Source organism: Callionymus lyra, chromosome 11, assembly GCF_982586985.1.
Source record: "Callionymus lyra chromosome 11, fCalLyr1.hap1.1, whole genome shotgun sequence".
In the NCBI taxonomy this organism is placed as follows: Eukaryota; Metazoa; Chordata; class Actinopteri; order Syngnathiformes; family Callionymidae; genus Callionymus; species Callionymus lyra.
In genome coordinates this window covers 4,812,910-4,884,998 of record NC_141828.1, presented here as the reverse complement: position 1 = coordinate 4,884,998, position 72,089 = coordinate 4,812,910, and the positions used below count along the sequence as shown (strand labels likewise).

General features: G+C 37.8%; 4 protein-coding genes across 7 annotated transcripts in view; 1 reads left to right on the top strand and 3 right to left on the bottom strand.

The window, feature by feature from the left end:
* The window catches only part of znf804a (zinc finger protein 804A), a 94,119-nt gene extending 91,566 nt beyond the window's left edge, over nucleotides 1-2,553 (bottom strand). Inside the window, exon 1 of the mRNA XM_087801954.1 lies at nucleotides 2,118-2,553. Within this exon, the coding sequence (XP_087658080.1) occupies nucleotides 2,118-2,228 (111 nt within the window). The 5' untranslated portion in view covers nucleotides 2,229-2,553. The remainder of the gene's footprint in view (nucleotides 1-2,117) is intronic.
* An 11,166-nt stretch (nucleotides 2,554-13,719) lies between these two features.
* Nucleotides 13,720-31,264, bottom strand: LOC148068996 (dual specificity protein phosphatase 19-like). The gene is made up of 5 exons (XM_087801958.1): nucleotides 31,132-31,264; nucleotides 29,946-30,176; nucleotides 24,154-24,200; nucleotides 16,798-16,950; nucleotides 13,720-14,106 (listed from the first exon to the last, which is right to left on the bottom strand). Exons 2-5 carry the CDS (start codon nucleotides 30,166-30,168, stop codon nucleotides 13,897-13,899), a joined length of 633 nt encoding a protein of 210 aa, XP_087658084.1. The 5' UTR covers nucleotides 30,169-30,176; nucleotides 31,132-31,264; the 3' UTR covers nucleotides 13,720-13,896.
* Nucleotides 31,265-34,500: 3,236 nt separating this feature from the next.
* nckap1 (NCK-associated protein 1) lies at nucleotides 34,501-64,497 on the top strand. Of its 4 annotated transcripts, none has more exons than XM_087801943.1 (32): nucleotides 34,501-34,804; nucleotides 38,429-38,446; nucleotides 43,568-43,678; nucleotides 46,111-46,197; nucleotides 46,276-46,332; nucleotides 46,407-46,549; nucleotides 46,628-46,718; nucleotides 47,816-47,953; nucleotides 48,102-48,150; nucleotides 49,183-49,339; nucleotides 49,688-49,744; nucleotides 50,143-50,239; nucleotides 51,042-51,148; nucleotides 51,217-51,349; nucleotides 51,551-51,632; nucleotides 52,101-52,159; nucleotides 53,398-53,543; nucleotides 53,628-53,760; nucleotides 54,799-54,918; nucleotides 55,582-55,721; nucleotides 55,797-55,928; nucleotides 56,011-56,229; nucleotides 56,873-57,003; nucleotides 57,073-57,170; nucleotides 57,978-58,071; nucleotides 58,148-58,230; nucleotides 58,290-58,370; nucleotides 58,434-58,527; nucleotides 58,599-58,715; nucleotides 61,489-61,598; nucleotides 61,940-62,029; nucleotides 62,807-64,497. In XM_087801943.1, exons 1-32 carry the CDS (start codon nucleotides 34,697-34,699, stop codon nucleotides 62,921-62,923), a joined length of 3,399 nt encoding a protein of 1,132 aa, XP_087658069.1. In that variant the 5' UTR covers nucleotides 34,501-34,696; the 3' UTR covers nucleotides 62,924-64,497. The 4 variants fall into 4 exon arrangements, with proteins under 4 accessions (XP_087658069.1, XP_087658068.1, XP_087658072.1 ...); XM_087801942.1 differs by having other exon boundaries at nucleotides 46,105-46,197; XM_087801946.1 differs by lacking the exon at nucleotides 38,429-38,446.
* A 2,921-nt stretch (nucleotides 64,498-67,418) lies between these two features.
* Nucleotides 67,419-72,089, bottom strand: part of LOC148068994 (protein phosphatase 1 regulatory subunit 1C-like) — an 11,871-nt gene continuing 7,200 nt past the window's right edge. Inside the window, exon 5 of the mRNA XM_087801941.1 lies at nucleotides 67,419-67,716. Within this exon, the coding sequence (XP_087658067.1) occupies nucleotides 67,664-67,716 (53 nt within the window). The 3' untranslated portion in view covers nucleotides 67,419-67,663. The remainder of the gene's footprint in view (nucleotides 67,717-72,089) is intronic.

Below are 72,089 nucleotides of genomic sequence, written 5' to 3'. Positions count from 1 at the left end.
TAGATTAATCCACGTTGACGATAAATATTCTGGGAACAACTACACAAATAAGGCAATCTTAACATGGTTATTGTGTTTTATACTCGTTTAATCTAGTTTAATCCACGTTTGACAATAAATATTCTGGGAATAATTACACAAATAAGAGGATTCAAACATGGTTATTGTGTTTTATACTCGTTTAATCCAGTTTAATCCACGTTGACGATAAATATTCTGGGAACAACTACACAAATAAGAGGATTCAAACATGGTTATTGTGTTTTTATACTTGTTTAATCTAGATTAATCCACGTTGACGATAAATATTCTGGGAACAACTACACAAATAAGGCAATCTTAACATGGTTATTGTGTTTTTATACTCATTTAATCTAGTTTAATCCACGTTTGACAATAAATATTCTGGGAATAATTACACAAATAAGAGGATTCAAACATGGTTATTGTGTTTTATACTCGTTTAATCCAGTTTAATCCACGTTGACGATAAATATTCTGGGAACAACTACACAAATAAGGCAATCTTAACATGGTTATTGTGTTTTATACTCAATTAATCTAGTTTAATCCTCATTGAGGATGAATATTCTGGGAACAACTACACAAATAAGGCAATCTTAACATGGTTATTGTGTTTTTATACTCATTTAATCTAGATTAATCCTCATTGAGGATGAATATTCTGGGAACAACTAAACAAATATGACCATTTTAACACGGTTATTGTGTTTTTATACTCATTTAATCTAGTTTAATCCACGTTTGACAATAAATATTCTGGGAACAACTACACAAATAAGGCAATCTTAACATGGTTATTGTGTTTTTATACTCAATTAATCTAGTTTAATCCTCATTGAGGATGAATATTCTGGGAACAACTAAACAAATATGACCATTTTAACACCGTTATTGTGTTTTTATACTCATTTAATCTAGTTTAATCCACGTTTGACAATAAATATTCTGGGAATAATTACACAAATAAGAGGATTCAAACATGGTTATTGTGTTTTATACTCGTTTAATCCAGTTTAATCCACGTTGACGATAAATATTCTGGGAACAGCTATATAAATATATATTACTTACTTACTTACTTACAAATAAGGCAATCTTAACATGGTTATTGTGTTTTTATACTCATTTAATCTAGTTTAATCCATGTTTGACAATAAATATTCTGGGAAGAACTACACAAATAACAGGATCTTAACATGGTTATTGTGTTTTTATACTCATTTAATCTAGTTTAATCCACTTTGAGGATAAATATTCTGGGAACAACTAAACAAATAAAACAAATTTCACATGGTTATTATAGTATTTTGTACCTTTTTTTAAATTTAATTTTCAGGCATTTGTAGCTTCTTCCTGAGCTGCAGTGAATCTACTCCGGACACTCCGGTTTCCTCCCACAGTCCGACAACATACACATGTTAAGAATGTGCCAAAGAGTTTGAAATATTCCGTTAAAAACCTCACAAGTAAAGAAACTATCGGTCACTAACAACTAGTGGTACTAGTAAACTTCAACTAAACCCGTCACTAACTACTTCATCAACCCACTGAGTCACTTGTCCCATCATGCACCTCTCCCTCCGTCACCTCCATCCCAACTAACCATCAACCCTTAACTAGTAGCACGAGCTCCATCTTCTCAACTTTTCAAAGCTTGAGTTTGGTGTTCACGCGCCGCTCAGAGACTCGTGCGTGATGCGCGTGACAGTGAGTCGTGTCGCCTCAGAGACTCGCGCTGGCAGATTGAGATCAACACGCACGACAGTTGGACTCCATGGATCGTCAGTGGATTCGCTCGCGACTTTAAACGAGAACATGCGAGATTTGATCGTAAATCTTTGCGTTAAAAAGTCGCGCAAAATAAAGTCAGAAACTTCACTTCACGTTTATGGACGTTTAATGTTGTGTTAAATTGTTTAAAACAGAGGAAATAAATCAATGTTATGGATAAATGTAAAATAAATCAATATTACATTTAGTGTATTTTGTGTTAAATGTCGATTTTCAATTCGATCAAAGTTACTGTGAAGCTCCAAAAACCCCTAAATCTCTCCCAGAGATGGAGACCAAACGAGGACCATGAAGACTCTTACTGTGCTCCTCTGGCTGCCGGCTCCGATGGGACCCCTGAAGACCCCCTTGATGCTGCGCAGCTGTCCGTCACGCAGGTGGGTGGAACTGATCACGATGTAGTAACACGCCATTGGACCTTCACCCGTGGACTCGCAGGAGAAAAAAAGTTCCTCAACTCTTCCTCGCGCGCGCGACGAAGGAGGAGAAGATAAGAAACCTGGATCTGGACCTCCTCCTGAAGAGTGCTCGCGGTTCTCCTGCTCCTGCTCTCCAGCCTTTCATTCATCCCTCCATCCTCCCTGGAATCTTCTCGCTCTCCTCAGCACCAGATTCTTGCGCCGGACTGTTCTTCCTCCCTGGTCTCGGTCCAGTCTCTGGTTCTGCTGCCGCATGTGTCCTCCCTCCTTCTCTCTCTCTCTCTCTCTCTCTCTCTCTCTCTCTCTCTCTCTCTCTCTCCTCCTGGTCTGTGGTCCAGCTGAGAGGTTCTCCTCAGTTACCCGCCGTTACCATCTGCCCTTTTAACGCGTGGAGTGCTGACGCCAACTCTCTCCTCCTTCTTCCTTCCATCCCTCCTCCTCCTCCTCCTCCTCCTCCTCCTCCTCCTCCTCCTCTCCGCGAGCCGTTCACTCATCTCCTTTTTCTCCCTTCTTTCTGCTCGAGGTGAAGGAGAAAAGCGCCATCTACTGGTAGAGATGGAGAGAAAAGACCAAAAGGAACGACGGACCAGCGAGAAGATAAACTATTCTATGACATAAGATACAACTTTAAATAAATATATAAACTGCATAACATTTACATTGAAAAATCAAAATGTTCATTCATTTTATTACAGTTTTATTTTGTTTTTATCATTGGAAATGAATATATTTCCTGGTCTCTCAAAATGTATCTAAAAGGATCAATATAATATATATTAAATATATATATACTATTTATATATATATATTTATATTTGTAAAAACACAAACCCAAAGAAATTCTATACTAAAAAAAAAAGTTAAAACGAGAACAAACTGTATTTAATGGTTGAATTTATATGTTATATTTCTCTATGGAGATGAATACTGATGAGTATATTGTATTTAATCACCAGTTTCAATCTAAAAGTACACATACATTAAAACAGTATCTATTAAAACATGTGAAAACAAGTCAAATTGTTTATCAAATGATCAGTATCATACTGAGGGAAATACACTGAAAGAAATCTATAAAATAAGTTGAAATGCATTTAAAAAAGATCCATTATATCTTTCTTAAAATGTATTTTTCATTTAAAAATGGTAAAATGCATGAATAAAATAGTGTGACTCTATTGTGTCATCAGTGTGTGTGTTGTTGTGATGTGTGAATCTATTGTATCATCAGTGTGTGTGTGTTGTGATGTGCGACTCTATTGTGTCATCAGTGTGTGTGTGTTGTGATGTGTGACTCTATTGTGTCATCAGTGTGTGTGTTGTTGTGATGTGTGACTCTATTGTATCATCAGTGTGTGTGTTGTTGTGATGTGTGAATCTATTGTATCATCAGTGTGTGTGTGTGTTGTGATGTGTGACTCTATTGTATCATCAGTGTGTGTGTGTGTGTTGTGATGTGTTACTCTATTGTATCATCAGTGTGTGTGTGTGTGTTGTGATGTGTGACTCTATTGTATCAGCAGTGTGTGTGTTGTGATGTGTGACTCTATTGTATCATCAGTGTGTGTGTGTGTGTTGTGATGTGTGACTCTATTGTATCATCAGTGTGTGTGTGTGTGTTGTGATGTGTGACTCTATTGTATCAGCAGTGTGTGTGTGTGTGTTGTGATGTGTGACTCTATTGTATCATCAGTGTGTGTTTGTGTGTTGTGATGTGTGACTCTATTGTATCATCAGTGTGTGTGTGTGTGTTGTGATGTGTGACTCTATTGTATTATCAGTGTGTGTTTGTGTGTTGTGATGTGTGACTCTATTGTATCATCAGTGTGTGTTTGTGTGTTGTGATGTGTGACTCTATTGTATCATCAGTGTGTGTGTGTGTGTTGTGATGTGTGACTCTATTGTATCATCAGTGTGTGTTTGTGTGTTGTGATGTGTGACTCTATTGTATCATCAGTGTGTGTGTGTTGTTGTGATGTGTGACTCTATTGTATCATCAGTGTGTGTGTGTTGTTGTGATGTGTGACTCTATTGTATCATCAGTGTGTGTGTGTTGTTGTGATGTGTGACTCTATTGTATCATCAGTGTGTGTGTGTTGTTGTGATGTGTGACTCTATTGTATCATTCAAGATTCAAGATTCAAAGATTCAAAGTGTTTATTGTCATATACATCGAGAAACACGTTTCCCTATGCAATGAAATTCTTTCTTTGCCGTCCCTCCACAAATATCGGCGTAACAAAAAAATAAAAATAAATATATATAGCAAAAAAAAGTCAAGATAAAATAACAATAAAAAAAATAATAATATAAGAAAGGGAGGGGAACTGTACATGAGATGGATTTAAAGTGACAACAGTGCAGTGTTCAGCTGTTCATGATTCTTATTGCATCAGTGTGTGTGTGTTGTTGTGATGTGTGACTCTATTGTATCATCAGTGTGTGTGTGTGTTGTGATGTGTGACTCTATTGTATCATCAGTGTGTGTGTGTTGTTGTGATGTGTGACTCTATTGTATCATCAGTGTGTGTGTGTGTTGTGATGTGTGACTCTATTGTATCATCAGTGTGTGTGTATTGTTGTGATGTGTGACTCTATTGTATCATCAGTGTGTGTGTTTTGTTGTGATGTGTGACTCTATTGTATCATCAGTGTGTGTGTTGTTGTGATGTGTGACTCTATTGTATCATCAGTGTGTGTGTGTTGTGATGTGTGACTCTATTGTATCATCAGTGTGTGTGTGTTGTTGTGATGTGTGACTCTATTGTATCATCAGTGTGTGTGTATTGTTGTGATGTGTGACTTTATTGTATCATCAGTGTGTGTGTGTTGTTGTGATGTGTGACTCTATTGTATCATCAGTGTGTGTGTGTTGTGATGTGTGACTCTATTGTATCATCAGTGTGTGTGTGTTGTTGTGATGTGTGACTCTATTGTATCATCAGTGTGTGTGTGTTGTTGTGATGTGTGAATCTATTGTATCATCAGTGTGTGTGTGTTGTTGTGATGTGTGACTCTATTGTATCATCAGTGTGTGTGTGTGTTGTGATGTGTGACTCTATTGTATCATCAGTGTGTGTGTGTTGTTGTGATGTGTGAATCTATTGTATCATCAGTGTGTGTGTGTTGTTGTGATGTGTGACTCTATTGTATCAGCAGTGTGTGTGTTGTGATGTGTGACTCTATTGTATCATCAGTGTGTGTGTGTGTGTTGTGATGTGTGACTCTATTGTATCATCAGTGTGTGTGTGTGTGTTGTGATGTGTGACTCTATTGTATCAGCAGTGTGTGTGTGTGTGTTGTGATGTGTGACTCTATTGTATCATCAGTGTGTGTTTGTGTGTTGTGATGTGTGACTCTATTGTATCATCAGTGTGTGTGTGTGTGTTGTGATGTGTGACTCTATTGTATCATCAGTGTGTGTTTGTGTGTTGTGATGTGTGACTCTATTGTATCATCAGTGTGTGTTTGTGTGTTGTGATGTGTGACTCTATTGTATCATCAGTGTGTGTGTGTGTGTTGTGATGTGTGACTCTATTGTATCATCAGTGTGTGTTTGTGTGTTGTGATGTGTGACTCTATTGTATCATCAGTGTGTGTGTGTTGTTGTGATGTGTGACTCTATTGTATCATCAGTGTGTGTGTGTTGTTGTGATGTGTGACTCTATTGTATCATCAGTGTGTGTGTGTTGTTGTGATGTGTGACTCTATTGTATCATCAGTGTGTGTGTGTTGTTGTGATGTGTGACTCTATTGTATCATCAGTGTGTGTGTGTTGTTGTGATGTGTGACTCTATTGTATCATTCAAGATTCAAGATTCAAAGATTCAAAGTGTTTATTGTCATATACATCGAGAAACACGTTTCCCTATGCAATGAAATTCTTTCTTTGCCGTCCCTCCACAAATATCGGCGTAACAAAAAAATAAAAATAAATATATATAGCAAAAAAAAGTCAAGATAAAATAACAATAAAAAAAATAATAATATAAGAAAGGGAGGGGAACTGTACATGAGATGGATTTAAAGTGACAACAGTGCAGTGTTCAGCTGTTCATGATTCTTATTGCATCAGTGTGTGTGTGTTGTTGTGATGTGTGACTCTATTGTATCATCAGTGTGTGTGTGTGTTGTGATGTGTGACTCTATTGTATCATCAGTGTGTGTGTGTTGTTGTGATGTGTGACTCTATTGTATCATCAGTGTGTGTGTGTGTTGTGATGTGTGACTCTATTGTATCATCAGTGTGTGTGTATTGTTGTGATGTGTGACTCTATTGTATCATCAGTGTGTGTGTTTTGTTGTGATGTGTGACTCTATTGTATCATCAGTGTGTGTGTTGTTGTGATGTGTGACTCTATTGTATCATCAGTGTGTGTGTGTTGTGATGTGTGACTCTATTGTATCATCAGTGTGTGTGTGTTGTTGTGATGTGTGACTCTATTGTATCATCAGTGTGTGTGTATTGTTGTGATGTGTGACTTTATTGTATCATCAGTGTGTGTGTGTTGTTGTGATGTGTGACTCTATTGTATCATCAGTGTGTGTGTGTTGTGATGTGTGACTCTATTGTATCATCAGTGTGTGTGTGTTGTTGTGATGTGTGACTCTATTGTATCATCAGTGTGTGTGTGTTGTTGTGATGTGTGAATCTATTGTATCATCAGTGTGTGTGTGTTGTTGTGATGTGTGACTCTATTGTATCATCAGTGTGTGTGTGTGTTGTGATGTGTGACTCTATTGTATCATCAGTGTGTGTGTGTTGTTGTGATGTGTGAATCTATTGTATCATCAGTGTGTGTGTGTTGTTGTGATGTGTGACTCTATTGTATCATCAGTGTGTGTGTGTTGTTGTGATGTGTGACTCTATTGTATCATCAGTGTGTGTGTTGTTGTGATGTGTGACTCTATTGTATCATCAGTGTGTGTTTTTGTTGTTGTGATGTGTGACTCTATTGTATCATCAGTGTGTGTGTGTGTTGTTGTGATGTGTGACTCTATTGTGTCATCAGTGTGTGTTTGTACAAAACTCTATTTTAATAAAAATATTTTCATTAGAAAATGATCTTAAGCTCCGCCCACTGAAAACATTTTGTTGTTCTGGAGATGAAATCTTGTTGACCATAACCACACCCACTCTGCTGTGATTGGTCAAGCATGCAGGTTTGTCACCGCGCGTCATCAATCCTGGGAAGTTTCCACATCCAAGGGACTCATTGTATAAACAAAGCAGGGCGTGATTACAGCTGGAGGAGGAGTGAAGCCATTATTACATCATAATAGACTCTCGTAACCTCTCGTTCGTCCAGATTCCAGATCAACTTTATAAAGTTATAAGTTTAAAACATGGTCATGATGAGAAGTTACTGCGTCTTGGAGAACATTTACTTATTACTTATTATTTAGAAATAATCAAAACTCTTATTTAAAGTGTCGAGTCTGTATGTTTTACCGTCACAGTCGAAATAAATCCTGAACTTGTTTCGATAAGAACTTCGATCATTTTCCATGTCCAGGAATTCTGACCATGTTTTCATGAACTTGTATTTATTGTTGGTTTTAGATGCTTTTGTTACAAGTGACTTTGTGGAGGTTGGTGATCATCCCTTCATCACTTCATCCCTTCATCCCTTCATCACTTCATCCCTTCATCACTTCATCACTTCATCACTTCATCACTTCATCCCTTCATCACTTCATCACTTCATCACTTCATCACTTCATTACTTCATCCCTTCATCACTTCATCACTTCATCACTTCATCAACTCATCACCTCATCACTTCATCACTTCATCACTTCATCACTTCATCAACTCATCACCTCATCACTTCATTACTTCATCCCTTCATCACTTCATCACTTCATCACTTCATCAACTCATCACCTCATCACTTCATCACTTCATCACTTCATCACTTCATCAACTCATCACCTCATCACTTCATCCCTTCATCGCTTCATCGCTTCATCACTTCATCCCTTCATCCCTTCATCACTTCATCAACTCATCAACTCATCACCTCATCCCTTCATCCCTTCATCCCTTCATCCCTTCATTACTTCATCACTTCATAAACTCATCACCTCATCACTTCATCCCTTCATCGCTTCATCGCTTCATCGCTTCATCACTTCATCACTTCATCCCTTCATCCCTTCATCACTTCATCAACTCATCAACTCATCACCTCATCCCTTCATCCCTTCATCCCTTCATCCCTTCATCCCTTCATCCCTTCATCACTTCATCCCTTCATCGCTTCATCGCTTCATCGCTTCATCACTTCATCACTTCATCACTTCATCCCTTCATCAACTCATCAACTCATCACCTCATCCCTTCATCCCTTCATCCCTTCATCCCTTCATCCCTTCATCCCTTCATTACTTCATCACTTCATAAACTCATCACCTCATCACTTCATCCCTTCATCACTTCATAAACTCATCACCTCATCACTTCATCCCTTCATCCCTTCATCCCTTCATCCCTTCATTACTTCATCCCTTCATCCCTTCATTACTTCATCACTTCATCACTTCATCACTTCATCCCTTCATCCCTTCATCCCTTCATCACTTCATCACTTCATCCCTTCATCCCTTCATCACTTCATCACTTCATCCCTTCATCCCTTCATCCCTTCATCACTTCATCACTTCATCCCTTCATCCCTTCATCACTTCATCACTTCATCACTTCATCCCTTCATCCCTTCATCCCTTCATCCCTTCATCACTGATCCTCATACGATCAGGTTGACAGGAGATTGTCAAACTCCCAGAGTCCCACCCGGATTTGAGCGAGCGTCGTCGGGCGAAGATAAACAATGGAGCGAGGATTGTACAGTAAGAAGCTAATCTGATGAATTTCCTACTCCGGGTCTCCGGAGCCAAACTGTAATGCGTTTAAATCCGGCTGATAAACTCATTTGCAGGCCTGCGCTCATCCGTACGCTGGTGTTTACACAGCACTTCGCTGTTTGTGTTGACGTTAACAATTAGGTTCTGCTCGTCTCAATGTTTCACGTTTAAAGTGGGTTTTTCTACCGGCTCGGATGATCCCGGAACTCTTGATGAACCACGGAGACTAAATACAGTCAGAAGAATCGTCACGTCGACACACATGGTGTTGATGAAGGAATTCTGAGCGGAACTGTCACTTTAACGTCGTGCGTCAGCAGGTCCGGCCCGGGAGACCCTGCAGATGGGACGGCTGGTGTCGTCACCGCCAGACTGTTAAATGTCACGCGAGCACCAGGGGAGACCCGGGCGACTTCAGAGCAGATCCTCCTCCATGATCCGGGACCGAGCGAGAGCCAAAAAGGCCAGAACCCCCCCGACACGGTCCGGAGTCAGACGCCGGGTCAATATTGAGCTATAGAGTGTTTACTGGACCTGAGAGCGGGTTCATCCGCGTGAAGACGAAGAGCAGAACATCTCGTGATGAACGATTGAATGAGCTTCAAGGTCCGCGACCTTTTGGATAATCGACGACCTTTATAGAACTGGAAGGAAGCGGTTCTGGTTTGGAAGAACTTATCTGGGCCTTCTGTGCTTCTGGCAGCGACACAGGTGCTGCTCCTGAAGGACGACCCACTTCTGCTGACACCAGCCTCACTCAGATCCTGATGACGGCGCTGGTGTGAGATGATCAGAGACACAGATGCTCAGCAGGAACATCACCATCACAGAAACACCTTCTACGACCAGAGGATCAAGTGTTTCTACAGAAATTAAACATCTTAGTCGCCTGCGGTCACTGGTATCCTATCGTTTTAGTGGCACGTTCTATTGGATGGTGTCAATCAAACTCGTCTCTGGGTCAAGGTGACCCGAAGGTCCGAAAACAAATGTGTTTGAGGTATCCTTTGTGTTGTCTTTGGGACAAGGTGACCAGAAGGTCCGAAAACAAATGTGTTTGAGGTATCCTTTGTGTTGTCTTTGGGACAAGGTGACCAGAAGGTCCGAAAACAAATGTGTTTGAGGTATCCTTTGTGTTGTCTTTGGGACAAGGTGACCAGAAGGTCCGAAAACAAATGTGTTTGAGGTATCCTTTGTGTTGTCTTTGGGTCAAGGTGACCCGAAGGTCCGAAAACAAATGTGTTTGAGGTATCTTTTGTGTTGTCTCTGGGTCAAGGTGACCCGAAAGTCCGAAAACAAATGTGTTTGAGGTATCTTTTGTGTTGTCTTTGGGTCAAGGTGACCAGAAGGTCCGAAAACAAATGTGTTTGAGGTATCCTTTGTGTTGTCTTTGGGTCAAGGTGACCAGAAGGTCCGAAAACAAATGTGTGTGAGGTATCCTTTGTGTTGTCTCTGGGTCAAGGTGACCCGAAAGTCCGAAAACAAATGCGTTTGAGGTATCCTTTGTGTTGTCTCTGGGTCAAGGTGACCCGAAAGTCCGAAAACAAATGTGTTTGAGGTATCTTTTGTGTTGTCTCTGGGTCAAGGTGACCCGAAGGTCCGAAAACAAATGTGTTTGAGGTATCCTTTGTGTTGTCTCTGGGTCAAGGTGACCAGAAGGTCCGAAAACAAATGTGTTTGAGGTATCCTTTGTGTTGTCTTTGGGTCAAGGTGACCAGAAGGTCCGAAAACAAATGTGTGTGAGGTATCCTTTGTGTTGCCTCTGGGTCAAGGTGACCCGAAAGTCCGAAAACAAATGTTTTTGAGGTATCTTTTGTGTTGTCTCTGGGTCAAGGTGACCCGAAAGTCCGAAAACAAATGTGTTTGAGGTATCTTTTGTGTTGTCTCTGGGTCAAGGTGACCCGAAGGTCCGAAAACAAATGTGTTTGAGGTATCCTTTGTGTTGTCTTTGGGTCAAGGTGACCCGGAAGTCCGAAAACAAATGTGTGTGAGGTATCCTTTGTGTTGTCTCTGGGTCAAGGTGACCCGAAAGTCCGAAAACAAATGTGTTTGAGGTATCTTTTGTGTTCTCTCTGGGTCAAGGTGACCCGAAGGTCCGAAAACAAATGTGTTTGAGGTATCCTTTGTGTTGCCTCTGGGTCAAGGTGACCCGAAGGTCCGAAAAAAAACATGTTTGAGGTATCCTTTGTGTTGTCTCTGGGTCAAGGTGACCCGAAAGTCCGAAAACAAATGTGTTTGAGGTATCTTTTGTGTTCTCTCTGGGTCAAGGTGACCCGAAGGTCCGAAAACAAATGTGTTTGAGGTATCCTTTGTGTTGCCTCTGGGTCAAGGTGACCCGAAGGTCCGAAAAAAAACATGTTTGAGGTATCCTTTGTGTTGTCTCTGGGTCAAGGTGACCCGAAAGTCTTAAAAAACAAATGTGTGTGAGGTATCCTTTGTGTTGTCTTTGGGTCAAGGTGACCAGAAGGTCCGAAAACAAATGTGTGTGAGGTATCTTTTGTGTTGCCTCTGGGTCAAGGTGACCCGAAAGTCCAGACAAATGTGTTTGAGGTATCCTTTGTGTTGTCTCTGGGTCAAGGTGACCCGAAAGTCCCAAAACAAATGTGTTTGAGGTATCCTTTGTGTTGTCTCTGTGTCAAGGTGACCCGAAAGTCCGAAAACAAATGTGTGTGAGGTATCCTTTGTGTTGCCTCTGGGTCAAGGTGACCCGAAAGTCCGAAAACAAATGTGTTTGAGGTATCTTTTGTGTTGTCTCTGGGTCAAGGTGACCCGAAGGTCAGAAAACAAACGTATGTGAGGTATCCTTTGTGTTGTCTCTGGGTCAAGGTGACCCGAAGGTCCGAAAACAAATGTGTTTGAGGTATCCTTTGTGTTGTCTCTGGGTCAAGGTGACCCGAAAGTCCGAAAACAAATGTGTTTGAGGTATCCTTTGTGTTGTCTCTGGGTCAAGGTGACCCGAAAGTCCGAAAACAAATGTGTTTGAGGTATCTTTTGTGTTGTCTCTGGGTCAAGGTGACCCGAAGGTCCGAAAACAAATGTGTTTGAGGTATCTTTTGACTCCTTTAAGAAACATCTTAAGACGTTTCTATTTGTTCAGGCTTTTCCTTGAATTTCTCGAACTCCTGTGTTGTTCTCGGTGTTGTCTTGATCTTTAAAGTATGTACTGTTTTGAGTATTGTTTTGATTGTTAAAGCGCTTTGTGACCCTGGTCTCGAAAAGCGCTATATAAATATATATTACTTACTTACTTACTTACTTTTGTGTTGTCTCTGGGTCAAGGTGACCCGAAGGTCCGAAAACAAATGTGTTTGAGGTATCCTTTGTGTTGTCTTTGGGTCAAGGTGACCAGAGGGTCCGAAAACAAATGTGTTTGAGGTATCCTTTGTGTTGTCTTTGGGTCAAGGTGACCAGAAGGTCAGAAAACAAACGTGTGTGAGGTATCCTTTGTGTTGTCTCTGGGTCAAGGTGACCCGAAGGTCCGAAAACAAATGTGTTTGAGGTATCTTTTGACTCCTTTAAGAAACATCTTAAGACGTTTCTATTTGTTCAGGCTTTTCCTTGAATTTCTCGAACTCCTGTGTTGTTCTCGGTGTTGTCTTGATCTTTGAAGTATGTACTGTTTTGAGTATTGTTTTGATTGTTAAAGCGCTTTGTGACCCTGGTCTCGAAAAGCGCTATATAAATATATATTACTTACTTACTTACTTACTTTTGTGTTGTCTCTGGGTCAAGGTGACCCGAAGGTCCGAAAACAAATGTGTTTGAGGTATCCTTTGTGTTGTCTTTGGGTCAAGGTGACCAGAAGGTCCGAAAACAAATGTGTTTGAGGTATCCTTTGTGTTGTCTTTGGGTCAAGGTGACCAGAAGGTCAGAAAACAAACGTGTGTGAGGTATCCTTTGTGTTGTCTCTGGGTCAAGGTGACCAGAAGGTCCGAAAACAAATGTGTTTGAGGTATCCTTTGTGTTGTCTCTGGGTCAAGGTGACCCGAAGGTCAGAAAACAAATGTGTTTGAGGTATCCTTTGTGTTGTCTCTGGGTCAAGGTGACCCGAAGGTCCGAAAACAAACGTGTTTGAGGTATCCTTTGTGTTGTCTCTGGGTCAAGGTGACCCGAAAGTCTTAAAAAACAAATGTGTGTGAGGTATCCTTTGTGTTGTCTCTGGGTCAAGGTGACCCGAAGGTCAGAAAACAAACGTGTGTGAGGTATCCCTTGTGTTGTCTCTGGGTCAAGTTGACCCGAAAGTCTTAAAAAACAAATGTGTTTGAGGTATCCTTTGTGTTGTCTTTGGGTCAAGGTGACCCGAAGGTCAGAAAACAAATGTGTTCGAGGTATCCTTTGTGTTGTCTCTGGGTCAAGTTGACCCGAAGGTCCTAAAACAAATGTGTGTGAGGTATCCCTTGTGTTGTCTCTGGGTCAAGGTGAACGACTCCCACCACCGCATATGTATTTATGGAAGCCAGGGAGGTTGTTGACCTTGAGGCTGAGACAACACAAGGGATACCACAAACACATTTGTTTTTATGGCCTCCAGGTCAAGGTGAAATTAGGGTTAAGACTTGGGTGAGTTATATTAATATGTTGAATGTTGCCTCTTATCAAAATATATTTTTTGGACTGACCTAAGTCACCCAAGTACTGACTCAACCCTGGACATTTTAAACGTATTTCAATTTTTTTTAAGAAAAAAAAAAGTGACTCAAATAGTAAAAAATCTATAATCATCCAAACTTTTTCAGTAAAATCTTACATTTATTTTCACATGACAAACAAATTGCAAAAGTCCAACAACATGTCATCAGAACGAGGTTTCGTGTGGAACAGTTCCCGGTGTGTAGTTCTGGAGCTGACGATAGAATCCAGGGTTGGGGCGGACGGAGGGTCTGGCCAGCTTCACCTGGCTGTAGGCGTCCTGGAAGGTCAGCCCCTCCCTCAACATCAGGTAACCAATCACCACGGAGCACGACCTGGACACGCCGGCGTTACAGTGGACGAGGACGACGCCGCCCTGTTGTCCGAAGACGATTAAATACATTTTTAATCACGTATACTTTGAGTAGAGAAGAAGTCAAAATGTACGCAGCGTACAAACAACATCGTACGACAATGACATCTCTCCGAGTGAACACTCCGAGCTCTGGGTCGTCTCTGAGCTCTTATCAGAGAATCAAAGTTCCGGGGAAGAGACGACTTGACGTGAAACAGAACCACGACATCATCTCCAGACTCATAACTGCGTTAATCACAGATTTATTCTCCTCTGCTGTGCTATCGCTCCGGTCCTCTGATCAACTTCTCTGGTTCTGGAGACAGAATCTTGACCCGGGACGGACGGAGGGAGATGATCCACGATGGGGAAGCTGGACGACGTGATTTTGTTAGAAGGTTCTTGTTTTCTGTGATTTCATCAAGAGTTTGTTTTTATCTGTTCCGGTCAATCTGTGGAGGATCCGCCGCCGGCGCCGATGCTGAAACTTATCTGATCCTTGTGTTTAATAAGCAAGACGTGAGTTTGTTTAAAAGCTTTTTTTAATTCAACTCTTACCCACAGACGTCTCAGGCTCTCTGTTGATTCGTTTTCAATTTCATAGTTATGATATTTTCATTATTAATGACGTTGTTTCTCTTCGTTTGTTCTGAATCTTGTTTCAGTTTTTCAAATTGAAGAACATATTGATTCTTTTTCTTCTGATCAATAATAACATCGCAGCAGAAAATAATTAAAAAGGTTCAGTTCACAGTTAATATGATATTTCTGCAGTAAAAATGAAAATAATTCCTCTTTCTAGATCGTAAAGTATGGATTTCCCATCAGCCTCAGTTATTAGAGCTCCGTGTATAATTCTTGATTTTTATCAAAGTTTCCAAGGTGTTCTGGAGCCGCTCCGGGCCATGTTCGGTCCTTTCACTGTGTTTATGTGGCCGTCACGAGGTCAAAGGTCATGAGGATGTAACTGTTTAACTGTTTATATTATTTATGAATATTGTCTAAATGATTTTAGGGTTTGTTTTAGGACTTTAATTGATTTAGTGAGTAATTATTGCCCCTCAAAAATATATTTTTAACTTACTTAATACTTTTTTTATATTAAAAGTGTATAAAATATAATTACATCATATTTTTTTCATATTTACCTCGATTGTAATTCTTGATTTTATACTTTTTTTTATATATTAAAAAGTGTATAAAATACAATAACATCATATTTTTTCATATTTACCTCGATTGTAATTCTTGATTTTATACTTTTTTTATATATATTAAAAAGTGTATAAAATACAATGACATAATGTTTTTTCATATTAAACTCGATACTATTACATTTTTTTTTATCAATTTTATATTAAAAAGTGTATAAAATACATTAACATCATATTGTTTTCATATTAAGTTCGATGGTATTACTTGATTTTATACATGTTTATATTAAAAAGTGTATAAAATACAATAACATCATATTTTTTTCATTTTTAGTTCGATTGTATTACTTGATTTTATCCTTTTTTATATTAAAAAGTGTATAAAATACAATAACATCATATTTTTTTTATATTTAGTTTGATTGTATTACTTGATTTTATATCATTTTATATTAAAAAGTGTATAAAATACAATAACATCATATTTATTTCATTTTTAGTTCGATTGTATTACTTGATTTTATCCTTTTTTTATATTAAAAAGTGTATAAAATACAATAACATCATATTTTTTTTATATTTAGTTCGATTGTATTACTTGATTTTATCCTTTTTTTATATTAAAAAGTGTATAAAATACAATAACATCATATTTTTTTCATTTTTAGTTCGATTGTATTACTTGATTTTATCCTTTTTTTATATTAAAAAGTGTATAAAATACAATAACATCATATTTTTTTCATTTTTAGTTCGATTGTATTACTTGATTTTATCCTTTTTTTATATTAAAAAGTGTATAAAATACAATAACATCATATTTTCTTTTATATTTAGTTCGATTGTATTACTTGATTTTATATTTTTTTTATATTAAAAAGTGTATAAAATACAATAACATCATATTTTTTTCATTTTTAGTTCGATTGTATTACTTGATTTTATCCTTATTTTATATTAAAAAGTGTATAAAATACAATAACATCATATTTTTTTTATTTTTAGTTCGATTGTATTACTTGATTTTATCCTTATTTTATATTAAAAAGTGTATAAAATACAATAACATCATATTTTTTTTATTTTTAGTTCGATTGTATTACTTGATTTTATCCTTTTTTTAATATTAAAAAGTGTATAAAATACAATAACATAAACATGTTCTCATATTTAGTTCGATTGTATTACTTGATTTTATATTTTTTTATTTTAAAAAGTGTATAAAATACAATAACATAATGTTTTTTTAATATTTGATTTTATAATTATTCTTTAATTTTTGATTGACGGCTCCTAACAACATCCACTGTATTGAAAGTGGCTCGTGAGGTAATTAAATTACACACTGATGCTCCAGATGTTTAAATATATTTATATATAATATATAAGTGTTTTTTTCTCACAGTTTGTGAAATTATAGTTTTAATGTAGTCCTTCAGAGTTGCTATGACAGTAAATATGTTTGGTTTGCATTTATTTAAATACCTGTTCTATAAACATTTGTTCAGACGTATATGATTAATTTGAAACCAGTTATTTCCAGGTCCTTCCTCCTCACCTGCTGCTGCGCCTCCTCGATGAAGACGCTGATCTCTTCCAGACACGAGGTCACGTCCGAGTCCGGCAGGTCCAGGATCTGCAGCGTCTTGTAGACGAAGCGATCGGGGAACAGGTTGGTGACTCCGTAGGCCACGTTGAGGATGTGAGACACCTGAGGACACGTTTGAGGAGAGAGTTATGAAGGTTCCGAACACAGAAGGTCGACCAGCCGCTAAATGATGGTTTCAATCCATCCGTCTGCAGGTGAGATGTAGTTCACCTGAGAGGACAGCGACTGATCCATGTTCTTCTGTCTCTGGTGCTGCTCTCACCGACCAGAGCCGCTGACAAAAGTTCTCTGTGCGTCACGAACAGATGAATGGAACCACTCGGTGCCGCTCGGTGCCGCTCAGCCCGGCAGCCAATGCTACACTTGACATTTACAGTCGACTCATAGTTTAACTGCAGTCGCTCTTGTTGTGCCTTCAATCAGCCTCTGTTGCAGCTTCTGCTCTTCAGGACTGACTGTGTTCAGAGGCTTTTCTGGGTTGGATTTTTCAGAGTGAAACTAAAAGATTACAAATACTAATGTCATTTTCCTTCTTTTGACACAAAATTATAAAAGTTCCCTGTCATTTTTCCTTATGTTTTTAAATTCTTATCTTATGTATTATATCTCAGAATTTTAACCTGGCGTTACAAATGAAAGTCTTAATCCCATTTATGAATTAGAATTAAAGATGGCGGCCTCGGTGATTGATCGGTTTTTTCTAGTGCTTTTTTTGTTTTTTTAAGAGAGGAGCTCATGAATACTAGTGATGTGTTGATGAAGCTTCATGAAACAGTGTCATATTGTTCAGAGGTCAGTAGTTGGCGACATCACTTTAAAAATGATGTTTCATTAGAACAGTTGTTCAAAACTAGAGGAAATAGTGCAGAGATGCCATCTAGTGGACACTGAAGATAATGACACTGTTTCATGAAGCTTCATCAACACATCACTACCATCTAGTGGACTCTGAAGATAATGACACTGTTTCATGAAGCTTCATCAACACATCACTACCATCTAGTGGACTCTGAAGATAATGACACTGTTTCATGAAGCTTCATCAACACATCACTACCATCTAGTGGACTCTGAAGATAATGACACTGTTTCATGAAGCTTCATCAACACATCACTACCATCTAGTGGACTCTGAAGATAATGACACTGTTTCATGAAGCTTCATCAACACATCACTACCATCTAGTGGACTCTGAAGATAATGACACTGTTTCATGAAGCTTCATCAACACATCACTACCATCTAGTGGACTCTGAAGATAATGACACTGTTTCATGAAGCTTCATCAACACATCACTACCATCTAGTGGACTCTGAAGATAATGACACTGTTTCATGAAGCTTCATCAACACATCACTACCATCTAGTGGACTCTGAAGATAATGACACTGTTTCATGAAGCTTCATCAACACATCACTACCATCTAGTGGACTCTGAAGATAATGACACTGTTTCATGAAGCTTCATCAACACATCACTACCATCTAGTGGACTCTGAAGATAATGAAAGTGTTTCATGAAGCTTCATCAACACATCACTACCATCTAGTGGACTCTGAAGATAATGACACCGTTTCATGAAGCTTCATCAGACCAGCACTAATGAATCTCTACAACTACTGGGGGTTCATTTCCACCATTCCTCAAAACTGGTTCTACTCGTCTGACATCCGGATCTTGAATAATATTCATTTTCAAATAATTATATATAATCATTTTTATGCCACCTTAATGTAATTAATCTTATTTTATGTTAGTTTATTCATCTAATTCGATATCATTTATATTTAATGTATGATGTTTAGTCTGTACTCTCATCACCAAAAAAAAAAGTCTAAAAACAACACTGGATATTAAAGTTCTACGTCATTTGGTGCTCCGCCCTCTAACGGCTTTGTGACTGGTGAGAGGGCTTCGCACCAATTCGTAGAACATAAAGTTATGAAACATAACTCAGGGGTTTTCTGATTTTAATCGAAGGCCCACGGGCCAAATCTAGCCTGCAAATTTGTCATGGCACACCAGATGTTTTGCTCAGAATAAAATATAAATTAAAATTAAAAAAATTCATTTTCAAGAACTTTAAAGATGTTGTTTAACGTTATGATATTATACAGAGACTTCAAATAACAATATAACGAACAAGAAGATGTTTAAGATAAATCTAAATCTAGAGAAAATAAGAACATCATCAGAGGTAAACATACATTTTGTAACTAGTGACATTGATAAAAATAGTTTGAGTACGACATCAATGGTGTAGATATAATTGTTTAATCTTTTTACTTTTTTCTTGACCTTAGACATGCTTATATTTTGCAAGAACTTTTTCTGTCAGAAGGTTTTTTCACATTTCTAATCATAGCCTCGCATGAATTAATGAACACTTGAATAAAATCTGATAAACTGTCATCAGTTCAAACACATTAAAGGGAATAATTAACCCGTCAATGTTAAAAATGCTATAAAAAAAACCCAAAAAGATTCATTGTTTTTCGATCATTATTATTATTATCGTTTCTCTTTGATCTCACTTTGGATGATCTGACACCTCCAACTTAAATCTCTCATCTGAGCGTCTTTGTTTACTTTCTTTGCTGGAGAAAAACAACAGGCAGCGCAAATCTGGCAGATTAAAAAGACGACAAAGGGGTTTGATTGTAGAAATCAAAAGATTACTCCAGACTTAGGTGAGAAAAATCTGCAGATATCATGTTGTGGACAAATCACCAACTCAAGAGTTTTCACTTCCTGTCGAAAATATCTGCTCATTGAATATTCCCGTTCATGTTTTCAAGCTATTATATTTTAAAGAACAAAATAAGAAACACAACATTTTACAAGATATGGACCAGATTAGAAACGATTTCATTTAAGGAGATAAGTTGTTTTATTTTCCATATTTTCCCTGTTTAAATGTACTTATTTATTTTCTTTTTTCAACACTTGAAATATATGTTGAAAAGTAACTAGTTGTGCTCGCTGGGGTGTTTTCATTTTATTTCATTTATTTTTTTCCTGTTCCTGTATTTTTTATTTTTATTTTTTTATTTTCAAATCTGTATTTTGTACTTGATAATGTACTATTTAGTACAGAAACTGTGAAAAAACAACAACAAGAAGACCACAAACGTGGATACATTGCATTGTGGGTAAAACCTCAACTGTACATTTTTACACTATAAATCAGTGAATAAATAAATAATGATGAGTAATAATGAGAAAATTAGAGATCAAAAAGGCTTTTTCAAAAGGCAAATTATAGCTAATTTCATATTAAATTATGAATATACTGTATGTTGTATATATATATATATATATATATATACTGTATATATATATATATCTAACCAATAAAACAACTTCGATTATTTAGAAATTTTGTTGTCGACCTTGACTTGTGATTACAAAGAACAAGACCATGACTGCAGCAGGGAAGACACTTTATATGTAGAGTTGTATACATTTTTCCTTTAGTTTACAGAGTGGCTAGTTGGTATAACTTGCAAAGCAATTTTCAAGAAGGATATTTCAAGAAAAGCTGGACGTTGTTAAGAAAGTTCTGCTAACTCCCGAGACAAGCCTTTCACAAGCTTCAAAGGATTTAGTTATTTCCTCCATGAACTGCGTGAGTAAATGCATTCATTTTACAATTTAGTGTGTATGGAGCACTACATTTCACATACTAAGAATTGAGACGCACTTATGCACTATTAATACTAAGTTTAAGTACGCAAGTATGCAAGTTTAACAGAGCACTACCCCCTCTGTTGGTCAATCACTGTCACCACTAATACAAACATACTAATAAATGATTTTTCTTTGGGACCTAAAATCAAGAAGGGCAGACGCTTCACTTTCCTATAGGAACTATTGTTCACTATTAAAAGCAGTCCAGGTAAGTGAGGTGTTGAGGCGCCTCCTACGCTGCTGTAGATGAAGGAGTCGAATGTAAATGTGTTCAATTAATTCACTTTAACACTGAGATCTTTATTAAAATGTCACAAGATGATTCACAATGTTTTGGAAAACCAGGGGATTTTGTACTTTAATAGAGAACGTTGTTGTGCTGTGTGTGCACATGTGTGTATACACGCGTGTGTGTGTGTGTGTGTGTGTGTGTGTGTGTGTGTGTGTGTGTGTGTGTGTGTGTCTGATCGATGGCTCTGATTATCCGGCAGCGTGTCCTCAGGTGCGTCCTCAAATGAAATTATCTCGTACAGTCAGTCACTTAGCGGACAGAAATGATGATGGATGAAGTCATTTGCGAAGCGGCTAAACAAGCGTCTGCTTCGCACGCAGCTGATGGAATTTTCCTCCAGTTTTAAAAGTCAGCGCCGCCGCCGTGACAAATGCAGACGCCGCTGGAAGCAGTTGCGGCGTCGAGGCCGCGGACGGAGATGAATGCGAGCCGAGACTCACGACCAGGAGTCGCACGAGTTGATTTCATTCACGGCCTGAGAGATGGATGTGCGAGGAGACGACGAGCTGCTCGGCTCATAGTTCAACTTTGATCTGTATCGTTTATCTGAAGGGACGTTTATCTTTCTCACTTTTCTGTACTTTCAGCAGTTTCTCACTTTTTACACGAGACTTTAAAGAACATCAAGGACCAGTTCATCATGAATTAAACCCAACAACTAATCACCTTCACACTGTTGTGAACCTACATCTGTTAAATGGTAAGACTTTGATACGTTACAATCCTCTCAGTGAAGGTGTTAAAGGGGAGGGAAAGGGGGCACCGAGGGGGCAAAAGGCCCCCTATTAAAATGAAAAGTCCAATCTTGATTAAGTTGAAACAATATGTTTGACATACTTGGTAGATTTCCTAACTTTCATCTTCTTTTGCAAATTTAAAAAGAGCTAAAGAAGTACATTCCAATAGTTCTTGGTTAAATTAAATTTATAGCATATTATAATAAATATTTAATAAGAATGATATATATATTGCATTTGGCAATTGAAAGGCCAATAATTCGCCAGAACTTACTCTCTTCCGTCTCGCCCATTTATTTTTTATATCGAGGAAACGTCGGATATTTCACCTAGTAAGATATAAATACTGTATATATCGTGTATATATATATATATATATCAGACACTCAGGCTTCCTCTCACAGTCGAACTTCCTCACCAACCGTTCAGGTTCTGATCCGAACGACTTTTACGAAGTTCGATACAGGCTTTTGGAAAAAAACAAAGGTTACTTTTCAATGTGTTGCTATTGCTAACAAAAACATGTTAATCTGTCTGTCTGTCTGTCTGTCTGTCTGTCTGTCTGTCTGTCTATCTATCTATCTATCTATCTATCTATCTATCTATCTATCTATCTATATAGATATAAATATATATCTATATATATATTTAGATACTGTATATAGATATAAATATATATCTATATAGAGTATAGATTGGAATCCAGTAGGATCTGGAATCCTCCTAGGACAGATTGGAATTCCAATATCCAGATCCCAGTTCAGTAGTAGGATTCCAGGTAGAGATTGGAATTCCAATTTATACCAGTAGGATTCCAGATCCTACTGGATTCCAATCTGTACTAGGAATCCTACTACTGAACTGGGATCTGGATATTGGAATTCCAATCTGTACTAGGACAAATGGGAATTCTACCAATGTTTTGGAAAATAGACTGAATAATTTCATTCCAATCTGTACTGTGACATATGTCTATATATACACGTTTATATATATATATATATATATATATATATATATATATATATATATATATATAACATGTTCCCCTCGACATTCTCCCAATGGTAGGTCTTAATATAGAGATAAACTTTATTGAATAGAGAGCGCAGAAAAAAGGACCAATTGTTTATAATAAACTATTAATTGTTGGCCTACAGGAACAATATTACTATAATCATCAGTGTATAACTTTTGTAGTTAATTTTTCCCTTGATCTATGAATAATATATTTTGAGATTTCCATCAATTTACAGCCTTATATTCAACATTTGCATGATCAATTCTGTGTTTTGGTTTTCGACCATTTTTACCTCATTTTCATTGTGGTGCATCACTAATATACAGTAAATATACAGTATATTCATGTTAGGCACACATTGACACTTCTGTACACTTATCTCTTCCCACTTAATTTCCCGACGCAGATCTATATAAGGGATCAATAAAGTCTGTTTCTAATCAAAAGGTACATTTGGTTTTTAAATCCCAAATTTGAACGTCTCGCTCAGTTTTATTTACCAAAACAATCTCTCTAGTTTGTGGATTCTTGACACAATAGATTTCAAATGAAACTGTTTGTTTGTTTTTTAGCAACTTAACATTTATTTAAAAAGCAGATCTGGTTCATCAATATTTTCCATTTACAGATGAAAACCTGGCTTTTTTAACCTTGAAATGCAAATAAATCATCCATGGTTGCATTTCAACGTATGATGAAAGTCACAGTGTGTGTGTCAGTGTCACAGTAATATACTTGAGTGTCCTAGAAAATCAGTTTTGTATTTTTTATCTGGAGCCTCTTGTTCAAAGAAGTTCGTGGATTTTCTACTAAAAACACTCCGTACACTCAAATTGAGAAAAATGGTGCACGTATAAAAATATTCAGAAGTATAAATCTGGGCGTTCACACAAATACAAGCACTTTTCCTTTGTACATTCGAATCATTGTGGAATTAATCGCAGACTTGTTCGTCCCTTTCGACGCCCTAATTTACATATTTAAATCATATTTAAATGACCCAGAGTCTGTGATTTTTCTCTCCGTGTTCAGAAAAAAAACACACGCCACCTTCAAACTTTGACGTGAAAAAGTATTACCAAGAGTTTTTTTTATGCGTATAACCTCTTCATCCATGAGGCCCCTGGTTCCCAAATGTTTACTTTCGGTTATTTTCCTTTCATTAGAAATAGTTGATTTGTGATCCAGCAACATTTAATCATTTCCATTAGATTTTAGGATTGTGCGCATTGGCAAGTACCATGTTGACATCAAACTGTGAACATTGTCAACTAAGTTCGACCTCCGACCGTATGTTCTAGATCCAGGTTTTATAAATGTTTCCTTCTGCAGAAAGTTCTGCCCGACTCAAGGGTTGAAGTTTGGTCTCAAGACCCGGGACGTGAACGGTTTAGGAATCCCCGGCTCGATGCATCATCCCGTATCGCCGAGCCAGCGATATGTCAGGGGCCCTCGGTGACTGCGCTGAGCTGAAGTGACGCTGCAGGAGCCATGAATCTGCGCTCTAATCTCATGTCAGCGGCGGCGCTCGCACAACAAGACTATTGATCCTGCAGACTGACCTTATATTTCTGCAGGGCCTCCACGTCGTGGGCTGCATCCTGAGAGGCTGCGGAGACAGAGACGCATCGATGAGAGACGTCCGAGGACACCGGGCTCGTCTTAAGACTCACGGCGGTTATGATCCACAATGTGACCTGAATATATACTTTTATTCCTCATTTTTGTGGTGAAAATTGGTTTTAACGTATCATTACAGAGCATCTGTTATATGCTATTGTAATGAAATCTCGGCTACATTTAAATTACATTTAAAATATCTCTATGGAAGTAGATCAGTTATATCAGAATATTACAAATTTTGAAACTTGTATTTTTATTCAAATTAGCATCAATTAATAATGCAATAATTTCTCTATTGAAATGTTAACATTTTTTTTTTCTTTTTTCAATAGAATTTCAAAAAAATCGAATATTTTCTAAAATATATTTTCTTTTTTTTTTTAATCACATGGAGTTAAATTTTCTAGTTCCAATAATTCATAAATTTCACATTTTTTAAATTAATTTTATATTCAACAGAAACGGTGGGTCTCATAGAGGCAACATATAAAACAATTCAAAGTTGCATCCTCTCGTCCTCAGTCCTCGACAGGATTTTGCAGAATTTCGTTGTTCCTTGAGCTTTTTTTTACCATTACACATTTTTTAAATAATTAAATAAAAAAAATAATTTGTTGATGTTGTTTGGAATAATAGAATTTAATTTTTTAGATAAAGGTTCTAAATCAAATATTTTTATTCTAATAAAAACGAAACTGACACATATGTGAACCAGGCAAACTTAATTTGAATACTTTGTCATATAGCGTAGATAAAAGACCAGATGCTATAATAATGTTTTCTAAAAAAAACACTAAGATGAAAGAAAAAAAGATGAAAAGAAGAATATTATAGTCTTCATCTGACTGGTTATATTAAAATACTTGTGTTTTAAATAAATATGGAATTAACAACATCAGTATTCAAGACAAACATATGAAAGAGCTTTTTTAAAGCCGCTTTAATTGTGCTAAACTGAAATGTTACCGTTATAAACGCTCGGCAGATAAACCGGAAGGAATGAAAGGATCGCGTTAATATCACGAAAACAAATAATCTGGAGAAACGTCTGACGCGACACAGATAAGAAGCGAACAGTGAGTGTGATGTGGTTTCTGTGGCAGAAAGAGCCGACGCTGCAGGACATCAGGAAGCCAATCACTTTGTCGGGAAACATTTGAAGAGAAAAAAGATTGAACCTCTGTGTGTGTGTGTGTGTGTGTGTGTGTGTGTGTGTGTGTGTGTGTGTGTGTGTATGTGTGTGTGTGTATGTGCGAGTGTGTGTGTGTGTATGTGCGAGTGTGTGTGTGTGTGTGTGTGTGTGTGTATGTGCGAGTGTGTGTGTCAGCAGCAGAGAAACGTCTCTGCCGAGATAAACGAGAATCAAATGATGTGGTCGGCGACACCAGACTGAACCCTGACAGAGATAAACTCTATATCTGGAGAGAAGACATGTTTTATTCTGGGGAAAAAATGTTTTTTAATGCAATCAAAGAAATGATTATGGAGAATGTTCAATAGTAAAAGTGTTTAAAATGCAACATATGTCACTTAAATTGTTTAAATTTAACATTTCAAATGTCGATACTATAACTAAATTGTTTCATTTAAATGTTTTTTTTAAGAATTACATTATTTATTGAATCATTTCATAATTTATATATTAAAGATGGTTGACATTTTTATTAATATTAATTTAATTTATTTTAATGATTTTTTTACACATTGAAATTGTACTTTGAACAAATAAAAATCATTTTTTTATTCAAAGCCTTTAAATAAATATTAATAATACATTAAAAAAAGGCTATGGATATAAAAATATAGAAAGATGGAATAAATAAAATTCCTTTATATTCACAATATATTTATAATATTCATTATTATTCACAGAAAAAAAGAAAACCAACCTTTAAATATACAAATTATTAATTTGAATCGTTGAAAATAATAATTACAATGCTTAGACTAAAACAACAATTAAAAATAAAATTAATTCAATTAAAATATTCCATATTCTAATGGCACTGATATACTTCCATAGTAACAAAAAATGTTTAATGAGCTAAAATCCCAAAATATGCTCTTTAATAATAATGATAATAATAATAATAATAATAATAATAATAATAATAATAATAATAATAATAATGATAATAATGATAATAATAATAATAATAATAATAATAATAATAATAATAATAATGATAATGATAATAATAATAATAATAATAATAATAATAATAATAATAATAATAATAATAATAATGGTTGTACAAGGTCAGATCTATTAATAATGCCTCCCTGCACTCTGAGAAATTGATGCTTAACAAACTATTGAACGAGAACAATGTCATCAATGTTTTCCAGCAGGTGCAGATCATTGATCCTGCAGACGAACGCTTCACCTTCTTGACCTCTTGAGGTCAGAGCGTCAGCAGCACCTCTGGTGTGATGTCAAGGTCACGACTGCAGGAGTCGTGCTCAGTCGAAGGACAACAACATCTCAGTGACATTTAATCACTGAGGGTTGGATTATTAATCGCTTGGACTGATCAATAACACATGGAGGGAGAACAGCGTTCGATGGACGGAGACAAAGTTGACAGAATATTGGGTTAGTGAGGTCAGTCTGTCAAACTGAGCCTGAGAGACCTGGGTGTTGTATTTGACAAAGACGTGTCTCTAGTTCAACACTGAAGAAAACTGACCACAAACTGTTTCAACTGAGAAAAATCTCAGGAAAATGTTGTCACAGCATGATCTTGATCTTATATTATTATATGTGTTTGTGTCGTTTACACTATTGTCTCGCCTGCAGTTCATACTAAACTCTGCAGCCAGAATTCTGAGCCGCTCTAGTAGAAGAACTCACATTTCTCCTTCAAACTCTTCACTGGCTGCCAGTTTCTTTCAGGATCATTTTAAAATTCTGGTTCTTACTTTCAGATCTATTCATGGTCAGACCTTCCATCAGTGATCTGATCCAGACTTACACCCCAGCTCGGGCTCTGAGGTCTGTGGATCAGAATCTACTGATGGTTCCTGAACTTCCGGACCAGAGGAGAGAAATCCTTCCAGACTCTTAAGCTTTGGAACCATCTCTGTGTTTGATGATCTACTGACTCCTTCAAGAAACATCTGTGTTTGATGATCTACTGACTCCTTCAAGAAACATGTGTGTTTGATGATCTACTGACTCCTTCAAGAAACATGTGTGTTTGATGATCTACTGACTCCTTCAAGAAACATCTGTGTTTGATGATCTACTGACTCCTTCAAGAAACATCTGTGTTTGATGATCTACTGACTCCTTCAAGAAACATCTGTGTTTGATGATCTACTGACGCCTTCAAGAAACATGTGTGTTTGATGATCTACTGACTCCTTCAAGAAACATCTGTGTTTGATGATCTACTGACTCCTTCAAGAAACATCTGTGTTTGATGATCTACTGACTCCTTCAAGAAACATCTGTGTTTGATGATCTACTGACTCCTTCAAGAAACATCTGTGTTTGATGATCTACTGACTCCTTCAAGAAACATCTGTGTTTGATGATCTACTGACTCCTTCAAGAAACATCTGTGTTTGATGATCTACTGACTCCTTCAAGAAACATCTGTGTTTGATGATCTACTGACTCCTTCAAGAAACATCTGTGTTTGATGATCTACTGACTCCTTCAAGAAACATCTGTGTTTGATGATCTACTTACTCCTTCAAGAAACATCTGTGTTTGATGATCTACTGACTCCTTCAAGAAACATCTGTGTTTGATGATCTACTGACTCCTTCAAGAAACATCTGTGTTTGATGATCTACTGACTCCTTCAAGAAACATCTGTGTTTGATGATCTACTGACATCAAGAAACATCTCAAGACACTTCTATTCATGCAGGCTTTTCCTTGATTCTCTGAGACTCCTGTGTTTGTCTCTATGTTATCTTGATCTTTTAAGTATATATTTTATTGAATATTGTTTTGATTGTTTAAGCGCTTTGTGACCCTGGTCTAGAAAAGCACTTTACAAATCGTACTTACTTACTTACTGACTAGATAAGCTAAATGCTCGAAGCCATCCAACACTCTTCCTGGCAAACAACTGTGCTTCAACCTGGTTCAACAACAATATTTTCTCTGTGATGTTGCTCATGTTTTTAATTATTTCATTAAATGTCATTTAACTTAATGTGCTTTGGAATGTGGTTTGACCTCTGATCTTTTGTAGAAACCCTAACGTTTTGACCTGGCATTTCAATAGCTTGCATGGTTTAGCAACAAAGAGACTGTATTGGTGCTGGTTCTGTTGGACCTGCACAGGTGTCGGAGTGGAAAAGAGCAGCATGTGCCTTCAATTTGAAAAGGTGAAGAGGGGGATCAAAACAAATACCATTTTTAAAGTAAGTAAGTAAGTAATTTTTATTTATATAGCGCTTTTCCAGACCAGGGTCACAAAGCGCTTAAACAATCAAAACAATATTCAATAAAGTATATACTTTAAAGGTCAAGACAACACTGAGAACAACACAGGAGTCTCAGAGAATCAGGGAAAAGCCTGCAAGAACAAAAATGTGTGAGGAGCATCATTAGGGCTTTTCCTTGATTTTCTGGAACTCCTGTTATGTTATCAGTTTAATCTTGATCTTTAAAGTATATACTTTGTTTAAGCGCTTTGTGACCCTGATCTGGAAAAGCGCTCTACAAATATAAATGACTTACTGGTACTTATGTACTTACATACCATTATGTAAAAAAAAAGTGTGCATATTTTGCGTGTGAATTGAATCAGAAAACTGTTATTGCTGGTGTTTTAAACACAGAACTGGAGATTGTTGTCATTACACACAAGAAACAATAACTAACACACAAAATGATCGATGGGGAAATGGAACCAACCACCAGGCCGCCATCTGCGGCGCCATCTTGAATTCCTCTGTTGTGTTTCGTTCCGACGGGTGAGTGTAAGCGGCTTGTGGAGGGTTGTTAGGAGAAGAAACCACAGGAAGGTGCGTCTCAAGTTTGAACCTCCGTCATTAGTATTAACTGAGACAAGCTCCCGAGAATCAATAGTTCAAACTTGTGATCTGAGGTCGTTGATTTATCATCGTCACTCATGGAATCATACGTTTGTATCATAATAAGTGGACGTGTGTTGTACTGCGAGGGAGCTTTAACTTGTCGCCTCCATTAAAAGTCACTTTTCTCCAAAAGAAATTGAAGAAAATTAGAAAATTAAATAAGAAAAGGGAATGAGGGGAGTCAATAAAATAGAATAAAAATAAATCATAGTAATAATCATAACAATAAAAGAGGAAACGAGGCGAGAACAAAAATAAATAATAAATAACTTTCAAATATACAAGAGAAAGAGAGAAATAAATGAATGAAACAATAGTTTAATTAAATAATTCAAACACAATCAATATGAAATGAAAACAAAAAAATCAAAAAAAATATATACTTATTAAAATATTAAAATTTAAATTAAAGAATTAAATAAAATCTCTTTCAAAGAGAATCTGTGCAACTCAGTTTACGTTTGTCTCACACCTGAAGTACAGCTGAGCACCTGTTAGCATCAACATTTGACCGTGACTTGTAATGTAACAATGATTTAACGTTATTTTAATATGAAACATAAACTGTTTATCAAGTAATAATTTGAAACACCTGCTAAATCTAGACCATTGATCACCATTTTCATCTTCACACCGTATGAAAAAGAAGAAACCGTCAGGCGTGACTCACCGAGCAACAGAAACGGTCTGACGACGCCGACCTGGAGGTCCAGACTTGTATCCTCCACAAACCCACATCCAGTCCCCTCGTCTAGAACGTGAACACTCACTGCTTCTTCTCTGTCACGTCTGCTCTCCAGGAGCTTCCTGCCCGTCACTGTGGTCACAACTGTGCTCTGTTTCTTCAGGCGCCCTTTGGCGAAGCCTTCGATTTCCTGGGAGAGCGAGTGCATGACTGGATCTACAGAGAGTACAGTTGGAGAAGTTCTTAAAACAGATGGAGAGATGATTGACTGCAAATCTACGACGTTATTTGTATCTAAATCTTGACATACAATAAAGGATATTTTTTTATGCTGCAAGGATTTAAACGCACATGTTCAGTACCTAGAAAAGTAAAACCAAGATTTGTTTGTACATTTGTAGTAATTGGTGAAAAGCAAACACAGTAGAAAACACTGCTAGAGTCAGAAAAAACCTGCTTCACAACTCAGTGAAGGTGGAAGTTAAATGTTATTATAGCTATACAATAATAATAATAATAATAATAACAATAATAATAATAATAATAATAATAATAGCTCTATAATTATATATTTCTTACTTACTTACTATATGCGTCTTATCTGAACTATTGTTATACTGACTCCTTCAAGAAACATCTTAAGATCCATTTATATATTCCTATTTTTTCTTATTTTAAAGGGGGCTGCTGTGTTTGTCACTGTGATGTCTTGGCCTGTTAAAGTATATATTTTAACTGTGTATTGTTTTGATTGTTTAAGTGCTTTGTGACCCTGGTCTGAGAAAAGCGTTTACAAATATAAATCACTTTACTGACTTACTTATAAATGCAGTTAAAAGTTGTCTTGTTAAAGCCTTTTTAGATCAACTTTTTCTTTACTTTAATGAAATATCATTTCTTCCGACTAAAGTATTCAAGGTTATTCACATTATTTAATATAGTTGTGTAAAAATACTTGAATAAAAAGAAGACAAAAAAATGCAGTTCATTGTAGACATTTCATCCACTGGAACCAACGTTTCCACTGAGATAAATCGTCAGGTCGAAGACGAAGAATAAAATATGAATTATTAATAAAACAGGTTTGTTTGTTTTTTAGCTTCAGAAACATTCAACCCAATTCTAGAAATGTCATCAAACCTCGCTTCATACATTCATGAACTTCACTGACCTTTCGGTGTTTAATTCACAGGTCGAGATCCAAGAACGCTACGTTATGTTTATAATAGTCGTTTAAGCTCATATTTCTCATTGTTTACATGATCGTTGAGCTTCAGCCTGTCAACGAAAACGATGAAGTTAAAACCGGAAGCTACGTCACCTCCATGATGCGTTCACGTACATGGTGTAAGATCAGAGAATGTTTTTGAGAGGCGTTCACATCGCCTGTAAAAAGGCACATGGGGTCAGACAAATATGCTAGAAAATAATGAATTATTATTAATGTTCCTATGTTTTGATCGCTAGGTTGTGCGTTGTGGTTCTCGAAAGAAAACGGGGGCTACTCTGACTTTATTTATGCGGCCCTCGTGAAGTTGAAGATCATGTGTAAATGTTTCTGATTTTGATAAATAATTATTTAACAAATGTCTTTCTTTGAGGGTTTTCCACCTTTATTTTATTTGTTTTGGGGGTGATTATTATTAAATAGCAGTGTTTGAAACCATAATTCTGAATGAAATGTAATTAAATAAAATACCTCATTATTTAATAACAACTTTATCTTATAATGCTTTGTTTGATGCTGCCTTTTTGTTGTTGTTACCAAACAAATTAGACATAAAATGGCTTCTTCTTTAAATAACATGAATGAAAAACTACTTAACATTCAATCAAATACGATTTCATTTTCATCGCATCATATTGAAGCTTCTTTAATTTGTCTCTATTTATTTTGGCTTAATGGTCAATAATGTGGGAATGTAATATATCACCCCTGATATAGTAGCAAATATTTATAATTTTTTAAAGAAAGTAAATGTTGAATAACGTCTCTCGATTTGAAACCAAATTCATGTTTGTGTCAAAGTACAGATTGGAATCCAGTAGGATCTGGAATCCTACTAGAACAGATTAAAATATCTGTACTAGTAGGATGTGGAATCCTACTAGTAGAGATAGAGATAGTGGGATTCCAGATCCTACTAGTACAGATTGGAATTACTACTACTGAATGAGATCTGAATATTGGAATTCCAATCTGTACTAGGAGAATTCCAGATCCTACTAGTGAATTCCAATCTCTACCAGTACAGATTGGAATCCTACTACTGTATTGGGATCTGAATATTGGAATTCCAATCTGTCCTAGGACAAATGGGAATTCTACCAGGACAATCTCCAATTATAATAGGAGAAATTCGGTTTACAAGTCAAACCCTAACCCATGTCAATTATAAGATCCCAGTTCAGTAGCAGGATTCCAATCTGTACTAGATGCTGGCATGGCATTTGTACACTTTTGTTGTTGTTACCAAACAAATGATATATAAAATGGCTTCTTCTTTTAAAAGAACATGAGTGAAAAACTACATAATATGCGATCAAAACATGCCAAGATTCCAATCTACTAGAACAGATTGGAATTCCAGTAGTACAGATTGTATTTGTGAAATTACAATCTGTACTCTTAGGATTGCAGATCCTACTGGATTCCAACCTGTACTCGTAAGATTCCAGATCCTACTGGATCTATACTAGTACAGATTGGAATTCCAGATAATAGATAATAGATAAACAGATAATAGTACAGAATGGAATTACTACTACTGAACTGGAATCCGAATATTGGAATTCCAATCTGTACTAGGAGGATTCCAGAGTCTACAAGTGAATTCCAATCTCTACTAGTACAGACTGGAATCCTACTACTGTATTGGGACCTGAATATTGGAATTCCAATCTGTATTAGTACAAATGGGAATTCTACCAGGACAATCTCCAATAATAATAGGAGCAATCCGGATTACAAATCAATATAAATATATATATATAAAATAAATAAAATATATAAAATGGCTTCTTCTTTTAAAAAAAATGAATGAAAAACTACATAACATGCAATCAAAACATGCCAAGATTCCAATCTCTACTAGGATTGGAATTCCAATAGTACAGATTGGATTTGTGAAAATACAATCTGTACTCTAGGATTCCAGATCCTACTGGATTCCAATCTGTACTCGTAGGATTCCAGATCCTACTGGATTCCAATCTGTACTCGTAGGATTCCATATTCTACTGGATTCCAATCTGTACTCTAGGATTCCAGATCCTACTGGATTCCAATCTGTACTCATAGGATTCCATATTCTACTGGATTCCAATCTGTACTCGTAGGATTCCAGATCCTACTGGATTCCAATCTGTACTCGTAGGATTCCATATTCTACTGGATTCCAATCTGTACTCGTAGGATTCCAGATCCTACTGGATTCCAATCTGTACTCATAGGATTCCAGATCCTACTGGATTCCAATCTGTACTCATAGGATTCCAGATCCTACTGGATTCCAATCTGTACTTTTAGGATTCCAGATCCTACTGGATTCCAATCTGTACTCGTACGATTCCAGATCTAACTGGATTCCAATCTGTACTCGTAGGATTCCAGATCTTACTGGATTCCAATCTGTACTCGTAGGATTCCAGATCCTACTGGATTCCAATCTGTACTCGTAGGATTCCAGATCCTACTGGATTCCAATCTGTACTCGTAGGATTCCAGATCCTACTGGATTCCAATCTGTACTCGTAGGATTCCAGATCCTACTGGATTCCAATCTGTACTCTAGGATTCCAGATCCTACTGGATTCCAATCTGTACTTTTAGGATTCCAGATCCTACTGGATTCCAATCTGTACTCGTAGGATTCCATATTCTACTGGATTCCAATCTGTACTCTAGGATTCCAGATCCTACTGGATTCCAATCTGTACTCGTAGGATTCCAGATCCTACTGGATTCCAATCTGTACTCGTAGGATTCCATATTCTACTGGATTCCAATCTGTACTCGTAGGATTCCAGATCCTACTGGATTCCAATCTGTACTCGTAGGATTCCATATTCTACTGGATTCCAATCTGTACTCTAGGATTCCAGATCCTACTGGATTCCAATCTGTACTTTTAGGATTCCAGATCCTACTGGATTCCAATCTGTACTCGTAGGATTCCATATTCTACTGGATTCCAATCTGTACTCGTAGGATTCCAGGTTCTACTGGATTCCAATCTGTACTCGTAGGATTCCAGATCTTACTGGATTCCAATCTGTACTCGTAGGATTCCAGATCATACTGGATTCCAATCTGTACTTTTAGGATTCCAGATCCTACTGGATTCCAATCTGTACTCGTAGGATTCCAGATCCTACTGGATTCCAATCTGTACATTTAGGATTCCAATCTACACTGTGACATTTACACCAAACAACCCGACAGTGTGACAAACGTGTCAATGGTGATGTCCGAGGTTCCTTGAACGCCTCACCCGCTCGTGAAACCAGGACACTCCTCGCTGCCGTGACCGAGAAAGCAGCAGCTGGGGAGAGACGGTGGGTGGAGTACAGGAAGCTGCCACTGCCGTCCCCGAGAAAACCCGACCATGGGCGACATCTAAACACTACTAGAGAAAACCACCGCGACCCACCATCGCCTCCTCGACGCACGAGAGGATATTCGTGATTCTATCTCCACGCCTGACTCTGGGATTCTAACCGAAGCCTCCGCCAAGATGTCTCGGGGAGTGATCCAGCCCAGCCAGCAGAAGCTGGCGGAGAAGCTCACCATCCTCAACGACCGAGGCATCGGGATGCTGACCCGTGTTTACAATATCAAGAAGGTTCGCGCACACGCTGTAAAACACGCACATATATCCCCCATTTTAAAGCCAAAGATGATCGTTTCTAACGCAGGTCTAGACTGGAGCGAGGGTCGAGGGAGGAATACACGATTAGCTAGATATGTCTGGCCAATAACGCCGGTGATGAAGAAGAGATTCTGAACATTTTCTATTAAATTTTAATGTTAAATGTTGCTCTAGGATCGATGGACCAACATTAGTGCATCATTTTGACAGCAGCGGTGGACACAGCTAGCTAGCTAGCTAGCCCGGTTAGCTTGCGGTGTAGTAGGTATTTACGTTGAAGGGTTTTCTCTGTCGGTAAATACGAAATAAACACAATATACTCAAACAAACCCCCGACGTGTATAATGTAGTTATGTTTTTACACCCTATTAAGGTTCGTATATTTTACACGGTGGCTTGACGGTGATGTATTCTCGGGCCCTAGCTTACGCTGGTAGACATTTAATGGCGGCGGCTATGCTATGCTAAGCTAGTCAGTCGGGCGTCGTCTCTGCTGAAATGAATAAAAACATTGATGACAGAAACATTGACCTCCAGGTCTCCACGACGACATGAGGTTTCTTAAACAATTCCAACTTGATATTACATGTTTTTAAAAGAAAGTACAGTTCAGTTAAAAGTGTAAAAATTGATAAATAATACAACTTATTACATGTTTACAGATGTTAAAGGACTGTGGGGAATTGTATTATCAAAACAAAAGGAGGAAGGGACACATAAATAATCTAATATGATGATCATTTAAACCATTCTACAATAAGTATTTTATTTTTTAGGTATTTTATAATTAAAATTAAAATGAATCAATTAAAAAAAAGTTTATTATGCCATTAAATAAAATGTATAATATATCATTCTATAAACATCTCCCTTGATAAGCGATATAAAAGCACTATGAAAAATAATAAGTTTATACCTATAAAATGGACAAATTAAAACAAAAAAGAGGGTAAAAAAAAAAAAAATTAATGATTTGACCTCATGCATGCTGCATAGAAAGTAAAGGGAACCGATTGGTGTAATGTTTAGGGCTGAACGACGGTCATTACCAACACCTACAGATATATGCTCACAACACTAGTCCTGTGCTTTGATACCTTCAGGTTCATCCCAAGTTAAACACACTCTCAGCATACTACATTTTGGTGTAGTACAGTTGTAACGTGTTTGTTGTGTTTAGTATGACTGCGAACAAAACCATAATTGTTCATCAAAGTAAATATTGGTACTGTGGTGCAGTAGTTCAATAACAAGTAGTCACAACATGTTCGGTGGAAGAAGGTTTTATTTGCATCCAAGTAAAATGAGGTTGATCTTTGCCCTTTTACAATCACATACGAGCTTAAAAGGATAAGAATTGTAAAAATGTGCAAGTACAGTGTACTTACCCCTCCAGAATAATTTGTTTTTTTAAGTTTTATTTTACTTAACTTCTGTGCAAATACTTCATTATTTACAAATGCACATAAGCCTTTGATTCAGCACAACATAAAACATACTGTATATAAGCGTCTGATTATGTGACTTTATTTTTTCAGGATTTTCATACAATACACCGATAGAAATTGTCTAATTGAAATAACTCATTAAATACACGTTTCATTTGGTTTATAAACATTATGAAAGTTGTAATTACAGTATGAAATCATTTTGTTGATTTACAATGATTTAGTTCAAGGACTCTTGACTGGGCCGTCAGATACCATCACATAGTTTCTTATAGCTCTCAAACAAACCCTCCCTCTTCCTTCCTTCCGCTGTCATTTTACTGGCTCGTCTTGTTTCGAATCAAACCCTAAAATATGTTTTACATGTGGCCTTGGCACACTTCTGCCAAAGACTACGAAGCTATTGGTCCAATAAATCTTAAGTTTTATACCAATTTTCTCCACCTGCGAAGGCCAGGAATGAAACACACAAACACACACACGGCACCTTCAACACTGTAGTTATTTTGAGTAGTTAATGCTATGTTTTTTGATAACTCTTTTTTTCCCTACTATATCGTTATAACCAGATATCATTATCACCATTCAAAATAGTAGTATAAAAATAAATATCAACTGTTCATATTGTCTTGTTTGTTGGTTAGTTTTTCAACCAAGACAATATATAGCATTACCACAAGTTTAACTCTTGCGTTACCATTTTTTATTTTATCATACGACCCAAACACCAACGTGTCCGACTTCATGTGGGCTCAACTTTATTGAGCTCTTTTCTTCTATCTCAGATGAACATTTATGTAAGTTTGATTTTTTTTAAAAAAGGGGTGAAGGAACAATAGGCAAACTCAATTGGAACTCCTTTTGGTTGTTTTTTAGTTTTAGTTCTGCCCATTATTAAGATCACAATACAACATTCACCAACCATATTTCCAAAAAATCATAGATTTTTTAGAAGTTTTCCATTTGTGTCTTGCCTCACGTAAATCTTTTTTTATTCTTTTGAAAATGGAAAGCCTGTAAGATATTCAGCTGAACTTGTGTAAATATTGCATGAACATGTAACTGGCCATCATTCCAATGTGCCTTTTTGGTGACTTACAACGGTAGAAAAAAGATTCAAATGACTTTATCTGCGATTTTAATGAATTGATTAGTCTGCCTCCACCCTGTCTTTGCGACCACCATTTTTTATTAAGATGTGGATTTACAATCCATTTGATTTAAACCGACAAATAATCATTTACATAAGACGATATAAGTTGTTTACAAATATGTTAAGAAGATTAACAAAAAAAATATTCATCATGGTTTCAATTTTCAGTTTCAATCATTTAAATTGAGAATAAAAAATGTTTCATCCTTGCACCTGTTATTTGAAATGAAAAAAAGGGAATCTTTATTGAGGTTAAGACACACTTGGGTAGTAGTGGTGAAGATGGACTATCTTGGTAACCAACTCTCAACAGCATTTCTGCAACGGCTTGGTTGTAAATACCTTCTCTCTAACAAATTCAAGTAATAATGGTTGGTGGTGCAATGCCTTTTTTTAACTATCTGATATAAACAAATGTGGTGAATCGTTGATAGTTAATGATAGATGAAAGCTTGTGGTAGTTCTGTGCATTGGTCCTCACTCTTCAGTCGTTACACATAGAGAAGCCTGTGTACACAAACCATGACTGAGCGAAAGGTAGGCACCAGAATAACAACTTATTGTCATGAAAGACTAGAATGATTCAGGAAAACGCTGCCGTCACAGAAAAGCCGCTCTCAGATCATCCGCAACAGTCACATGCTCCCGACATACAACTTTTCATTTGCCAGTTACTAGGCAACAGCCACTTCCATGCCTGGAGGAGACGGTGGTTCCACAACACACCTCAGTTGTGTAACTGTAATCTCCACAACACATGTTTAATATTTAGATGGTGGTGATCTCGCCGATTCCGTTTGTTGCCACAGCATGCATTACGATGACAAGTGTAAACGTCCAGACGCAGTGTTCTCTCTGACAGACCAGACACCGTTGAATTCATGCATGTTTTTTGAGTGTAGATCAGTGATCTGGTACTTTGTCTGGGTGGGCTCTTTGTTTTTGATTTCTTCTCTTCTTCTCTCCGTTCCAATGCTTCCCCCCTCTCCTATGCAGCAAGGACAAGTATGGAAGGTTTGCAAAGTTTATCACCTTCCACTGATTTCCCCTCTCCTCCTCCTCTTCCTCTTCCTCCTCCTCCTCTTCCTCCTCCTATGTTCACCCCTACACCTGCTCCTCCTCCTCCCTAACTCCTCTCCCCTCTGGCTGCCTGTCCTGGTTTGTTGGTCCTCTCCTCTGTGCCTCACTCCTTGTCATGTTTGAATTTGTAATGCTTACAGTTGAGCTGGGCCTCCATTCACTTTCAACCGTGCCATTCATTGTATTCCATTAAGTGGTGAACATGCACACATGCACACATGACCAAGTCTTACTTTCCAAACATTATCTCCAGGAGTTTAGCAAGCGTGAAAGGTCGAAATCAGATTTACCAGGAAAAAAACAAATCCCTTTGTGTTCACAGCCATTTCATGTAGTCTTGAGGAATATTTTGGAAGCTTAGAAAGCAAAGTGTAGGTAATGAGGGAAAGCACTAAAATAATATCCAATGCCAGTGTAATGATATTGTGTCTTCTTATCAAATGATTAACTTTTTTAATTAATATTTGAAATAGTATTACATTTGTGTTACCAACTCGGTGTTAACTTTGTAATCGATTTTTTTGTAAATGTATTTTATTTGGATTTGTTTTTCTTTTTGGGGGATAACCTAATAAACTAAGTATCCCCCTTTAAATATCTTAACACTTTTTTTTTTAGAATAAAAATGCAACAAGTTATGAATACTCCAAATTTCTACAGTTATTATATGACGCAGTAGTCCATATTGTTGACCCGAACTTTTCACTCGGCAAACATGCTTAGACATACAACCTCTAAAAGTTTAATTACACATCTTGCAGGAGAATTACAGTTTATTCTTAATTCTAATATTGCTCATTCTACATACTACAAATCATTGGAAGCTGCATACTCGTACTGCGAAGAATTGGTCACAAATGATGTTTTTAACAGTTTAAAATGCACTTTAGAGACAAATGAGCCTTTGGTAAAAATTATACTATTTCTCAATTTTGGCATTAGGGACTCAAAGATTGCACCTTCCAACTCTTCCTATCACATGTACATGAGTTTGCTGGCATGCATTGACCTCACAAATATATTTTCCTCCTAAAAAAAAAACGAATAGCTAAATATGTGACACAAGACAGTATGCAGTTATGTGTCCTAATATTTGTTCAAGGCTAAATGAAATAGTCATACAGCAGGTTTTCACAATGGATAAAAAATGCATATCGACATTTTCTTAATAATAATAATAAATCACAGTTAGACCTTCACTACCTGTTCCAGGGAATCCCAAGATGCTTAGTGACGGCTCCATTTTATTATGTAATAATACACTTTAACACTGTCCAAGTTTTTATCTGCTTGCACAAATCGTATTAATCTGATTTATAGAGTCTCCAAACATTCAGTTATCATCAGTAACAGACGTTCTTATCTCAAATTGGATTAGACTTGGATTAGAAAAGCATTTCAGCAGTGGAAATCTAGATTTATCGTAAAACTACATTCCTGACAAGTTATGCAGCAAAATAAATACTTTTTCTTTCAATTATTATTTTGGTGTGATCACAATTATAGAGTTTAGTAAGTTATTCATAATAGTACGACAATTTAAATGGCAATACATCTGGCTGTGGCTCTGTAAATGTTTGGTTTGTGTGTCAGCTAACATGGACTTGTGGTAGTCACTTGTATTAGTGTAACTATTTTCAGTAATGTAGACATTAAAATGTTCATTCGCTCTTTTGGAGTTTTATCTCTGGAATATACATTATCAGTAGAATAAACCTTTCACATCTGTAGGTAAACTACAATGTAAAACTACCTTCTGGGATGAAAATGTGACCAAAAGGGGATAGAAACGATTATTTCTGAAGTGTATAAGTTGTAAGTTGTATTTGAAGTGAAGTATTCATTGTTGCGCCAAAACAATTTTTCTATTTATCTACAGCGAGATGCACTGATTGTTATTGTGACGGAGAGCTCCATCACCAGGCTGTCAGTAGGAATTTGGCACATTGTCGTCCTCAGGCATTTGGATTGAATTGAGTCTGTGTTTAGCATTATCACCAGTCAACGATGCAGTTCATTGAAGTCCTGGAAAGCATCTGTGGGGTGTTGAAATATTTCCGCACACAATTAGCACACATGATTAGCTTTCAGATGTTGCTTCCAGTGGCTCGGCTCGCTCTCTCTGTGGTCCCGTTGCCATATGTTTATCAATATGGAAGGTCTTTGAAGGCCGACTTGCTAATTGCTGTCCAGGGTGTAGCACCGGAGAGTGATTCTTGTATCCAGGCAACCGTCTCTGACCAAAGCCTTACTGTCGATGTCCCCGTCGTTCATTGTGTTTTTTTTCTCCCATGATTCCTGTTACAAACCTGGACTAGTTTAAGTAGTTTTAGTTGTGTTTTCTAATTGTTTTTGTGATTTTCACATTGTTTCCTGTTGTTGGTTTGGTAGCTAGAAATGAATGTGTGACAAATACAATCACACTATTATTTTTAACAATATTAACTGCATTACACATGCATTACTTTTCCATCACAAAAACTTGAATATTAAGCAGCGCGGTTTGAAGCATTCTTTGTTGTTATTGACGTTCAGGGAGTAATAACATGCCAGTCTTGGAACCTTTCCTGTGTATTGTGTATTCTTCTGTGGTTATGTGATTTAATATACACACCTGTGGTAGTCAAGCAAGTCGGATGCAATTCAATGATTTATATTCAATGTGTGCACAGCGGTAAGGTGACCTATTATGGATTATGTTGATACGATACTGTAGAGGACTTCTTTCAATGGACTGATGGACTTCATAGATATATATTTGTACTCTCTTTTAAGATAAAGATCAGGAACCATCATCCTTTTGTTTCTGTTGTGTTTTTTTCCCCTAAAGCCCTTGTCAAAGTTCAGCAAAGTCCTACCTTGTCTCTCCTTATGCAGCAAACATTTTACAGTGGCATCCATCACCTTTTTTTAGTAAAGGTTTATAAAAAAAATAAATGCATGCTCAACCAAGGTGCTATGCCAAAAATCATCCTGCATCCAAACATTTGTTTGTTCATCAGACAATAAAAGGGTCTGCTGCAACATTTTACGATTCTGTGAGTCAGTTTTATTTTTATTCTTCTAGGCTTCTTGAGATATCAATATTTTTGATAAGTTGAAAAAGGAATGAAGGAACAATGTATTTGTAGTTATTGTTGGTTGTTCCATTGTCACGTTGGTTCTGACTGAGCAAGGCAGACATGTGTTTTATCCTAAACTTATAAACCACTTCATTGATACAAACATCTAAAATGTTGTTTGGATTATGGAAAGCTACTCTAGGGGTATGTGAGATCTCATCCCCTGTATATACCCACCATCCTCTCAAACTTTGACAAGTTTGTTTTCTGTTCTGCAGTTTCCTGGACTGAGTCAAAGGGTAATAACAGTGAGTCAATGTGGTAGCACCGTTGTAGTTTCCAGGAACACCACTGATCTCCGTAGCCTAAAATACGCCTTATGCATTAACGGCTGATACTGCTTCTCTAAATCGTCAAACATTTGACGTAGTAAGTAGTGACTCTGTGTTTCTGTGTCTCCTCTAGATGTTGTGCTGTGTTTTGTTAGGACAGTTACATTGCAGTGTCTTTTAAGCTGATTTTCAACGGCTTGTGTAACAATTGCAAGTGTCCTCATATCTGAATCAAATGTATAGTTTACAGACAATGGCACATTTTTCACCCTCTTTGAGCGACTGATGACTTGATGCGTTTTCTTTCATCACATTTTCTAGCATTTTTCCCTCTTGTTTCACTTGGCACGTGTCCATCTTTGCACTGGTTGCCACTTGTAATGTTGCATCACCATGCAAACTAAAAGTCCATTAATTACATGTTGCATGAGTCCAATATAAGTTTCATATAAATTTGCCAGAAATCTTGCAGCGTTCCTCTGCTTTCTAGCATACTATACATTGATGTTTACCATTTATGCTAAAATAAAGATCATTCAAAAGCACAAAGCATTTGATAAATTACCTCCTGAAGTACTTCCAGATTCACCTGGTTATATTTCAGACCGATAGAAAAACATTTTCCTTATAAATGTATGTAAGAGGTGTCAACGTTAACATTTGTTTTGAGTGTCTTTGAGCCCTGTATTGGTCAGTAGATCTATACAACCAGCAGAGCATTTGGTCTGCATTCAAACATCTCCTAATCCCATTAAAGCAAGGCCCTTCAAGTAGTTATCAGGGGGGAAAATATATATATATGTTTTTGCAGACCCTCTTTAAATGGGTACAAAATCATAGAAAGGGTTTGAAATATATATATTTTTATGATGCTAACTACAATAAACAATTGCAAATGAATACAATCGTTGTAATATTTTAACAATCATTCATAAAAGCTTGTGAGGCGTTGCTATCAAAGTCTCAAAACTCAAAATATTGATATCTTAAAAATGTCTTCTTTTTTTTTAAATATGTTTTGATCAGTTTTTGATTGATAGTTTATTAAGTTTAGTTGAATTCTAAGAGTTCAGGTGCATTACTAATAAACTGCATTTGCTCAATCCTAAATATACCTCAATATAATCCATCAAACTGTATCAAGGCTGTACCAACTGTCAAACCTGGACGTCCTTTGCCATCTTCTAATACGATGACTGTGCTCTTCTACTCTGCAGTTTCCCAGTCTGAGTCCCAGGGTAACTCATCAATGTCACCTGTAGAATAACCACTCCTATCTAGACATGAATGTGCTTTTTGAATTTTTAGTGTCATTTAAACCTCCTTCCTTCTTCATCCCCAGCAAAGATGAATCGATACAAAATCTCTTCAGATGTGACTATAGTTGCCACAAGTAGACTCCAAAGTCCCATGTGTTTTTGAGTACCCCCAATATGTTGCCTGTCGGTCTGTCCACCGCGATAACATCCTAGCTGTGTTAGAATCCAAAAAAATGGTCCTGTATTCAATTTGAGCCTTTCAGGGTCTTTTTGCTGGTGATGACCATCCATTCAACATGCTTGATCACACGGAGATGGACTCTGTCACTCATCCAGCTGCAGTTCATTGACTTCAGTCTTGGTGTCGCTCTTCTCAACCACTTCTTCTTTTTTCCTTTGAAGGCATGTGGGGACCCCAAGGCAAAACCATCCTACCTGGTGGATAAGAACTTGGAGTCTGCCGTTAAATTCATTGTCAGAAAGTTTCCTGCTGTAGAGACGCGGAACAACAACGTAAGTACATTTTTCTTGTGTAGCTGTGATTCTTTGTGCGTTTCTTTTAAACCACCTAAACATAAACTTTATTGCTGGAACAAGCTGGAGAAAAGTATACATGTGTCTGGGTCTGAAGGAGACGGAACTATACTAGAATTGTGTATATATATAATGAGTGAACAAGTCGGTATTATTATGACAACTTTAAATGTGTTTGATGGTATTAGATCTTGTTTCTAAAATCTGGACTGTAAAACACATTGTATTTCTTCGTTTGCTAAGATATGTTTTGAGTTTTAATAGTGATACATTTCACTATTTGTTGTAAACACATTAACATAGTTGTGAAGATATCCTGGTCTATGTCTGGATTCTTAATATAATTTATATGAATTTTACAGTCATCACTGCTTCATGCATATTTAACACTTAATAATTAGAACTTTTGACTTAATTGTGTATATTTATGTGTACATATGCAGTACAACAATGTTGTCAACACTTCATCAGTCATGCTTTTTTTCTTCTAGCTTCCACATTCAAGTATAATCACTGTGTCATCTTTAGGTGCATCTCCTGTGATGTAAATAATTGTGTAATTTATACAATTTGAATTGAATGATTTTACAAGGTAATAAACTTTAGAGTACACACACAAACTGAACTGATTTACATTCCGATGTCAGGATGTAACCGGTGCTCAAAACACTGGAGTCTGGTTCTTTCATTCACCTGTGCTGTTGACATGTACAGGTTAAAGCGAAGTGTTTGCTTCTGTCTCCACCTGTTCGGCTCGGATCCTCGTAATCCTCGTGAAGGGCCACAAGTCAAGTCATCATTCAATTTAAATCACAACCTTTGCGATTTGAAAATCACATTGAAAAATAAATAAAATCCAGATTATATTGTAAAGGTAATCAATCGATGTGTCCAGAGGAGACATGGTTATGACCACCTGTCTTAGATGCTATGCTATGATTTAGTTGAATAGTTAGAAATTTCAATGATGATCTTGTATGTACAAGCTACTTTTACTTTCATTATGGTAAAGAAGCATTTGTTGCTTTAATCATTTGACATTTGAAGGATTCTTGATCGACTTTGTTGCTATGAAATATAAAAAAAAGTAATTCATGGAAGCGCCGTCCTCTGTTTATATCCATAAATAAAGAGCTATATTGTCTGATCAACAGTGAGCAGCTCTGGCGTTTAATTGAACAGTTTTTAAACAAAACTTTAAGCCGCATCAGTTTTGTCATGTTACAGCTAGCAGTATATGTGTTGATATAAACCTGTGTGTGCACTCGCACAACATACGTGTGCAAACCGCTGACTGCTTTGATGAGTATAACTGTGCAAAATGTGTCTTACGTTTTATGCTTTTGTGTCTGTGTGTTTTGCATGCCTAAACCTGGCTTTTACCGGACATGTGCTTTTTGGTAAGTTTTTGTGTCCATTTATTTTAAATTTCATTTTGTAATGTCATTTCTTTACCTGCTTGATTATATTCATTTATTTGTGGTGGCCTTTGTGCTTCGCTCTGCTGGCGGCTCATGTATTATCGTCTGATCCTTGCTGAACTCTCACCAGCCCTGTTTGCTTTAACGAACACACAATACAATCGTTTTCTACTTTAACAGTTTGCTATCTTGCAATCTGCTCTCTGACTTCTAGGAAACTGTTTTTTCTTATTATATAAAAACATATTTAGTTTAAAGGCGACGGCTTTCTCCATAATTGCCATTTATTAATTAATATATTGTTAAACTTCCCTTATTTACTGGTCTTTTAATGGTGTAAAGATGGAACCAAAATTTAGATTACAATGGTATGGAAGTTCTCAGCCACGTTTTTCATTGGGTTCACCTAATACAAAACCCAATAGGTACACACAGTACCAGGAGTATTAATGTATCCAGAGTTAAATGTAAAAAGTAATTTCATGAAAAAAAACAATCTATCAACCCTGTCTAAACCACAGTACTGCATTAAAACGTCTATAAATCTCTAATTAAGAGTAAAACTGGCTGTCCTTTGTTTTATTAGTAGTATTATTTAAATTCATAAATGTGCCAATTAATATTAAATGAAAAGGTTGATTTTTAATTGACTCGTAGTATTGTATAATCATATCTTGTAAAACATAATAACTAAAGAGAAGTACTTTTCTAAACTCGATCGCTGCATCAAATTTACTTTCCCTCTATGAGAAGTTGTTAAACTCAATATTTGTTCGAGAGCAGGAGCAATTTTGAGTATTGATATAGTGTTAAATATAGTGAAATGAAACTGGCACCATTGGTGGAATGATCCATATTAATATAATTTCAGTTTCTACTAATTCTTTTTTTATTATGTTTGACTGGAGGAGGGAGATTTTATTGTCATTTTATTCACTTTACCACGTTGTGTTTCTCACTGTGTCGTGTGGCGTGCGTTCACAGCAACAGTTGGCTCAGCTGCAGAAGGAGAAATCAGAGATTTTAAAGAACTTGGCTCTTTACTACTTCACATTTGTCGATGTGATGGAATTCAAGGTGAGGTATTTTCTTAAAAATTCTTTCTCAACCGAAGTGAAATCCTTGTAGTGACACGAACATTTGTGATATAACCAGGACCACGTGTGTGAGCTGCTGAACACCATCGACGCCTGCCAGGTCTTCTTTGACATTGTAAGTCGACAAAAAGATGCCGTAGAAATGTTGACGCTACGTCTGTTTTATGATGATATTCTTCCTGTCTTCAGACGGTGAACTTTGACCTGACCCGGAACTACCTGGACCTGGTAGTGACCTACACCACACTGATGATCATCCTGTCGAGGATCGAGGAGAGAAAGGCCATCATCGGACTTTACAACTACGCTCACGAGATGACGCACGGAGCGAGGTGAGCGACCGAGACTCGCTCGTCTGGAGTCCACCTTCGTCGTGGAACGTTCTTCTCTTATTTGAAACTGTGTCACAGCGACCGGGAGTATCCACGATTAGGTCAGATGATCGTCGACTATGAAAACCCCTTGAAGAAGATGATGGAGGAGTTTGTACCTCATGGAAAGGTAAAAAAAAATACTCAAAACTCTCTATTTCCCGATGTGAAAGTGTATCAATGCCATCAGAATATTGAATTCAACACTTCAAATTTTGAATCTTTGAAATAATTTAATTATTGTTTGAATGATACAATTCAATAGTTTCTATATTGAAAAGTTTACTTTCTTTTTATTAAATATTTAATTTAAATTCCCATTTAAATAATTGTTTAAAATACGTAATCCTAATTCCCATAACTGTATGATAGTTAAATCTTTTGTTTTATTAAACATACTATATTGAGTTGAAAAGGTTGAATATAAAGAAATTTGTCATGAAGAAAATAAAAAGTATTTTTGAATCTTTGGAAAAGGATATTATTATTATTATTAGTATTAGTATTAGTATTGAATTTACTTATTCATTCATTTTTCTACTGCTTTATCGCTCACCGGGGTCGCGGGGAGACTGGAGTCTATCCCAGTATCATAGGGCGAGAGGCAGGGGACACCCTTGACAGGAAGCCAGTCTGTCTCAGGACACACAAAGATACACAACCATTCACACACACACTCGTACCTATGGAAAATGTCCTGTATTTTTTTGTATTTTTTGTACTTTCACTCATTCAATTAAAACAAATTGAACTTTTCAATATAGAAACCTTTGAATTCAATTATTAAAAAATAATGAAATTTCAATAAAAAAACACATGAATTAACTAATTAATTAACTAATTAAACTTCCATAGTTGCAACAATGTTGGGAAAAAACATGGCAGCTGAGTGAATGAGTCGGTGAGCGTGTTGTGTAGAAAACAGAAGTGGAAAAAAGATGATAAATCTGTTGAATGTTGTCTATGAGTAACATTTTGAAACGGCAACAATAATCTGTTAATGATCATGACAATTCTGCTGGAAGAAAAACTTTGAGAAAGTAATGTTGGAAAACTCCGGGTAATTAAATGAAGTCATGTCGTTACGCAAGATTTCTTTCTAAATTTTTAATTCCGTTTCATCGCGGCGTCTGAGATCAAACGGTCTCGCACCAGTCGTCCTCTAGGTGCCATGTCAGCTCCAGGACCGTTTGTAACTCCATGTTCTCTCATCTCTCGCTCGCCAAGTCGCTGTCGGACGCACTGATCAGCCTTCAGATGGTGTATCCTCGGAGGAATCTGTCGGCTGACCAGTGGAGGAACGCCCAGCTGCTCTCTCTCATCTCGGCTCCCTCCACCATGCTCAACCCCGCACAGTCGGACACGGTTAGTGGGGAAAAGCCCGAATCAATTCCCTCGACGGCTCCGTCATGTTCAGCCTCCGGGCCTTCAATCTAACAGAGAGATCATGAAAAACCTGTCAGAAGAATGTGACGCTTCGTCTGGATTCATGACTTAATCTCTCCTCATGCAGATGCCGTGCGAGTACTTATCACTGGACGCAATGGAGAAATGGATTGTTTGTGAGTAAAAGCTTTATTTAAGATCTGAAAATAAAAACACTTGTCATTAAAGCCCATATATATATATCGTATTTTCCGCACTATAAGGCACTTAAAAGCCTTTCATGTTCTCAAAAAACGACAGTGCGCCTTATAATCCGGAGCGCCTTATATATGAACATTACCTGGTGGTGACTTGTTTACAAACACTTTAATGACTCTGCGCCAACTGAGTCGACACATCGTGGGCAGGATTACGTCATTGCGTTATCACAACGTGGGATTTACGACGCACGTCACATAATGGTGGACGTCTATGGAGTGAGATTACTGCCAACAGTTTGAGCGAGTGTGTCTTGGTTCAACATGTCATACACGCGCTCAACTTCACTGCTGCTCACTCAACATTTGTTTGCTCACAACACCAGTCGCTGCTGCTTGAAGCCTTTTAAACATCATTTGAACATCGTTACCATGGGAGTGAACGGAGTTGTCCGATCGCTTAATAAAGTTTGACTTTATCGGACTGTTTTGTTGACGTTCCCTTTAGCCCATTTTGAACTAGTGGATGCATAACGCAACCTCAGTCAAACGTTTGACTGTATCTTTTATTCTATGCGCCTTATAATCCGGTGCAAACTACTGAAATGTATGAAAACATTTCTAAAATAGACCATTCATTAAAGGTGCGCCTTATAATCCGGTGGGTCTAATAGTGAGGAAAATACGGTAGTCTACAACTTTATTTGTTGATAAAGTTAACTTGTTTATAGTATCCACTCATGAAATGCTGCCATTTTAATAGTTTTATTAAAACCGTTTTATATTTCTCTTCATCATGATTTAATCATAGAAAACTGTTCAAAATAAATCATTTTCTTTCATCTTTGTGATTAAATTGCACATTTCAATCCATGAAAGTCTGACTCATAGGAATTTGAGGAAATAATGAGTTTGTATTTGCAGCTACTGTTCTTGTGAAATGTAGCTGTTTCGATTTTTTGTGAATGTTTATGTATTTGTTAAGCTTGATGAGATTTTTCCCTCCAACAGTCGGCTTCATCCTGTGCCATGCGCTGTTGAACACTGACGCTGCAGCTCTCTCGCTCTGGAAGCTCGCCCTACAGAGCTCCACCTGCCTCTGTCTGTTCAGGGACGAGGTGTTCCACATCCACAAGGCAGCCGAGGATCTGTTTGTCAACATCAGAGGGTGAGACACGAACGCTCACATGAACTGTGGATTTAAGAGGTTAAGGTGTGAATATTATCACCAGCTTTGGTCTCTGAGGGGCTTTTACTTTGAGTTGAATCTAATTTTAGCGCTTACAGTGGCCATTAAATGTAATCGGTGAAACTTAAATGGGCAACAATCGTCCAGTAAATGAGCAGAATTATGAATTATGATCGCTTAAAGTTAAGTTGAATTTGATGAGATGTCATTTAAATATCTTATAAGTAAAATGGATTAAATGTGAGGCACAAAAATCAAAAGAAAGAAGGAAAATATAACAGTATATGAACACGTTGATCATAAGTGACTTGGTTAACATGTTCGCAGGTACAACAAGCGCATCAATGACATCCGGGAGTGCAAGGAGCAAGCCCTGTCTCACGCGTAAGAACTTTCTGTTCATCTTTCCTACTTTCAGCTTTTATTCTCCCTCTCACGATCATTCCAACTGATGATTTATTTAAGGATCTCATTTCCCCGTTTACAAACACGTCGCTTCTCTTCTCTGCCTTCCATCCTCGTGCATCATCTCTGCACAATACCAGCGAGTCTTATCCCTCCAGGGAGTCTGACAAACTCCCATCACCCTCTGTCTCTCTTTATCCCAAATTCATTTTCCTCCTTTTAGGCCCGCTTTCATCCCTGATCCTTCTTCCCTCATTTCATCTTTACTTTCATTGTTGTGCCGTCACTGTCACCCCCTTCTTATGCTCTCGTCGGATTGTCCTGGAAATGTCAAAATACTGCTTAATAAAGACGACTGTATGTTGTTTTTTTTGCAGAGGATCCATGCACAGAGAGAGGAGGAAGTTCCTCAGATCCGCGCTGAAGGAGCTCGCTACAGTTCTGGCGGATCAGCCGGGCCTGCTGGGCCCAAAGGTAACATCAGCAGCTAATGCTTGAGGGGAAACATGTCAAACTTCGCCACCTTCTCAGTAAAAAGAAAGATTGTTCCAGCAAATAATTACACACATTTTGTGCTTTCTGCATTTACACATTTATCATATTGTTGTATTTTGAGGCCTAAAATATTAAGTTTTTGTTATTTTAAGTAACCGTTTTTTTTGACCACAGACTGGTTTTAGTTTCAGCAACTCATGGAGCGACCTTCAGATACAATCACTAACAATACATTGTATAGAGTTCCTTTTACTCATTTCCTCATTTCCTCTAGTTTACATGTTTTTTCTTTAAACGAAAACTAGCATGTCACAGGCTAATCTAACTTTAGAGAAAATACCATTTTCTTATAAATAATGTAAGAGAATTGTGTATTTCTTTCTTTCTGTGTGACCCGGTAACAAATCGGGTCTACGAACCAGGGATTGGTACCACTAGTATATTCGATGTACTGTAAATAAATGAGATTTCTATTTTTATTCTTTAAAGAATAAGGATTCGCCACAATATGCATTGTAAGATAAATGTTTTCTTTGCTTTTTTATTTTTAATTCATTGAAAAAAATGTTTTCTAACGTTAAAATATACCTTTCAATGCTTTGCTGTTACTAGGAAATATAAAGTGTAATTTAAAAAAGTTGTAGTTTAATGTCTTCTTAAAAGCATCTAAACCTGTGCTTTGTTTCTCTTTAGATCTATTGTTGCAGCTCCAGTTATATTATTATTATTATTATTATTATTATTTGAATCCTGCATCAAACTTTCTTTCTTTTTCATTTAGGCCTTATTTGTGTTCATGGCACTGTCTTTCGCCCGCGATGAGATCATCTGGCTACTTCGACACGCTGACAACATCCAGAAGAAAAGCACAGATGACTTTATTGACAAGTATGCTTTTGACACACACCTGTGATGTGTTTTTTACATTGATTTAACATCTGGTTCTTGTTTCGCAGACACATAGCAGAGCTAATCTTCTACATGGAGGAGCTACGAGCTCATGTCAGGAAGTATGGACCTGTCATGCAGCGCTACTACGTCCAGTACCTTTCTGGCTTTGATGCTGTCGTGCTCAACGAGTTGGTGCAGGTAAGAAGACTCGCTCAAGAATTTGTGCTCAGGGAACTACAACTATGTGAAAGGTGGACTATTGTGTATATTTAAATACATATTTAGATGTTTGTTTTGTTGGTATAGGAACAGATGATCGTTCTTCATTTTCTAAGTTATCTAAATGGTTTGAAATAACACTCGAACATAACCTTAATAACCGTGTTTGTTTTTCGGCAGAACTTGTCGGTCTGTCCAGAGGACGAGTCTATAATCATGTCTTCATTTGTCAACACCATGACCTCCCTCAGTGTCAAACAAGGTAAGACTGCCCTTCCATCACCTCTCGCCTCTGAGTCTCACAGTCAGAAGTCGAGGTTGAGGTTTATTAGATTTAAGACCTTGAATCCGTTTGCATCACATGTGTCGAGCCCGCTCGAGAATAGAGATGGAACTTGATGGTAATATAATACTGACGATTAAAGAATACTTCTAGAGTTTGCTAAATCGACTGTGACCAGTTTGAGTGCTTAAAGTTTTTGCCCCTTGTGTGACTGAGGTTAACACTCCTGATCTATGATATTTTTAAAAGAGGAAAAAAAAGATGTTTGAACAGACCATGACATTATTTGAGTGAAGAAATGGATTTTATTGGTCAAAATGAATAAAACAGGCACGTTATGCTAGAAGAAGGAAACTTGTATCTTCTAGTAATTTGACCCCTATAACTGCTTTTGTGTACAATGAAATGCATCTAAAACTTTTTTAAATTCTAAAATGTGTGTTTCAGTGGAGGATGGAGAAGTGTTTGACTTCAGAGGCATGAGGCTGGATTGGTTCAGGCTGCAGGTATGTCGCTCGCCTTCTGTATGAACATTTTGATCATTGTTTGAATTCAAAACCAGGATTCATGTTTGCTTGTCATATGACTGTATTAAACTCTGTGCGACAGAAGAGAAGTCACAGATGCATACACACAGTTTGTGTCACAAACACATTTTCTGCTTCTCCGTGCATCTGGTTGACTTCAAGTGATTTCCATTCCCTCTCAGCCTGACCTATTCTCAGCCCTGTTCGAAGGGAAATAAGTGAGCCTGGGGTTTTGGAAACAGCTGTTCCCTCCTCATACATTGCAGCTGCAGCCACACCTCGCTCAATCTCCAAACATGTTGCCATGGCAACCACACACCTCTACATTCCACCACTGTTGTCCACACGATCAATCTCTTTCACTCAATCTGAGCATTGGTCTTCTGAAGAGAATGTGATTGTGTGTGAGGCCCCAACATTCTGTCACACACTCGGACATTTGATATGCAGCGTTGGGCTGGAAACTAGAAGATGCTTCTGAGAATGAACCTCCATCTGTCAGACTGCTCAACCTCTGTGTGCGCCTTGGACTGGCCAGAGGGGTTTCCACAGAATCCATGACATCTATAGAACCATTGATAAGTGGAGAGAACCATCCGTACTGGTTAAGCCTTGTAGGGAAAGGGAGAGTTGTTAGGTGAATATGGACTGGTATCAATCTTTTCCCCAGTATTGACAGAGTTCTGGCTCCCTCTCCTGGCTCTCTGGTTAAACTACCAGATAAGCCTTGAGTGAATGAATCTAGGACCTGAAGCAAAAACGATTAGGTGTTCTGTCGATCCTGCTCGGGTCTTCCTGCAGCACTGGAGCGACTGAGGCTGACAGTCCACGATTTATGCGAGTCTCTGCATTTTCTACAGCAGGACAAAGATGGATTTGCTTTAGTCTGTGTGTTATATAGCGAGGATTCTCAGGTGCCCCTGCTGCAAACTCCTTGCCTAACTCGGGCGCACCCGTAGGCATACAGATGCACGGATGATTAAACGGTTTGTTCACAGACTCTCTTGTGCGAGGCTCCTGCCAGGTTTCTTTCCATCTTTCACTGGTGCTCGTTTTCTGGCTCGGACCCAAAAGACTGTCTTTTCTTACAAAGGAAATTGGGATTAAAAAACTGCTGCGCTATCCTCTCATGCTCAGCAAATGCTTGTCACAAGCCAGGCTAAAGTGGAACACTTCTTTTTTTTTTGTATTTAACTTTTTTTAAAATCCTTCTGCAGGCTTACACCAGTGTCTCCAAAGCAAGTCTGGGTATTGCGGATCACAAGGAACTGGGCAAAATGATGAACACTATAATCTTCCACACTAAGATGGTGGATTCACTGGTGGAGATGCTGGTTGAAACCTCCGACTTGTCCATTTTCTGGTAAGAACAACCCACAGAAAAAGGTTCTTCCACAACTAGAATGAAATCAAACAAATGACCGGTTCTGTTTTCTACTGTTTCCAGCTTCTACAGTCGTGCATTCGAGAAGATGTTCCAGCAGTGTTTGGAGCTGCCGTCTCAGAGTCGACATTCCATCTGCTTCCCTTTGCTCTGCACACACTTCATGTCCTGCACACATGAGCTCTGTCCTGAAGAGGTAACTACATCTTTGCATCTTCGCTGAGTTGAAACCGTGGCTTGAGCAGCAATGTGAGTTTTGCTTCACCAAAAGTTTTTATCAGCCTATGCATCAGATCTTAAGCGAGTAATGCAGACGGTGGACTGTAAATCGGAGAAAGAGTTTTGAAAATCCCCTTGTCTTTACAATAGTCGATTTAGGAAAATCTATATATAACTATTGCTGTTTTAAATTCATCCACGAACGGTGGGAGGTCTCGAACTGAAAAGGTTGTGACCTTAAAATCTTCCACCACAATCCTCCGCCCGGCTTGTTTTGTTGCATTAAAGCTCTCAACGATTCACCCAAATTTACTCTGAAGGGCCATTAATAAAGCATCTCTCATCCCTCATTTAGAATTGAAATATGTGGGGTTTGATCCATAAGCCTCTGCAAGAGAAATGTTTTTTTGTAGTACGTGCTTTGATGTTTTATGGATATAATCGTTTATCACTGACTGAACACTAATTGTTTAATGAGCCCATTGGTTGAGAAGGTTACACAAGATTACATGAATAATCTTCTCACTCAGACTCTTGGCCAGATAAATAAGTTGAATCCTCTCATTAAAATCGCTCAGTTCAAGACGCATTGGTTAGTGTTGTGTTACAAAAGTACACATTTGCGTCATTCTGAAGTGGCGACAAAACCTCTGCACCGTTGGTCCATCTTTATCACACCACAGATCCAATTTATTACTGTTAATGAAGTCAATAAAGATTCACATAAATCACACATCAATTCCATGATAATGTGTGGCCATGATATCAGAGACTTTTAAAACTTGAGTACTTCCTTGCTGGATTTTCTCTCTGCTTCTCCTTTGAAGCTCTGGGATGCTCAGAAAACAGGCCTGCAGGTAAATTGGAGATTCTAAACTTTCAGTATGAGTGATTGCAAGTGGTTGTTCTATTGATGTAAGGAAGAAAATTATAAGTTTTACTTTTTTTTTTTCTTTTCTTTACATTTGTTTTCCCTCCTTTTAACTAGACACATGTTCTTCTTCTTCCTCTACAGCGTCACCACATAGGTGACCGAAGCCTGTCCTTGTGTAACATGTTTCTGGACGAGATGGCCAAACAAGCTCGAAACCTGATCACAGATATTTGCACGGAACAATGTACTCTGAGCGACCAGGTAGGAACACGATTGTGCTCTTGACCTCATAGAGATGAGACTGTACACGAGAGAGAGGCAAGCTCACCTGCAAACAAACAAACAATTAGCTTCCCATCTGGTTTGTCGATGTGGACCGGTTTAATGTTGGCGTTATATTCACAGACCCACCTTCAGATAAAATAGCTTGTGTTGCACTTATTTTTTTTTACTAGTTTACTGGTTTATTTTTTAGTGAACTTGACTGAAACAAGATTCTTCACGTGTTATTTGTCACAGACTAATGTTACTTGAGAGAAAATCTAGGCTTTAAAATATATATATATATATATATATATATATACATATATATGAAACCGTAGTTCCAAGTATGCACAGAGAGAACATATATTTATTACAATGTCAGTTTCACTAGTGAATTCTACTGAAGTTGCAAACCATTGACTAATCACTGTTAAGTAAAGTTCGTCAAGGGAAAATCCAAAATAAAATGCTGTCAAAGAATCTTATCTCTGGTCCTGTGGTGTCTCCTGAAAGCTTCTTAACTCCATCTGTCAGCCTTCAGAGATTTATACAAATGTGATGTTGCGGAACTGAGCCTTGAATATGGAATCATCCAGTCCTACTCTTTGACATTCATAATTTATTTTTCTGTCTTTCTCTTTGATCCCTTCATCTCTGCAGCTGCTTCCCAAACACTGTGCAAAAACCATCAGCCAGGCGGTGAACAAGAAGAGCAAGAAAGCCACGGGGAAGAAGGGGGAGCCGGAGCGAGAGAAGCCTGGGGTGGAGAGCATGAGGAAGAACAGACTATTGGTCACCAAGTCAGTAGAGACTGAACGTCTTGTTTCACTGTCCTTGTGTGTCTGAGCTTAACCATTGTGTTGTTGTTCTCCCAGCCTGGATAAACTACACACCGCCCTGTCAGAACTCTGTTTCTCCATCAACTATGTTCCCAACCTAGCGGTGTGGGAACACACGTTTACACCCAGAGAGTACCTCACCTCGCACCTCGAGATCAGATTTACCAAGTAAATACACACATATTATAAATAATTCATACATAAATACTGTTGTTCAGGATGAAAACCCGACCCTGTGGCTCTCCTTCAGGTCCATCGTCGGGATGACCATGTACAACCAGGCCACTCAGGAGATTGCAAAGCCCAGCGAACTGCTGACCAGCGTCCGGGCCTACATGACGGTGCTGCAGTCCATCGAGAACTACGTCACCATCGACATCACGCGGGTCTTCAACAACGTCCTGCTGCAGCAAACCCAACATCTGGACAGCCACGGAGAACCCACCATCACCAGTCTCTACACCAACTGGTGATTGTTTTTTATATAAATCATGATCAGACTTTTAATGGTTATAGATCTCTGGAAAGATGATCAGCAAAAAAGGTTAAAAACATTTTTTAATTAGTTCCAGATATGACTCTTTAAACTTCCCCCTCTGGGAATGATACAGTAATTCTTACAATATATTCTCTATTGATTCATGTTTAGTGCATGATGGTGTTTAAACATGTATCAACCACTGCTTACCTGTTTTACTAAATTCTTTGGGAATATTCGTTTCAGCCAATGAAGTGGTTTCATCTATTAATGTATATATTTATACTTGTACACATCACTCACTGAATTTCAATGTTTTTAGTTGTAATTAAAATGCATTATAGTTTTTAATATTATATTTTATAAGGCATCTCATTAAATAACTAAATATACAGTAGAAAACACAACTGTCTATAATATTTGAGGTTGAATTTGAAGTGTAATACAAAAGAAGTACAAACTATATTTCCATATCTATGGTTAGACACTAAATTCTCTGACCAGTAACTAACTAATAAGTGGCCATTTTTTTCAACCGATTCAAGTTTAATTACTTAAGTTATTAACAGTGGTTTGTCACTGAAGAAATCTTTGTGTAACTTTAAATCTCAACAAGTCTCCGTTGAATCTTCAGGTACTTGGAGACGTTGCTCCGTCAGGTCAGCAACGGTCACATCGCTTACTTCCCCGCCATGAAGGCCTTCGTCAACCTGCCCACGGAGAACGAGCTCACCTTCAACGCCGAGGAATACTCCGACATCTCTGGTACTGACTTGAGTGTAAAGGTTTTTTCCAGAACTTAGATATATTTGACTTTCTCTTCGTTTCTTGCAGAGATGCGTTCGTTGTCTGAGCTGCTGGGACCATATGGGATGAAATTCCTCAGTGAGAGTCTGATGTGGCACATTTCATCGCAGGTCGCTGAGCTCAAGGTAACGACACTTGACAAGATGCTTTTGATGAATTTAATAGACTTAAAAACAACGAAAATCTTGACTTATGAAGTTTTAAAAATTTTAGTTTAGTTCTAGAAACCGTTTTCAAATGTTTTAATTAATTAAATCATTGTGACACAAGATGTCATTAACCTTTTGGTGCCTGTTAGTTTATCTTAGACCGCCAAGGTTTCCTGTCTTGTTATGCAAAACCTAATTTAGTTTTTAATAATCTTTAAAAAGCCCCAAATGCAGTAGTAAAGAATTTCTAATTGGGGTTTTTATTATGTGTATTTAGAACAGAGGTGTCAAACTTGAGCGAACGGGGTCAAAACTAATAAAAGGCACGAAAGATAACGCATTTATTGAACAACTTAGAACAAGCACTTCTTTTAATCTCCTTTTTAAATCAAATCTTTCATATTTCAGCGAATTCCTTTTTAAAATCTCAATTTGGGAGAAACTGCTCGTTGTATGACAACACTTTAAAAATGGTGTAGTCCACATGAAATGACTTGGATCGCCAGACTCTGCCCCACAGGTCTTTTTCCGCCTCATAAGTCGTTAATAAAACGACTCAGACCTTGAATTAAAGGTGTATTATTTCAATGATTTAATTAAAATATTTGTAGGAAACAGCAGCCTCTCCACTTGATCCCTTGGGAAATTTTCTTTTGGAAGTTAAAGTTAATCTATGATAAGTATGATTAATATTTTAAATTAAGTTTTAAACACATGCTTTTGGGAAGAGTTTTCACCGTGGGTTGAAATGTTCCTGGTGGTTGAGAAGTTATTTCTGTGTAGAAACTGGTGGTTGAGAACATGGAAGTGTTGACCCAGATGAGGACGAGCTTTGACAAGCCGGAGCACATGGCGGCGCTCTTCAAGAAACTCACCTGTAGGTTTTCACACTCATTTCTGTGCGTCTGTCGAAGATGGTTTCCTAAAGTTCTGCCGTCTTTTAACATTTGCAGCCGTGGACAGCGTTCTGAAGAGAATGACCATCATCGGAGTCATCCTGTCGTTCCGCTCTCTGGCTCAGGAGGCTCTCAGAGATGTAGGTTTCTAACCAAAACTGCTGATGTGTCGGTTAACTCGCTTATCTCTGTCCTCCAGGTGCTGTCCTGCCACATTCCCTTCTTAGTGAGTTCTGTGGAGGATTTTAAAGACCACATTCCCAGAGAAACGGACATGAAGGTGACGATTCTTAAAGAATGTGACGTCAGTGTTTTGCTCATTAACACCCTTTCCCTCCTCCAGGTGGCGATGAACGTCTACGAGCTCTCCTCCGCCGCTGGCCTTCCTTGTGAGATCGACCCAGCCTTGGTGGTGGCGCTTTCCTCCCAGAAGAGCGGTGAGAAGAAGCACGTCTAGATGCAAACTCTCTGTGGGATCTTTTCCTAATATTCTTGTGTAACGCTGCAGAGAACATCAGTCCAGAAGAGGAGTATAAGATCGCCTGCCTGCTGATGGTGTTCGTGGCCGTTTCCTTGCCAACACTGGCCAGTAATGTGATGTCACAGTACAGTCCGGCCATTGAAGGTAGGAGCTCGTGATTTGGGGAAAAAAGGTTCAAAGGGTGTGTGAGTGAGAGTTGGTACTGTGTGTGTTGGCAATATGATACTTACTCGGATACATGGGTCATTGATACGATATAATGTGATACTGTAGGAACAATGATATATGTGTAGTATTGTCTAGTACTTGACTCTGGGGTTGTGATAGTGTAGTAACAAGGATATATGTGTAGTATTGTCCAGTACTTGACTCTGGTGTTGTGATAGTGTAGTAACAAGTATATATGTGTAGTATTGTCCAGTACTTGACTCTGGTGTTGTGATAGTGTAGTAACAAGTATATATGTGTAGTATTGTCCAGTACTTGACTCTGGTGTTGTGATAGTGTAGTAACAAGTATATATGTGAAGTATTGTCAAGTACTTGACTCTGGTGTTGTGATAGTGTAGTAACAAGTATATATGTGTAGTATTGTCCAGTACTTTCCTCTGGTGTTGTGATAGTGTAGTAACAAGTATATATGTGTAGTATTGTCCATTACCTGACTATGGTGTTGTGATAGTGTAGTAACAAGTATATATGTGTAGTATTGTCCAGTACTTGACTCTGGTGTTGTGAGTGTAGTAACAAGTATATGTGTAGTATTGTCCAGTACTTGACTCTGGTGTTGTGAGTGTAGTAACAAGTATATGTGTAGTATTGTCCAGTACTTGACTCTGGTGTTGTGATAGTGTAGTAACAAGTATATATGTGTAGTATTGTCCAGTACTTGACTCTGGTGTTGTGAGTGTAGTAACAAGTATATGTGTAGTATTGTCCAGTACTTGACTCTGGTGTTGTGATAGTGTAGTAACAAGTATATATGTGTAGTATTGTCCAGTACTTGACTCTGGTGTTGTGAGTGTAGTAACAAGTATATATGTGTAGTATTGTCCAGTACTTGACTCTGGTGTTGTGAGTGTAGTAACAAGTATATGTGTAGTATTGTCCAGTACTTGACTCTGGTGTTCTGAGTGTAGTAACAAGTATATATGTGTAGTATTGTCCAGTACTTGACTCTGGTGTTGTAGTATTTTCAGACCACATGACTCTTGACGAAGTCGTAACTGCTCTGTTTTTTTTTAAACAAAATATGTCCAAAAATCAGCTTTAAAAAGCTGCTGAAGTCAACTGTATCCTCTCGTCCCCAGTCATCCCAAGTATGACTTCATCTTCCATTGCTCCACAAGCAAAACAGGAAGAACCTTATTTGAGAATATGATCCCCTCTATACAAGACTACACATTTATAATAGTTGATGTATAATTAACTGTAAATCCTTTTGTTCCCAAGCTCAGCAAGTCGACTGTATCCTCTCGCCCTCAGTCATCCTGGCAATGACTGAGGGCGAGAGGATACAGTAGACATGATTGTGAATATGTAAAAGTTGGTGCAAGTCACTTTAGAAGAAAGGGTCTGAATGTTCGTAAATAATAAATTAATAAATGACCAAAAGTGAGATGTTGTTAAAAGAACAATAAGCGGTTGATGACACATCAGTGGTTGTTGTGTAACATTAAATTCTAATTGTTTTTGGCTCTTATGCAGTCGATTTTGGTGCTAAACCGAGCATTAGTTGTGGTGTTTATGGCAGCAGCAGTAATGTTTTATCGCCGGTGCAGTTAAAGGAGTAATACGACCTATTGAAGGTCACGACGTAAACATGAATCACTGACACATGTCGAGGACGTCGTGCTCAAGGCCGCTACGAAAACGATGCCACGAGCAGCGATCAATTAAAAACGGTTTTGATTATGATCAGTTTTTATTACAATTATTTATCATGGGTGTTTATTTTTAACATTTGCTCTGTACGTTTCATTCTTTACCTACTGTGTCAATCAATCAACTTTATTATTAAAGCACTTTAAAAACAACAACAGTCGATATAAAGTTCTGTACAATGTCATGAAAGTGCTAAGAAAGCTCAGTTAAGATAAAACGATATCAAATAAAACCGGTCAAAAGCACTAAAGACAGCTCAGAGTCTCATGCTGTGTCAAAAGCCAGAGAATAAAAAAAGTTTCCTCCCTGATGTCGACAACACAAACTCTAAATACTGATGCAGCCTCATCCTCACGCTTGATTGACACCTCATGTCATCCCACTAGAGAGTTGTTCCGAGTCGATTCTGACGAGGATTTTGAATCAATAAAATGTTTTTACTTGCATCAGAATCACTAATTTCACACAAATAAAAGTCAAATGTCAAATATTTACATTTGAACTTTCCCTCCTGAAGTTACTTTATGGCTCCGGTGTTGATCCAAAGAGAACGTGAGCCGACGGAGGAGAAACCTTCACATTATCGCAGATATAATTTACTGCATGGCAGACGCCGGAGTGAGACGCATGCAAATGACATCGACCTCGGATCGATCGGCTCGCGAGCACGACGGCGGCGACTTCATCTTCATTACCCGCACTTTGAAGATCCAAAGGTCACTTCGCAACAATGTGACTTATTAAACCTTGTTTGTTGCCGTGGCGTGACTAAACTGATTAATCGTCTTAAACAATCTCTGATATGGCTCTTGAACAAGGACCCCGACGACGGAGCTCATCAGTCGGAGGATAAATGCCGCAGACGTCGCCTCGTAACAAGCCTGAAATGAAAAGTGCCGTTGTTAATAGAAGCCCCTTGAAGTGGCTGATGAGTCCTAACGAGCCGTTAATGCACATGAAATATAAACTATTAAAGTGAAAACAAACGAAAGGGGATTCTGTGTCTAAGCGTGTGCGTCTGCTGCCCCCTGCAGGTCACTGCAACAACATCCACTGTCTGGCCAAAGCCATCAACCAGATCGCGGCGGCGCTCTTCACCATCCACAAGGGAAGCATCGAGGATCGGCTCAAAGAGTTCCTGGCGGTGAGACTTTACTTTAAAACTTTATCAGGAAACAAACCGTCACGCAGACCTCGGATAAACTTCCGTCGGTGAATCACTGTCACCTCACGATGCATCGACACACACTGCAGCTCCGTTCATTAAGGAGTCTCCTCACACACACATGCGCCTCAACCACACACACACACACCCTCAGAGACACCCCCATATTTGCATAAGTGGGTTTGATGGATGGAAACACTGACTCTCATTTAATTTCCGCTGACTCGTCAGGAAGTCTTCCTCTCCAAAAAGAAAAGTTGGCAGACGTCACGAGGGGAACGTGTCTCTCTCTAATTTGTGTTGTTGTTGTTGTTGTGTAGCTGGCCTCGTCCAGCCTCCTGAAGATCGGCCAGGAGACTGACAAGATGACCACACGCAACCGAGAGTCTGTTTACCTGCTGCTGGACATGGTGAGTGGACACCAGTCTGTGAGCCGGGGGTCAAAGGTGGTGATGGTTAGAGCGGAACCGTTGTTGAAGGCGATCTAGTTGATGTTATTTTAATCAATATTGCGATTAAATATGATTTATTTATTTTTTTTACATTGCAGCGTTTTAAATTCACTGTGTCCGAAAATGTTGTCTAAACGTTCAATCAAGTATCTACAAAAAATAAATGTTCTAGATTTTTTTTATGAGTTACTCAACAAACTCTGTGTCCAAAAAAATCAATGATTTGGGAAATATTTCATTTTTAAAAATTCAATTATAATGCTCTACACGTTTAATTCAATTATTCGATGAATAAAATCAACGTTTAATTAAAAATAATTGAATTTATTATAATGAAAAAAAATACATTTAATAAACACACAAAAACAAAAAATTCTAATTGTTTCTCCTTGAGACAAAAAAAAGATACAAATCTGGAGAAAATAAAGTTAAATTAAACAAATACTTATTTATTATTTGTGTTCTATACTTTTTCACCTATAAGATGTATTGGAGTTTAAAAAAAAACAACATTTTTATTAATAAAATTAACATAAACTTCATTAATTCATCAAAACACTGAAAACGTATATATTGTATAGAAAGCATAAAAGTAACTCTAATATAGAGGTTTATCATATGATGAATTATCTTGTAAGAACATGTTTGTGTCCTCACTTCCTGTTTGTGTCCTCACTTCCTGTTTGTGTCCTCACTTCCTGTTTGTGTCCTCACTTCCTGTTTGTTTTCCTGCAGATTGTGCAGGAGTCTCCGTTCCTGACCATGGATCTGCTGGAGTCCTGCTTCCCTTACGTCCTGCTCCGAAACGCCTACCACGCCGTCTACAAACAAAGCATCAGCGCCAACGCATGAACACACTCCCGACACACACACACACACACTCGCACACAACAGCGGTGTGTAGACCGTAACTCCGAGCACTAACGGAAAACACTAACAGTAAAACATAACACACTAAACTTTACCTACAACGGTGATAAAAAGTAACCGAACAAATCTACTAAAGGCCAGATGAACACAAATATCTACACACAAACACACACAGACACACACACACGAGCTGGACCAAGTGGGGATCAGTGTTTTTCTTTGAATCATTGTACTTTTCCATGATGTTGCCAGGGACCACGACTGCAGCAACACAAAGAAATCCATATGTTTGGTTGATATTAAAGGACAAAAATATAAATATATAGTATATATAGAGTTGACACTGAACTAGTGGCCAGCGTCTCTACGGTGATGGATTTGGATGCTTTTGTTTGGAATGCACATGATGTGATTTTTATTTTTATTTTTTTGCGGGTGATGAAAGACATGTTGCTTGTTAATGTACACACAAATATGTACACACACGCACACACTGACACATACATTTCAACACACTTGTAAAACATGGTGACGTTTCTTTTTCCTTTTCTTTTCTTTTTTTTTTTTTTTAAACTAGCTCTAGTCGTAACATGAACATTCTGTGGGTAACGATATAATATCTGTATTCTTTGATGTGAACTGTCTGTTTCTAATGTTTTTCTTATTTTTATGATGATGATGACAATGAGTTTTTGCCAAAACGTGTTGACACTAAAAAAAAAAAATGTGTGTATCTGGGCATGAAAGTGGACGCGCTCCCGTGTCCTGCAGGGGGCGCTCGACCCGTGCGCTTTCACAGCGGGAACAGTTTTTCATACAATAGAAAAATGCATTTTTGTTTTTCCCTCAAGTGTTTAAAAAAAAAAAAGAAACTACCCAAGAAAAAGATAAAATGCTCATTTAATTTATTCCCCACAAGTGGTTTCGGCAGATGTTACGTCACGAGCTCCTGCAGGTTCAACACTGACTTTAAAGTTTAAACTTTAAAGTTACTAAAACTAAACCTTCAGTGTCGAGTCCTGCAGGAGCTGCTGCGTCTTCTCCATCCACTCGTGAGGATCCAACCATGTTTTTTTGTTTTTTTTAAACCAAGTCGTATAAACAAATCTATTTAATATATCCTCGCAGCTAAACTTCTCTCTTTCCACTCCTGACCAGTCCATGGATCTTCTCGCTGAATCTTCCTCGAACGGTTCCATCTCTTCTTGTACAGAATCCTTTCATCCAGAAGTGACTTTGACAAAAAGTCTTTGGTTTCTAATGTTTTTGTTACCGGAGGGAGCGGCGAGGGCCACGTACTGAGACCCCTGACCCCCCTGACCCCTCTCACACAAGACCCCCCCCCGTGAGCCTCCAGCTCACCTGAAGACCCTGCTCTCGCCACGTGACTCCAGGTTCATCAGTCGCTCAAACGGGGCGAACTTCGGACACATTCTGCCTTTTTTCTTGATGTGGAAACGGTTGCTCTTTACTTTCTAACCTCCTTTTTGTGTCTGATTCCACCGTGTAACTGAAATAACATGAGTACAAATAAAGTTTAGGGCTGTCAGACCTGAGTGGCGCGTGTCAAAGGTGTGATTCTTCTTATCGTCTGGACTATTGTAACAGTTTGTTTTGTGTCTAAACAAGAAGCATCTTCTCGCCTGCAGTTCATACAAAACTCTGCAGCCAGAATTCTGAGCCGCTCTAGTAGAAGAACTCACATTTCTCCTTCAAACTCTTCACTGGCTGCCAGTTTCTTTCAGGATCAATTGATGATCTACTGACTCCTTCAAGAAACATGTGTGTTTGATGATCTACTGACTCCTTCAAGAAACATGTGTGTTTGATGATCTACTGACTCCTTCAAGAAACATCTGTGTTTGATGATCTACTGACTCCTTCAAGAAACATCTGTGTTTGATGATCTACTGACTCCTTCAAGAAACATCTGTGTTTGATGATCTACTGACTCCTTCAAGAAACATGTGTGTTTGATGATCTACTGACTCCTTCAAGAAACATCTGTGTTTGATGATCTACTGACTCCTTCAAGAAACATCTGTGTTTGATGATCTACTGACTCCTTCAAGAAACATCTGTGTTTGATGATCTACTGACTCCTTCAAGAAACATCTGTGTTTGATGATCTACTGACTCCTTCAAGAAACATCTGTGTTTGATGATCTACTGACTCCTTCAAGAAACATCTGTGTTTGATGATCTACTGACTCCTTGAAGAAACATCTGTGTTTGATGATCTACTGACTCCTTCAAGAAACATCTGTGTTTGATGATCTACTGACTCCTTCAAGAAACATCTGTGTTTGATGATCTACTGACTCCTTCAAGAAACATCTGTGTTTGATGATCTACTGACTCCTTGAAGAAACATGTGTGTTTGATGATCTACTGAATCCTTCAAGAAACATCTGTGTTTGATGATCTACTGACTCCTTCAAGAAACATCTGTGTTTGATGATCTACTGACTCCTTCAAGAAACATCTTAAGACACTTTTATTTGTTCAGGCTTTTCCTTGATTCTCTGAGACTCCTGTGTTTGTCTCTATGTTATCTTGACCTTTTAAGTATATATTTTATTGAGTATTGTTTTGATTGTTTAAGCGCTTTGTTTTCCTTTTCTGCAAAAGTGGTCTACAAATATAAATTACTTACAGAGCCCATTGAGTTTATTTTAGTGAAAAATTAGATTTGTATTATTGAATATACTATCTTGTTTTTCTATTTTAGAACATTCTGGGGCCACATGCGTGTCCCTCATTAGCTCAAAGTATATTACACATATATACATTTTGTATTCATTTTTTTTAAGTTCGTGTTTCTTCTTTTTTTCCCCATTTGAGTGAGTATTTTTTCTTTATCCTCAAATTTATCCTGTTATCCTATTTTTTTGTTTTATTTTTTTCATTTTATTTTCTTGCGGGCCCTTCAACAGTCGCGGTGTATATCAATGTGGCCCCTGAGGAAATGTAATCGTCTGCATCCATAGGTTCCAGATGTGGACCCGGAAATACCAACGTTAAAAAAAATTAATTTAATTGTATTTAACTGTAGTATTTCTTTTTTCTCTTTACCGTTTTACGACCAGGAATTGAGTTTGTTTGTTTCCCTTTATTTTATTTTAAATGGTTGATATTGTTTTTAAATATATATATATATATACCCAGCATTTTTTATCGCATTCTGACATATTTTAAATTTCAAAGATAATTTCGTCTCCATTCGTCTATAAATGCATTTTTGTTCGTTTCTTGTTCGTGTCTTTTGTCATTTTTCATCCTCTTTTCTTATTCTCTGGGTTTACAACTTCCTCAGTTACATTGTTGATATACGTTTCTTAATGATGGCGTTTTCTCCTTTTATTCCAGTTTTTTTAATTTAAAAATGTTTTTATTCAAATACGACAACGCGATCGTTAACCGTTGGTGAAGTTCTCCATTCATGCCACCAGGGGTCGCGCTAAGCTAGTTAAGAATTGGCGGCAACATCCGCTGATTCTGACTTAACTCGGCGCCAGTTGTTAACTTATTAACAGTTGTTGTTAAGTTAAGTTGTTAACTTCATATTGTCTTTGGCTGCACAGGTAAGTTACAGATTAAACACCTGTGTTTTTATTTAGTTATTTGTTATGAATACAAGAAAACCAAGTGTTTTTCTTCCTGTTAAATCCAATGATTAAGAATATTAGCATATTAGCTAACTTTAGCTAACAAAATGCACTTGTTCTAAATGTGTTTTTATTCACATTATATGTTGAGTCAGAAAACCTTTCGTGTGAGTTTAGACTATTGTGTTTAAAAACAAACAACATCTAAATGTTTTGTTGCTAACTTAGCTTTTCAATAACAGTAACTTTTACCGAGATTAGATTCTGCAGTTTTATTTTATGACAAGAACGTTTTGAACTTTTAAAAATATATTTGTGTAATATTTCTCAAATGTTGTGTATTGTTCGTGGAGGTGATTTTTTTGAATGAATAACTTTTAAAAAATCAATAAGAAAATGTCTGCAATTGTTGCACAATAACCTTTGAAATAAGTAAAAGAATGAAATAACCTTGACGAGAATGTGTTTCAGGTGTTGTGTTTGTGGTGTTTCAGGGTCAAAGTGACCCGAAGGCATAAAAAAGTAGTGTGTTTGTGGAATCCCTTGTGTTGTCTAAGGGTCAAAGTGACCCAGGGGCCAACAACAAATGTGTTTATGGTATCCCATGTGTTATCTCAGGGTCAAGGTGACCCAAAGGCCTGAAAACAAGTGTGTTTGTGGTATCCCTTGTGTGTTCCTTAGGGTCTAAGTGACCCGAAGGCTTGGAAACAAATGTGTTTGTGGTATCCCTTGGGTTGTCTCTGGGTAAAGGTGAACGACCTTCACCACTACATATGTTTTTATGGAAGCCAGGGAGGTCGTTGATGCCACAAAAGGATACCACAAACACATTTGTTTTTGGGTGAAGTCACTAAAATTATACACACACATGATTTTTGGATTATTTTAAAAGTTTTCGTCACACACAAAAAACTTCCATAATTGATCTGCACTTTCTTTAGTTGAAGTCGCACAACAGACGTTTTATTTAGACAAATATGATTGTGAGAGTTTGTGACACTATTGTCACACAGAGTTGAACTGATTTAATGGAAGAAAACACACAAAAACACACAATCTTGAGACTCTTTGTTGATTGTAAGTAAAAAAACATAAAGTAAACTCTGTCTCTTCATCAGTTGAGTCGAGCCTCGTCCTCGTCCTCCTCCACCACTGACCGGTGTTTACCTGAGACACAGATCAACATGGTGAGTGTGTAACAGTCAGTTGTCGTCGTCGATCAGTTCTTTTGTGTTTGTCTTTCATATGATTGGAGGCAGCAGGAGTTAAGACACAAACTCCATCTTTCTTGTCCTCCTTATTTCACTATTTCATTCTTTCACTCCACGTCTTTTTTAAAAACATATTTCCTTTAAATATCAAAACTTTGTTTGTGTTTTTTGGTTCAAATGTTAGATCGTTATTAATCTATTGGTATCATATCTACAAAGAGATGATGGATGGATGGAGGGATAGATTTCTCTCTCTCTCTCTCTCTATCCATCTATTAATCTCTCTCTCTCCTCTCTCTCCATCTATTCATCTCTCTCTCTCTCTATCTCTATCTCTCTCTCTCTATCCATCTATTAATCTCTCCCTCTATCCATCTATTGATCTCTCTCCCTCTCTCTCAATTTCTCTCTCTCTCTCTACATCCACCTCTCTCTCTCTATCCATCTGTCTCTCTCTCTCTCTCTCTATCATCTGTCTGTCTGTCTGTCTGTCTGTCTGTCTGTCTGTCTGTCTGTCTGTCTGTCTGTCTGTCTGTCTGTCTGTCTGTCTGTCTGTCTGTCTGTCTGTCTGTCTCTCTGTCTCTCTGTCTGTCTCTCTGTCTGTCTCTCTGTCTGTCTCTCTCTCTCTCTATCCATCTGTCTGTCTGTCTGTCTGTCTGTGTCTCTCTATCCATCTGTCTGTCTGTCTGTCTGTCTGTCTGTCTCTCTCCTCTACCCATCTACGCATCTATTAATCTCTCTCTCTCTCCATCTATTAATCTCTCTCTCTCAATCTATCTCTCTCTCCATCCACCTCTCTGTCTGTCTGTCTGTCTGTATGTCTGTCTGTCTGTCTGTCTGTATCCATCTATTCATCTCTCTCTCCATCCATCTCTCTCTCTCTCCATCCACCTCTCTCTCTATCCATCTGTCTGTCTGTCTCTCTCTCTATATATATATATATACATCCGTCTGTCGCCATCTGTCTCTCTCTCTCTCTCTCTCTCTCTCTCTCTCTCTCTTCTATGTTTGTGATGACACTACACTGTGGTTTCCATAAATATTTCCTTTTTAGGAAGTTGGTGAATCTAAACTTTAAACTTCTCCACTTATTTAAGCTGCTTTCATATAAAAGTGGCCGTTTTTCCTCAGCCATCAATATCAATGTGTGTTTATTCAACACAGTTGTGTCTGCTGACCATGAATCATTTCTGTGAGTATCTGCTGCACATGTGCTGAAGATCCAGTTCAGTGTCGCTCCAGCTGTAGAAGCTGCTGTGATGTCGTTACATAGTTACATTAGTTGTTGTTTGTGCTAGAGTTGGATCTGGACCAGAACCTCTCGCCACAACAATTCTTTCTTCCTCCTCCACCTTCACACTCACAAATACAAACTAGTTTAAACACTTCTTTACTTGTTCATGTAAATAGTACTTGTATTTATGTTCAACTAATGTTTTCTAATGTTTGATGTTTCACAGTTTACCTAAAAAAAACAATTTCCAAAGGATTCTGATTCTATCTCAGGGTCAAGGTGACCCAAAGTCCCTGAAAAAAAATGTGTTTGTGGTATCCCTTGTGTTGTCTCTAGGTAAAGGTGAACGACATTCAACACTGCATATGTATATATGGAAGTCAGGGAGGTCGTTGATGCCACAAAGGATACCACAAACACATTTGTTTTTGGGTGAAGTCACTCAGGGTCAAGGTGAACGACCTGGACCACTGCATATGTATTTCTGTATTACACGTTTGTTTTGGGGGCCTTTGGGTCACTTTGACCCTGAGGTAACACATGGGTTAAAACCTAAATCAGCGTCAGAAACATGATTCTTGAATGAATCCCAGTTGCTTCTTCAAGCTTTCATTCGTCAGCCGCAGCTGTGAATATACAGCTCTTAGCATAATAACTGGGGTTCATATTTGTGTAAACAGGGTCACACAGATGTGGAGACGCTGGAATGTCTTGTGCTCGACACTTTGTTCCTCTTGCACTGAATCACTTTGATGCACAGGTCACCAACTGTCAGCTACTCCATGGTCACTGTGAGACTTGTAACCCCCAGAAAAATGAAGAGACAACATCATCAAACTCTATTTCTTGTTAGAAACTGTTAGAATCTGGAATCCTACTTGTAGAGATTGGAATTCCAATCTGTACTAGTAGGATTCCAGATCCTACTAGTACAGATTGGAATCCTGCTAGTACAGATTGGAATCCTACTAGTACAGACTGGAATTCCAATCTGTACTAGTAGGATTCCAGATCCTACTAGTACAGATTGGAATCCTACTAGTACAGATTGGAATTCTAATATTCAGATCCCAATACAGTAGTAGGATTCCAGATCCTACTAGTACAGATTGGAATCCTACTAGTACAGATTGGAATTCCAGTCTGTACTAGTAGGATTCCAGATCCCACTAGTACAGATTGGAATCCTACTACTGTATTGGGATCTGAATATTAGAATTCAAATCTGTACTAGTAGGATTCCAGATTCGACTAGTGAATTCCAATCTCTACTAGTACAAACTGGAATTCAACTACTGTTTTGGAATCTGAATATTGGAATTCCAATCTGTACTAGAAGAGATTGGAATCCTACTCCTGTATTTGGATCTGAATATTGTAATTCCAATCTGTCCTAGGACAAATGGGAATTAAGATCCCAGTTCATTAGCAGGATCCAAATCTGTACTAGTATAGTAGGATTCTAGTACTAGGAGTAGACCTACTAGTACAGACTGGAATTCAAATCTGTAAGATAACTAGTAGGATTCCAGATCCTACTGGATTCCAATCTGTACTGTCACGTATACATTTTGTTTGGCTCACGACTCCCATTGCTCAAATATTTTTTGGCTCCTTTTGTTATTGAGTTTGACACCATCAAGCCTCAACCATTAACTGGTCTAAGAAGAAAAAAGACAATGTTAGATGAGAAACTAACAACAACAAGATGCTCTAATGTTGGTTCAAATAACGTAAACCACCAAAAATGAATAGAAATGAACTGAGTAAGAAGAGTAAAGTAAAATCTAAAGATGCCTCGACATGGAACACACTAGTCCGGCTTTAAGAAGGAAAACTAACATGGATTCACTTCATGACAACAAGGATAATGAAGATTGTGTGTTGGTGTGTGAAGGTGGTTTGATGGTAACACTTAAGGAAGGTTGTTGTTAATGAATGAATGAATCATGGATCAGCAGGAAGATCTGATGTAAGGTTTGAGATGGAGAATGAGAAGATGTTACCGGGAGACAGAGTCTGGACTCGAAGCTTCCTTTTTGTGGTCACGTGACAGCTCTGAGAAGAAGGGATGGAGAAACAGACAAACCATGCCAAGATAAGAGAAGAGAGGAAAGGGTTAGTTTTGTTAGTTAGTTTGAAAATGAGATTCATGCAGAAAAGGAAAGTATATGTTAGTGTCGGAATAAAATGGTCTACGTATAAGTTGTGTAACATAACTAATATGACTTTACCTTAACTCCAAATGTATCTTAACATAAATGTGTAAATGCTCTTAGCGTTTCTATTAGGATTGTAACTTCTACAAAAAGTGTGACCAAAAAGGAAAATAAGTGATATTCCATCCGAAAACGTATTTACCGCCCGAACTGTCGCTTGCTCTCACTCCTCTCTCCTGATTGGCTAACAACAACAACCCTGCCTCATTCCCATTGGCTTCCTCTGGGCCGTTGTGATTGACCCACAGCGAGGCGCTAGCATAGAGCTGCGCCGTGATCGGGCTCAACGGGCTGTCACCGCCGCAGTAGCCTGCCCCCTGGTGGTGGTGAGGCTCCACCCCCAGCTGAAGGTCTGAGGAGAGAAAAACCTCCAACAAGTCACGTGACGGCGAAACCCGAGTGAAGAATAAGAGGTTTAAAAACCCATCAGTCAATTAAAGGTGCAACAATCGTGGTCCGCACAGTGGTCTCTTCGTGTTGCGTGGGTTTACTCCGGGCACTCCGGTTTCCTCCCACAGTCCCAAAACATACACAGGTTGATTGAGAACTTGGGGAAATTGTCCGTAGATATGAGTGTGTGTGTGAATGGTTGTGTGTCTTTGTGTGTCTGAGACAGACAGGCGTCCTGTCCAGGGTGTCCCCCGCCTCTCGCCCCATGAAACTGGGATAGACTCCAGTCTCCCCGAGTCCACCATAAAGGATTAATCGACATAGAAAATAAATGAATGAATGAAACGTTGCAAATATTCACAACGATTGTTGTTGTCCTTTTTTGCTGCAATTAAACTTCCCGCCAGTAGATGGCAGCAGTCATTACGTACCCTGCAGCAAAAGGGGAAAATGACTGAGGACGAGAGGATACAATCAACTCAAGCA

Bases quoted from the DNA above. Each gene is read 5' to 3' on its own strand.
- LOC148068996 (XM_087801958.1), bottom strand. From the start codon at position 30,168: ATGCACTCGCTCTCCCAGGAAATCGAAGGCTTCGCCAAAGGGCGCCTG. The intron at 24,201-29,945 runs GTGAGTCACGCC...CTGTCTCCGCAG, and splicing joins CAGACCGTTTCTGTTGCTCG to CCTCTCAGGATGCAGCCCAC. The intron at 14,107-16,797 runs GTGAGGAGGAAG...TTCGGACAACAG, and splicing joins TCGAGGAGGCGCAGCAGCAG to GGCGGCGTCGTCCTCGTCCA.
- nckap1 (XM_087801942.1), top strand. From the start codon at position 34,697: ATGTCTCGGGGAGTGATCCAGCCCAGCCAGCAGAAGCTGGCGGAGAAG. The intron at 55,722-55,796 runs GTCAGTAGAGAC...TTGTTCTCCCAG, and splicing joins AACAGACTATTGGTCACCAA to CCTGGATAAACTACACACCG. The intron at 58,231-58,289 runs GTAGGTTTCTAA...TCTGTCCTCCAG, and splicing joins CTCAGGAGGCTCTCAGAGAT to GTGCTGTCCTGCCACATTCC.